Consider the following 72,089-nt stretch of genomic DNA (forward strand, 5'->3'; position numbering starts at 1 on the left):
ATTTGTTCCCAAGCTAGGTTAGGGTCCCACTAGAGTCCCCATAAAATTTCATCAAAATCCATCGTGGTCTGCCTAGCAAACGGACGGCATTTGTAGAGTAGTGTAGTGTAGGAATAAGGGTGGCGATTCAGCCAGAAAAGGGGGTGCGCAGGAATCTAGAAAACCAGTTCAAATTTTTCGTAATGGGTTGTCCAGGGAGAAACAGGGGGTATGCGGATTAGTGTGCAACAGAATTAGTTATGGGAGAATCTTAGGAAGCTTCCCTAGGTGGTTAGAGGGCTCCAAATCCTCACCATTGAATAAAAAGGTGATTTGGATGGTTGAGATGATTTTTCAAGAGAAGATATTTTGCCAAGATTTTTGTCCCCTTTGTTTTCTAATTGCCCCCCCTATAGGTTAGGAAATGTACAAAATGCATAAATAGGGGCTGTCCAAAAGAGAGGAAGGAGGCAGAATATATCATTTGTTTTTAAGACCATTTCTTTCCTGCCCCCCCCCCCCCTATTGAGTAAAGAGTAGTCATAAATATGCATAGAGGGGGGCTGTCCCGGGAGAAAAGGGGTCGAATTTATCAATGCCCTATATAGGCGCTTAGCGAATTAGGGTTTAGGAGGATTTTCTTTTTTTTTCTTCTCTCGTTTGAAGCAGAGAAGGGAGAAACGAGAAGGGAGAAACACAGAGAAAGAGAAAGAGAGAGAGGAAGAAGAAGAAGAGGGAGGAATCCGGCCACCCTTACTCAAACCCACCTCTAGCCACCACCACCACCTCCGGCCACCACCACCCCATTCCCATTTCTCTGCAATACCCAAACCCATTACCATCTTCCACCTCCATTAAACCCATTTCCACCGGCCAACCCCGTTAAATTCGGCAATCCCATCCACCTTGAAACCCATTCCCATCGGCTCCTTCTCCGGCCACCTCTGTCACCTCCGACCACCATTACCACCACAGCCATCGTCCTCATCTTTATTTTTATTTTTATTTTAAAAACCTATTTGGATCCTCCATCCCCACCCTCTCCTCCGGTCGATACCCATCATCTCCGACCATCTCCTTCCCATCAAAACCCACCTCCATTTTTCCCACTTCAACCTCCTCTGTAAACCCTCACCATCTCCTCCGACCAACTTCCGGCCGGAACCCGGCCAAGTCGCCACCACCACTACCTCGAGCAACCCACCTACATCTCCTTCTTTCCCACAAACCCACTTCAATCGATCTCCAACCCCTTCTCTGCAACCCAGCTCTGAACATCTCCACCATTTTCTCCTCTCCTCTGCCTCAGCCGCCGTCCCCAATACCATTCCCAACTCCGGTCGGAATCCGGCCATCCACCACGGAATCCGGTCATCCCCCATCCACCGACAGCATCACAGCCACCAACCTCCACCTCCCAAAACCCAAACCCTCTTCCATTTCTCTACAAACCCATCTCAACCTCCATTTCTACCGTTTCTAACACAAACCCAAATCCACTTCATCTTCTTCGTACTCTTCTTCTTCCAATTTCTGTTTCGACCGACCCCCAACTCCGGCCAATCGTCTCCCCTTATCTACACCTCCATCAATCCTCACTACCACCATTACTCTTCCCCTGTTTTCTTCATCCCATCATTTTCCAAACCTTAAACCATTTCTACTAGCTCCAGCAAGACCAAAACCCATTTGGTTCCCTGTTTATTCAATTTCACCCTTCAATTACCCAATCCGATCCTCATTCCTCTAATCAGCCATCTTCATTTTTCCTTTCCCTTGCTCTAATAAACCCCAATGTCATTACCATCACTATAAATCTTCACCTCCATCTTAAATCCACCTCCATCATAGGCCCTTGTTACCCTTACCAGTAGCTCGCAAGGAAGAAAAGAGAGAACTAATTCCTCTCATCTTTTGGTCTTCATCTCCGGCCATCCCATTGGAATCCGGGCGCTATCACGCAAATCCGGTTGTCTCGCCATCGGCTGCCAAACCCATAAGCCTCATCAGCCCTTGATTTCTTCAATCAGGTAATTCATCTCCCTTCTGCCCATGCTCTATGATTGTCAGTTGTCCTCCTTGGTTGTGTTTCTTCTTATGTCAGTCACTGGATTTGTCAAGTTCTGAAATTTTGCCCAATTATTTCTATTTTGTTTTCTTCCTTGACTTTGTGATTATGGCCTTGCGAAATAGTTGTATACACACCCATTCATTCGGATTTGGAGCTGTATACACTGCTTTCTGTATTTTTGTGCTTGCAAGTTGGTATCGAGTTACTAAGGTTTGAAGTTGTGATAAGTCCCCACATAGCAGCTCATTGATTACTCTTTAACTGTTTTCAAATCACTTTGGTTCATTAGTGGTCAAAGTGTAATGTCTAAGTGTAATTTTGGGTGGATATAGCTCCTCTTTATGGAAGCTTTACATCCTTTTTGTACATCAAACGGTTTTGAATCTTTGGGTACATGTGTTAAAAGCATTTCTAATGTCTGTTAGGTACCTGTTCTTCATGATGATGGTGTCATAATCAGATATAAAATGAGCCCTGTGTCCTCTATTTCACATCTTCACTTATGCAGTAGTTCTTGTAATGCTTAAGGTTGGAGTTCCTCCTGAATTGGGTAGCATGGTATTTTGATTATATTGTCATTTTCATAATGCTTGATCTACGTGGGTTGGTATTAAGCTCTTGTATGTTAAAAGCCTAAGGTGTTTAAGATCAGGAAAATGAAATGATCTGTAGTTTTTCTTCTTCGGTTGAGGTAAATGGATGAGCTGCAGATTTTTGCGATTATTCTGTTATAGTAATCTGTTTGCTTGACCAAATCTTTCTCTCTAGGCTAGGGATATCTTAATCATTATGTTTAACAGTGAAGTGAATGTCCCCCCTTTTCTCATTATTGGACTATCTTTCACAATCCATTACAATTTTAAATGATCTTTCAATAATGGAGTAAGGAAGAAAAGATTGGATGGGTTTATGTCCTTATAGGAATGAAGCTGTACAAATGGGTTGGGGCTGTCTAAGCAAGATACTCAACTTTATGACCCCAATGCATCGTCCATTCCTCTCGTTTGTCATGAAAAATGATACCTTTACAGCCGTGATTAATTATTCTGCGAGCTCTATAATGGCGTTCATTGCTTTTTGAAAAGATGTTAAAACTTCAAGGTTTAGTAGCTATAACAGACTTCAATCACTCTCGACACTTGTTGAGTACATAGTTCCTTGGCTTTAAGTTGTGTCTCATGGTCTTTTGATAATTTCCTTGTTTGAGATAAAAAGGAATGAGGGTTATTCTTAACTGATGTTTTGGAAGCAAGCTATTTGCTTTCACTTCTTTTCTCTCAGCTTACTTCATTGGAATCAGATGCTATCTTTTGACGTTTCTTTTTTTAGGGGGCAAGGATCAGTGGATTGCACTATCAAGCTAACTCACCTGGGCCTAGGATTTCCTTACGCCTGTTGCATCCCTTTAAGAAATTGCAATTGTGCATATGCTGGAAAAAGTGTCAAAGAGCTGGAGATGCCCATATCATTTTTAGGTTCCCATCCTTAATAGGTATAGGGAATTAGTTCACTTTTCTGGGAGCTCTCTCTTGTTTAGGAGACTTCCCCAGTCTCATCAGAACCCTTGTTTACGTCATTTGTGTCTCAGGGACAAGCCTTGTCTCATATGGAGAGTTTCCCCTTTTCGGCTTACCTAGCCTCATGTTAGAGTGGCCTCCTCTTTTAGAGCGAGTCTTTGACTTGGTAGTGTTATTAGAGAGTCTCTGACTCATTTGTACTCCCTCCCTAGTGTTATTAGTTAAGAGTTTTTCTATTAGAGACTAACTCAGTCATATAGAGCCTTTCCTGCTTGGGATCTTAGATTGTTTTCTCTGTTCTTGGGGCACTAACTTTCTTATTGCGGATCATCTCTTTGAGATGCTAGTTGCTTGTTCGGGGTTTTCCCTTTGGCTTTAGGGCTTTGCCCTAGTCTGTGGTTGTACTTGCGTGTTCCCTTTAAGAGTGAAAGCATTTAAAGGTCCGAAACATTGGAAAAGCTTTAAAATCCAAAAAACATTAGAAATTTGAAACTCAAAAATATTTGAAAAACATCAAAAAACTTTAAATCATCTAAAGTGTTGAGTGTTTTAGAAGTAGTAATTAAGAGAGTTCGTTTCGAACTACGCTGGCTTGATCCTCTTCTAAGAGGTACGTAGTGCAGCTTGAGATACTTATCTCAGGTCCAGCCAGACTTTGTAAATAAATCATTTAACTCTTTTAAAAATACCAAAAATCTTCCTCTAGAGTTAGGACTTTGTCTTAGATAGAGAGTTTTAGAGTTGAGGTTTTATTTTGATTTGTTGTCTGTTTGTTGTGTGCTTGTTTTAGAGTTAAGGGTTTGTCCTAGAGTTATAGGAGCGCCTCCGTCCGGTCAGTTGGTGATCCACATCGCCGACTGATGACTAGAATAGGATGCGTTAGTCAACTCTTTGTTTTTCTTTGGAAATACAGGTTGTAGGAACCACCTGCATTAGCTTAGGGCTAATCTGCATTTAGTTAGGGCATATAGGGTGTCCTAAAATCTACAATTCACTGGAATTTAAATAATCGTTCAAGAAGTTTTAATAACTAGTCCGGTCTTTTAGATCGAGTCTAAGATAGAGGTCTAGGTGTCTTAGGCATCATAGCTTAGAATAGGCGTGAAGAACTACGTTGCCTTGATTCTCGTGGAGGCGGGGATACGTAGGCTTCTTTGGATGAATATCAGACCATCGGAGGACTCGGGCTTAAGCATTAGAGTCTTAGGGTCTGTTGTTAGCGCTTGGGATTTATGTTTGTATATCGATTTTTACATAGGATCATGATAGTGTGTGTTCATTTCTTGGCTTTTTCACATGTTTCTTCTTTTATCTGCCTGCATTTCTGTTTATTCTTTACTTCGTTTATTGTATCTTAATTCATTTCATGATTAACTGCTAGTTCTAGATTTTTTATCCTGTGCAGACTTTATACCTTTAGCTGTAGCATGCATATGTTTGCCCACAAGAACTTAGACACCTATTAGCATGTCACTCATAACCTAGTTATCATTAGGTGACATTTATTTCGGTTCTTTTGTGTGTGCTTATTTTCATCTCCGAGACATGTATGATTAGATAGACGTTTTCTCGGAGATGCGTGTTCCCATTTCATATGATTTTCGCTTGAAACTCTTCAAGGTTAATAATAAATGGCATAAGAGACCAAGTGTTCGCACTCGGGCGAATTGGGGGCGCTCTTCTGACCTTCTCCATTCGTCATCAGGCACGTACCTTTTGTATCTTTGGTTATCCATTGCAAACAGAGCATTTGTTTTGGTTCCATAGCGTGTCCATGGATGGCAACTCTGAGTTATTTTTAGATATATCTTGGTTTCGTCCCTGGCTCCGGATCAGGATGTATCTCTTTCTTTTTATATCGCCACTCATGCTATGCTGTGAGGGTGGCAACAGTTTCGAGAGTTCCTTGATAGAGCTCTCCTTCACGTTGTGGAGATCTTAGAGGATGGAGGAATCCGTTCTCTCACCGTCCTCGGATCGGGGTTCACAGATTAGGAGTGTGAAAAGTAGAATCGTATCACTGTTAGAGTTGTTGTTGGACATATTAGCCACAACTATATAAAGAGTAGTTCGGATATTTTTTATTGATGATGAATAAAACAAACAAAGAGAAAAGGCAGTGACATTTATTTTCTTCTTTCAATAAAAGCTTTCTTCTATTCTTGTTTAATTTTCATAAAGATTCTACAACTTTGTATTGTTTGAATGACCGCTTCGATCGACACTCGTCTCACTTAGGCCCAAAGGGGAGGCCCGTTAAGTGGCTGTAGTGAATCATCTTTTTCTTGACCTTTTCTCTTTCAAGAATCAGTATTCTAAAGTTGACTTTTTCATATCAGTGATCAATCCATTGTGATCTATTGTAGAAAGCCCCTATTAGTATTAGTTCAAAAAGGCAGGTCTCCTTGATTCAATACAATATTTAAGAGTTATGAAAGAATGGGCACTGTAAATCAATATGTCAGGAAAGTATTCTACTACACGAGGTGACATACATGTTCTTCCTTGCCATTACTGTAAATTAGTATATCATCAAAGTATACTACTACACACAAATCAAAGAGGCTTTCGGGTACTTGGTTCATCACTCACATAAAGGTAAGCATATCATTTGAAAGGCCAAATGACATGAATATACACCAATACAACCCTTGTTTTGTCTTAAAGGTAGTTTAAATTAGTCGTCTAATCCTAATCTGGAAATGCCCGCTCAAATCAAATTTAGAGAACACCTTGAAAGCTTCCAATATGTAAAAAAGTTATAGTCAAGGTATGAAGAATCTATATATATTTTATAATGATTTTTTATGCACCTACTATTGACGCACATGCACCAACTCCCATCCTTCTTTGATGTAAAAAATGATAGTATAGTGCATGGGCTCATATGACTCTAGTAACTGGAAATGATAACTTAATAGCTACCAAATAGGCCTTAATATTCTTTGTAAATTAGACTAAAATAAAATAATCTTGGCGAATAAGAACCAATTCTAGAGGCATCGGAAATGGCCTTTAAATTTTAAAAAGAATTTTCAAAATTACCATTATTTTGGTTTGGTTTTCTAAAGGCTCAATAATGGTATTTTAGCATTTCAATTTTGATTTAGGAAAGCTTGTTTTCACTTCTGAGTAATGTGATGTGCTATAAAGGTAGCGGATTGAATAGTCCTCTCATAATTTCTGTATTTTTGCTGGACATAAGGGAAAGAAAACCCATAATTACAAGTGAAATAATCAATTTAATCAAGTGCCTATCTGATGCAGGTGCATCTTGCGCACTCAAGAAGATCAATGGTCAAGATCATTAGAAACTTGATCGGACCGTCAGAATCCCTCTAATCAGAAGATATTATGCGGCGCTCAAATCAACGGTCCATGTTGATTACTACTCTTCAAGAGAGTCCTATTTTGCTTTAAGTAATTTTAGCAATTTTCTTTAAATGTGACGTCCAAAAAAATGAATTAGTTTATAGTTTCACTTTTATATATATTTAGTTAGAAGATTTTTAGGAATTTGATTGAGGTTAGGAGTTTTATTGTTTTGGGAAGTTTCTTTAGAGTAGGAAATTAATTAACGTATGATTAGGATTAGGATTAGTCTTTTCAAAAGTTTTAGGATTAAATAGGCATCATTGTAAAACGTTTTGATTATTATTGGAATAAAATTTGGTTGCCTATTGTTGCTTTTTAGAGAACGTCCACTAGAGCCACCTGTTGCTCTTTTGACCCTCGATGAGAGAGCCACCTGCTGCTATCTCTACAACAAGCCATCTACTGCTTGTTTTTGCCGCCTCAATTCAGGTCGCCACTACGCCCATCCGTTATTTGGTATCAGAGCTTAGGGAACAGAGGATTCCATCTCCTTTGTAATCTTGGGTTGAAAAAAAAAAAAAAAAAAAGAAAAAAGAAAAGTCGTCACCATGCATTCACCACGATCTCAATTAGATCTAATATTTGAGAAGATGAAGAATATTCTTAAGATCCAAGAAGATATGTATCAGAGGCAGGAAGAGATTTATGAGAGAAGAGAAAATATGATTCAACAGCTTCAGGGAGTGATCCAACGGTTGAATGAACATCTTGATGAAAAGGAAAGATTAACGTTCAGTTTGTCAACAAAGGATATTGAAGATTCCCTTGAAGAAGATAAAATTCAAGAAGAAGATCCACAAAAAATAGATGAATCTCTTCAAGATGCAGATGATAACGAATCGATTAAAAACTATCTCACACCAAAAAAACATCATGTCTGCGTCGATGAATACGAAGCCCTTGATCCCGATCGACATGAAAGCTACTTTCTGCCTTCGCCGCCAAAATTCGAAGACCACATTGACGGCCTACTTTCCGATCGAATCAAATCCCATCGTCCGTCGATGCATGCCAAAGTAATTTCCAAGTGGAAATATCTAATCCGTTGGAAAGGCCTCCAGTTCGAAGTTAAAGCCACATATAGGAACCTTGATCTGAACTCGTGGTCGAGTTCTTTATAAGAAAATGGGTCTGATGCAGGTGCATTTTGCGCACTCAAGAAGATCAACGGTCAAGATCATTAGAAACTTGATCGGACCGTCAGAATCCCTCTAATCAGAAGATATTATGCGGCGCTCAAATCAACGGTCCACGTTGATTACTACTCTTCAAGAGAGTCCTATTTTAGTTTGATTTTATTTAAGATTTGCTTTAAGTAGTTTTAGCAATTTTCTTTAGATGTGACGTTTAAGAAAATGAATTAGTTCATAGTTTCACTTTTATATATATTTAGTTAGAGGATTTTTAGGAATTTGATTGAGGGTAAGAGTTTTATTGTTTTGGGAAGTTTCTTTAGAGTAGGAAATTAATTAACGTATGATTAGGATTATGATTAGTCTTTTCAAAAGCCTATAAATAGGCATCATTGTAAAACGTTTTGATTATTATTGGAATAAAATTTGGTTGCCTATTGTTGCTTTTTAGAGAACGTCCACTAGAGCCACATGTTGCTCTTTTGACCCTCTATGAGAGAGCCACCTGCTGCTATCTCTACAACAAGCCATCTACTGCTTGTTTTTGCCGCCTCAATTTAGTCCGCCACTACGCCCATGCGTTACTATCATTCCTCTAAATTGAAGCCCTCTCCTTCAGAGGTTCAAGTACAGGTATTGGAAGTAGCTCTTATAATGATAGGTGGTTGAAATATTCAATGCATATGCAATGCATGTAAGTTAAGATCAATATCAGTGGTCATAGTTGAATCATAAAGTGAGAGATGAGAAAGCAAGAAGTGGGGGATTTAGAAAAAGGGAAGTACAAGAAGCGTAAAGACTCTAAAGAAAGTAAATAGGAAATTTATATGAAGCGTCATTGAAAGCCAACATGAGCATGTAATAAGCCACATTGGAAGCAAAAGGAAGTGTACATAAAGAGTGTAGGGATATAGCTGTTTTGGGTTAATGTAGGTAAGTATTATAAGTAGTAAAAAAGACTATGGAATTGATTTGAATTATAACAAGTTTTAGGGATTTATAATTTCACTTTTATTTATGTAGATTAAATGTAAAGTTTTTGGAAAAATATTTGGAAAAGTTCTTATGGAGAAGCCAGCTTCTCTTCCAACTAGGAAGTTTCGGCTGAATATAAATGGATAAATTGTTTCAAAAAATAAATAAAATACAATTAGAGGAACTTGGTGTTTGCTGGCAAGAATTTTCCAACGAATGGGTATAATGATAAGCGTAGTTAATCTAGAGATCTTATACTTTAAGCATTCTGTCACAATGTTCCTATCTTTTATGAGAGGTTGAACTGTTTGGTTGCAATTGGTAATGTCTGACTTGCATTATCTTTAGAAAAGCTCAGCCCTGGTTATTATTTTAGGTTTTCTTACACTAGTTGTACATGTTTACTGTGAAAAAGAGCTTTTGATTATAAGTTAGAAGGTCAGAGACTCAGAATACTATGTAGGAGATGGAATAGGATAGTCATTTATTGCATGGTTGTAGTATTCAATCGAGGTATTAATTATTAAATGTAGGTAGCTCAGTTTTAGGCATTTAAAATTAAAATGGACCGTATGCGAAACAAGAAAGAAAACCAAGATTAGATAAAACTGGATAAAATAAATGGACTGCTTTTATTTGGATCAGCAAGTATTCAAAGCCGTGATATTATTCCCCAGCCCTAATGCCGAGGGGAATGTTTTGGTGGGGCCTCATTCTGCAAAAGAGAGGTAAGCTTTGCCAGTTATAAAAGGGAAAGATGGGTTGGAAACAATAATACGTCATACATGGAAATAGAATGGAGGATCAGATATAGAAATTATTTGGTAAGCTTTTGGTTGAGGCAGGTGAAATGGTTTTCAACCCTACCTGTTCCCTTGGTTTTGAATCTTTTGGTTCTCAGCCCATCAAAAGATGAAAGCAAAAGGGTTGGAAGAGATTCACTTTTTATTATAATAATGTCTGAATTAACTCTTCCAAAATGGCCTAAGCATTTTGTCCTGTAAAATACCTCTTATGTAATGCTTCTTACCTTGTTGTTCTCTCTCCAGTTCATGCTTTCAGACTTGACTGAAAAATTAAAAAAAAAAAAAACTGAAAAGAATCCAAGGCATCATTACAGCCCACTTCGAAGGAAGAATGTCAACCAACCCATTCAATCCCTTACATTTTTCATATAAATAAAAAAAGAAATAAACAGATCTGTTGTCCATTGAAAATTCCACATTCCACAAGCTCTAGACATTATTTTTAAACCAAACAAAACAGATAAAACTTGGGTGCCTTTTCTTCCTCTTTTTGGAGATTTATGCTCATGAATTAGGCCATGGTGCAGCTAGCCCCAGAAATAGGCTTCTTCTACATGTTGCCCTTGCAAAAATCCGGGCTTTCTTGACCTCTTTTTCTTCACACTGCTGAAATCCACTTTACCATGACACCATTTTGAAGCCAACCTAAAACAAGCTTCAAATGTTCACTATAATAAAAAAGAAAAGAAGGCCAAAAAAAATCCATGTATCCTATTTGTTAGTTCTGAACAACTCCAAACAAGTCATCCACCATGAGAAAAGGGGAAAGTACCAAACATATATCTTCTTATTCTTCTACCATGATCCTCCCCCTAACATGCCATTCCAATACCCAGAGGAATCTCCTTGTCCCCTATTTTGCTCAAAATTAGTGTTTGAGAATTGCTTCAAATCCTCAATAGGAGGAAACAATAATCTCCCACCACCTTGTTGAGCCCCTTGAACATTTCCATATGCACCACCAAGCCCCTCCAAAGGAAAATTAAGTGAAGGTTTAAATTCTTGCAGACCAAACTCAGATGGGTACTCTGAATTTGGATCCGGGATTGGCATCGGCATGAAAGAATTCAAACCCCTTGAAGCAATTCCACTCCTTAGCAGCTCCAACGCCGAAAGAGAAGAAGTGGAAGAAGGGTTGTTGTTGTTTTGAATGTTGGGTAATTTAACAAATTCAGATACATTGTCGTAACCTTGCGTGGTTTGGAATGCTAAATTCAGGTCTTGCCCTTCATAGATTGTAGGGTTTTGAGATGGAGACTGTGAGGAGTTTGGTGGGTTGGGATCAGACAATTTTTTAGAAGAAGATGATGATGAAGATGAAGATGATCTTTTGTTCTTCCTTGAACCTCCACCCACTGGCACATTCCTTAGAGATCCTCCTTCAGTCCAATACCTTCTACATGTCTTGCAAAAGTATCTTGGTTGAGTGAGACTATAGTTGTTGTAGTAACAAAACTTGGTATTGGTAGAATTGCACCTTGGGCAGTTCAAAGCCTGCTCTTTCTGAGGCCTTGTTTTCCTCTCTATCATTGGCCTAGAACATGTAGTAGACACCAACTCCTCCATGGGTTTCACCAGTCCAATTTCCTGAAAACCCAAATAACATAAACATGGAAAAAGAAAAAGAAAACCCACAAAACACAGACACAGAACCATTAAGATCAAAACAAGAAAACTGACACTATGCTTACACCATCATATAATGAAAAGGCAAAAGAAACAAAAGGAAACACATAGATAATATTGACAGCAAGATCAAGATAACCTCTTTCCTTCCCTTTATCACATAGGCAAAAAAGAAAGAAAAAGTAAATTGACAAAAGTAAATGTAGGCACTGCACTAGTTTGAAGATCTAAGAGGACCCATATCAAGAAATCCACAAAAGCTTCATAGAACCACTAGATCCAACAAGAACCTTTCAAAATTAGCGCAATATTGCAAAAAGAAAAAAAAAACCTAATTTCACTGCTAAAAAATCCAGTAAACAGATCTCATCCTAAATTACCTGTGGCCATTGATCAGTATCCATGCAAGCTCGCAGTGATCCACCTCAAGACTATCAATTCCTTGCTTTGGGCTCTCTTCTAGTGAATGGAATGTTTTGAAGAGTTTTTATGTCTTGATTCACGATATGAGTGTGTATGTGAGAGAGAGAGAGAGAGAGTTTAAATTTTAATATTATGGCAACTGATATGTGCACTATCATTTTTTTGATAATTTCATTAACTCATCCTGTCTTACTATTTAAACTGTTATCAAGTGTTATTACATTTCCCAAAAATCTCTTCGGAGCCGAGTAAAAAAACAGAAAGGGACAAGCTGAGTTTGTCAAAATGGTAGTGCCAATATCAGTGCCCAATTTTTAACGTTGTTTTTTAATTTTTAGGCCAATTTTTACGTGGTAGAATGTTCCTTCTAGGGTTTGCATTTGTGGAATGTATAGAAAAATTCGAGTCCATCTCCAAAGAACCGAATTTCGTAAGGAGTGTGAGTGGGTCCCATAGAGACGCAGACTCAGCAGATTGTTCAAGACCAAACTCTCAGATGGCGACAAAAACCGACAAAAGCAATTGTGGGACCCACTTAATGCGCGGGGACAATGGAGAAAAATTAGGGTTCTGTTTACCTTCTCATTTTCCGCCAAATCAAAGGCCGATTTGAAAATGATAGTGCGAATTGAATATCAACTTAGACGGTAAAATTCCGGCTCGGCTTCACTCGGCTGTATTTGGGCAAGCCGTTAGAAAAATGTGATAAATACTTTATGGAAATGATATCAGGACAACCATGTTTTTGATAGTTCCACAGCTCTCCTTATGAGAATAATAAAAGACAAGATGGTTTGTGAAAATATCAAAATATGGTTGTGCTGATATCATCTCCCTACTTTTTTGGAAATAATTATTGAACTGTTTTTTTAAGCATTTTTACCCTTTTTGTTTGTCTTCTCCTAAGCAATTACAATTCCACCTAATCTTGGTGTTTTCTCTTGTAAACATAAAGTACTTCTCAAGAAAAAACAGACAAAAGGGGTAATAGGAAAAGGGATGGAGATATTATTTTCATATTTTCTTTCAAGAATGATTTTTTCTCCACCTTTCCCAGCATTTAACCCCTTTTGTCTGTCCTTTGTCTTTGATTTTTAGGATTTCTACCTCCTGTTTTTTGTCTTGAAATGCTAGGAATGGGAGACATATATCATTTCCATTTATTTTATTATCTATTATTGAGGAATGATAGACTGAAGGGCAGCCTGTGAAAACCCAGTTACAAGGGCGCCCCCTTTGGTCCTTGGCAACAAAGTGCATTTACAAGGGCTAATAAAAATATGAAACTAGCGTTCACAAATTTAAAATTTAATGAACAATAAATGCACTTTGTTGCCAAAGACCAGTAGGAGCGCTCTTGGAACTGTTTTTTTCCTTGACCTTTAATCTATCATTCCTCACATTATTATTATTATTAACCTTAGGGCACTAGTAAATTCACCCCTACAAGCCTACAAGTCTTTATTGCCCCCTTCCGGCAAGATCACTATGCGCAACGGAAATTGAAATCACATAGTTCTTTAAATTTTCTTTTTAATCTTGCTTTTGTCCAAGATTCTAGAGTCTAGATTAGTTATTATTATTAATCTAATATTAGTAAATACCTCTTTGAAGAAGGAATTAGCAAACCACGCTGCTTGATCTACTCCTCGAACGGTTGCGATCATTCTGAACACCACGAACCCCGCTAGTTGAACCAATGGATTCTTTTCTTTGCACGATCTATTATGGATGTGAATAACTCTTATTCACTTCTATGAGGTCTGATCTAATCAATAACTTTGTTGCAGAGATTAGAAAAGTAAATTGGAAGCCCTTACTTTGATCTTTGGAGTGATTTTCAACAATTGAAAAGAGAGATTGAGAGAGAAGATGAGAGGAATTTTCCAAAGGGGAGATGGGGGGACGAATTTATGGAGTTCTCACTCATGAGAAAACGTCCAGCTCTTTCCGCTTTTTATTCACACAGAGTTTGGTTTGTTTAGTCCATGTTTCTCTCATGCAATTCCTATCCAGTTTGAAACACAAGTTGCATTTAAACTCCTTGACCGAATGAGACTCTTCTCAACCGACCAAGGTTGAGTGGGGCGCCCATATCTGATTGGGGAAGTGTATTTAAGTCACTCTCCAGCCCTTTGTGGCCTTATCCAATAATAGTTCAAGTTGGAAACGAATTGCTCAAAATCTAGAAGCTGCATTTGAACAATTCCTATTACAAGAGGAGTTCTATTGCAACTTGAACTTCTTGAACCATTGGTAAACGTTTTCCCAGGTGTCCCAACTGATTTGGGCTTGTGGTGGACCCCACCACACATTTCCAAAGTGTAGGAATATTCTTATTATTAATCATATTAATAATATTTAATAGTGTATTATAAATGAATAATTAATTAACAATTTAATTAATTAATAAATCGCATCCAATGAGAGTTATTTGGTTCCAATTTTGTCATCGAAAAATTCTCTTACAGTCTATTGTTAAAAATTAACAAAGACATTATATATACACATATATCAAATATATATATATATATATATAATTAATAAATATCTGTAAAAATCTAACGGATCATATCCATCCGTGCAATTACATAAAATGCGGAACCCTAATCCGTTTGGATGTTATCGGGTCATTCGAGTTATGAGTGTAATAGTCGCAGCGATCCGACGGTCGATCCTGCAGAACCCTATGGTGGGTCCCACCGCGATATCGCTCTGTAGTTAAACTACACTCGCATTAGGTCAGTGGCCTCGATCAAGACATAACCCTGAAGATGACCATTAGATCATCTTACCCCTAATCACATCTTGTATGTGCAAGGCCTTTCTTCTTGACTACATCTATTGAGTTGAGTCATACGGAGGGTGGACACCTCTTACCCCCTTGCCCACTCTAGGTATACCATTTTGGTTAAGCAATGTTTGGCCTCTAAATGCATTTGTAAATTCCTTTGAAATCTTTTCAATGTTTCATAAAACATTCCGATAAACTATTTATCAAATCTGCCTGTCTAGGCTAATAGGCCTACCGCTCTAACAAAATTGTAGAAGTCAATCCCTAGATTTTAGGGCGTAGAATCCCATGTTGAGTATCACTACTGGTCTCGAGGGTTTGCTCTAGGATATAGCACTATTCGAATGTGACTCTATACTAGAATCATTATGAGATAGACTAAGATCCTAGAACAGGCCCACAGACCAATAAGATCCCTCTGGTCTAAGGACCTGTCCGGTAGAACAACTTTATATTCACTTGTCCACAAGTTGTTCTTTATTTGATCTGGTTCGATTGCGTGATCCAATCGTTGCTCTCACTCTTCTTGCTTAAGGTTCACTATCTAGATGTCCGAGATAAGTCACTTCACGACACGAGCAAGTAGGCAAGACTAGTGCTACTTGTATAAAGAAAGAGATGTCCAGTCTCTTTCCCAACCAAGAACTATTAAGGCTTGCATAGAACCGAGATGCCATATCTCCTTGGTCCCTTGGATCTGTGAATCCTTTGAGCATGGCATTTCTACTATGCTACTTATGGACAAACATTTGTTATAAAATGAGCACATCACATACATTCATTAATATAGACACCCATTTATGTCATGAAATAAATCTTTATTAAGTACATTATGTTGTTCTACTGGCTTTTCATGGCATATACTCTAACAATATCTATAATAGATTATAGTTCTATTGTCTAGGAAATACCAAAACTCTTCGGTTCTCATGCCGAAGAATCTATACCACAAGGGAAAGAATAAATCCCCTAACATGGATTCATCATTGGAATCATTATTGCGCCAAAAAACTATTATCAGTCTGAACTTGGAAAAATGGGGTGTCTATAGATGCCCCTCTTTGGCAGAGGATGTGAAGCATAAGAATGCCAAAGAAAAAAAGAACAATATTTTGACAAGTGAGAACTGACAATAAGGGGTAAGTTCCTTGGGTCCTAGGGTGTCCCTCACCAAGAGAATCTTGCTGTCAGGTCCTTGAATAGAAATCTCTCGCTGAAGAGTTTTGAAAACAATTTTTCTTTGATCACGGGAATGGTCGGGCCATAGTATGTGAAAACCCTCGCCGAATCGGGTCTAGGATGTCAAAATCCTTGCCAAAAAGTTTCGAAAACATGAATGAAAATACCGTCGGATCCTAAGATGTAGAAATCCTCACCGAATTGGGTCCTAGGACATGAAAATCCTCGCCGAAATTTTTTAAAATCATGATATTCTTATCTTAAAAGGGGTCAGATCCTAGGATGTAGAAATCCTCACCGAATCGGGTCCCGGGATATGCAAATCCTCGCCGAAAGATTTTGAAAACATGATCAACTTTGTTGGGGAAAATAAAGTTTTGAAACAATGAGGTGTTTTTCTAACACCCAGTGCATAGAGTTTTTGAAAATATTTTGGGATATCATTTTGACATCTAGTGCAAAAATACTTATCTTGATACCATTCAAAGATTTTGTTAGAAATGCCCTCTCCGAAATTGAGATGAAAATGATGGGAAAGCTATCCTAGAAGAAACCTCAAATATACAATCTTCGCGATAAAAAAGATAATAGTGAGAAAGATATCACTAGAAAAACAAAATTATACTCTATTGATGATCATAATGGTGAAAATGCTTTCAAAGAAGGAATTTAAACTGACCTCTGTCGGAGATTAAAATGGGATTGGTAAGAAATGTATCCCTAAAGGAACTAGGAATATGCCATCCCGACAATCAGAATAATTAGGGAAAGTCATCCCTAAAGGAATCAAGAACATGCCCTCTGGGCGATCAGAAGAAAATTTAAGGAAAGCTATCCCTAAATGAAGTAGAAACATGCCCTCTTGGAGATCAAAAGAAAACTCTCGGGAAAGCTATCCCTAAATGAATTTAAAACATTCCCTCTTGGCGATCAGAAGAAAAGTCCAGGGAAAGCTATCCCTAAAGAAATCAAGAACATGGCCTCTAGGCAATAAGAAGAAAAAACCTAGGGAAAGTTATCCCTAAGATAATTAAAAACATGCCCTCTCAGCGATCAGAAGAAGAATATAGGGAAAGCTATCCCTAAAGAAATCAAGAACATGCCCTCTCGGCGATCAGAAGAAAAATCTACAGAAAGCTATCCCTAAGAGAATTAAAAACATGATCCCTACTGGGGATAAGGATTTGCAATTCTAAAAGATCATAGGAAAGCTATCCTAGAAGAAGATCAACGATTTTCCTCCAAGGCAAACAAATTTTCGGGTCTTTTTAGACAAGAAATTAGGAAAACTATCCTAAGAAAGTCAGAATCTTGGAATATTTCATCTAGAGCAGAAAACTATCCTATTGAGACCTCCACGACGCTCGGCTCCGAGGCTTTTACACTCTAAGGAAATTAAATAAGGATGCCCTTCCACCTTTACAATGACTCTCTGTAGACACCCCCATTTTGCTCCGCCCTAATCAGCAAAGAAGTTAGTGTTCTTGTTATCAGTCTTTTTTTTCAGTGTTTTCCATTCCCGTGTCCGTCCCTTATGCTTTCTCAATCTTTCCGATCATTTTCGCAATGTTCCGCATTTTCTTTTCGCTAAGTGTTGAGAATGGTTATTCAGAAGATTCCAGGCGAGAGAGAGTTTGTACCCACTGAGTGGGCCCACCTTGAACATGTTGATGAGCGCATTTATGTGTGAATTGTAGGTAAGAAAAGCATGTATTTTTCTCATTTAAAGCCGCACTACTAAGGGATTTTCTTTGTTTCTGGTATTTCAGGTTTATATTGGGGAATTCCGAGGAAAATATGCTAAGAGGATGAAATTTTACGAAAAAATTGCAATTTTGGAACAATCTAAGTAGAAAATTGTGTGTGGGTTCCAACTTGGATGGTCAAGATCAAAGAAGAAAATCAATTATTCCAAAAAGAAGTTAAAAAAAATAAAAATAAAATAAATAAAATAAAAATAAAAATAAAAACGTGGGACCCACTTAGAATTGCAAGCTTGTTCTCTACACAACAGCAGCCCACGTGTTCTCATATGGAAAATAGTAATTTCTAATTATTATTATTACAACCATATACATGCAATATAAGTGGGACCCACCATGGAAGAAAATATATTGTTTCCAAAGTTTCCATTCATGTTCCCACACCAAAGTCAAAAAAAAAAAAAAAAAAAAATTATTGGAGGCCTCTCTCTCTCTCTCTCCCTTCTTTCCTTGGTCATCAATGATGGCTGGTCATGGTCATCTATGGTGGTTGGTCATGGTCATCCATGGTGGCTACCAATACCACACATGTTTAAATTTTAGTCATTTGTGATGGCTATTAAAAATGTATTTTTATCTCAAATAGTATTCCTATATGTAGCTATAAATATGGCTTGTATTCTGAAAAACAAGAGGAGGAGAGGGAGGGAGAGAAAAAAAGAAGAACCAAGGTGGCTCATCTAATAAAAATTCTTCTTCCAATCACTCCCTCTATCAACAGTGAGAGAAACAAAAATAAAAAAGAAAAAAGAAAGAGAAAGCGAAAGACGGCGGAGCGGATCGGTGGCGGCGGGATTTTTTGTTTTCAGATTTGTTTTTTTGACTCTTGGATTAAGCGGAGATCTTCACCACAGGTAGGTACACTGTTCCGATTTTTTCCGAATTTTTCCGAAAATCGTGTTTTAAAAATAGAAAACTCTTCAAAAACATCTTTTTGACGAAGAAAAATAAATTATATACTAAATAGATTCCAAAATTAATGAAATTTCCTAGGAAAATAATATGGTACTGATTCATTTTACCATGAATTTGTAAAGATTTTTGGAGTTTATTTGGTATATTATTTAATGCTTTCTTCGAAAATAATCAGATTTTGTGAGAATTTCTAATAACATCAGATCACCATTAAAATTCTCCCTATTTTTGCATTATACTTAAATTTCATCTTTCTTGTTTCTGTAAAATTTTCAAATGATTTGGATCTTGTTTTATATGGGATGTAGTGTTAACTTATAATCTGGTCTGAAACTTGACAAATTCGAAATTGGTGGTAAATAATCTTTAAAATTCATGAAATTCTTACAGCATGCTATTTTTATTCATATCTTATTTCTGTAAAAATTTCATGGAATTTAAATTTCTATTTCTTGTAGTTTCTGTGTTAATTTTGCAATCTGGTCATTTAATTGTTAAATCAAGATTAAATATGAATTTAACGTAAAAATCTGCAAAACTCATCCCGTAAGCTACATACATTCCCATCTTGCTGCTGTAGAAATTTCAACTCATTTCGAATTCGTTTGCAATAATTTCACTTGTAAAATCACTCATATGCTTAAAATTGATAAAATCCATTGAAAATTCGAAATTAATTAAAAATCATTGTGAAAATTTCCAAAGAACCTTAAATTCTGTCACATGTTCACTCCTTAATCTATTGAAACAGAAATTTTAGGATCTTTAGATTTCCCTAAAAAAAATGGCCAGTGCATCCATAATCGTATCCCAATTGCAACCGATTTTTGACAATTTAAATATTTAAGCTACAGCATGCTATTGGCTCCGAGGTTACTGTCCACGGAAATCCTGAGATTTGCCAGGAAATAAAATGCTATAACCTAAGTACTAAATTGCACAAGGAAAGAACGCACGATTCCCTCCCTTGGATGCCATTCTGGGCCGAAATTGGTGAACCCTAGAACCGTTGGTATTCCTTAAATGTCCAGAAAATGAAAATCCTCAAAATCTGAAATTCGTTAACTCCAAGAACTGAAATCGATTCATCTTGTGTCTCTCGGAACTGTTGGATCACGGTTTCCGTCTTAAGAACCATTAGAGCCCACTTTAGGAACACTGGTGTCGTGTCGTGTCCTAAGTTTTAGGGAGTCCTAGAGTTAGGAGTCCAGCCTCATCACGGACGTTTGCTATGTATAGCAACCGTGCCATAGGTCTAGTTACACTAGTCACCCGATCTTTCCCTAGGACAAGCCTAGTAAACTAGGATGTAGGCTAACCTGCATTAGTCTAAGGGACAACTTGCATTTAGATAAGAATCATATAGCATCTTCGATGAAATCCTAAGATAATAAAATCCTCAACTTGAATTAAATAACTTCTCCTAAAACTGTTGAAACAGTCAATCCCGTCTAGGTCGGTGTCTTAGTTGAGTTAGGCATATGTAACTTAGCTTAGGTGCACCGAACTACGTCGACTCTGATCCCAGTGAGGCTTGGGTACGTAGGCAGCTTGGATGTCTGATGGCATACCACCCGCGAGTCGGCACCACAATAAATTGTGGTGTTTTGTATATTAATTTTCTTGTAAATGCTTAATTAAATTACTTAGGATTTTCCATGAAATTAGAATTCTAGGAGAACTTTCACTTAGAATGAATCCAGACAAATTAATAAATCAAGATACACATCTAGGATTCACATTGAAATTAGATCATAGGATGCATGTCACTTAGTTCGCACATTAACATAGAGTTGAATGAGCCATTTAAAATAAATTTAAAAGAGTTAGCTTTTGGAATCGAAGACCGATTATCGGGCAGGAATGGTGCATGTGGCGGATAACTCCCCATACCTTCCATTCTCGTAACCAGGTAGCGAGTCTAGATTTCTGGTTAATTTCGGGTCCTAGATCCCACATCTAGGTGGCGACTCTGTCAGTCTCTTTCGTGTGGAATTCGGATTGCCTTAGTGATCCCAAGTTCACATGAAAGACGAATTCAAATCAATAATTAAATGCACACGCCAATCGCGTGGATACGGGAGACCAAGAGAGAGAGCGCGGCGGCTCGCGCCCCACACCCCTCTCGCGGGATTCGGGTACCACACTCTCCTTCTCCGCCGAGTTCTAAGCGCTTTCTCCCAAGGGAATTAAAAACGGATGCCCTTGCCACCGATTGAATGAAGAAGAAGAAGAAGTATTAGCCTCTTACTAGGCTTGATTACAAGTTGTAGCTCACACACTTTCTCTTAAGAATAATTTGCAAATGAAAGCCTAAACCAATCTCAAATGATTTTTCCAAAATCAAGGCACAAGAGGTTGGTGAGAGAAATTACCCAAAAATGATTCACAAATGATTTTCTAGGGTTGTTGAAGTTGGACAATGTTCATCTCATGTTTTAGACCCATTAGATGGGTATCTATGGTGTCTCAACTCAATATTACCATTTTAGGGGCAAACTGGTAATTTTCGGGTAAAAAAGAACGGCTCTATTTTTGAGTTCGTAGTGTTCTCAGAGTTTTGAGAACATTTCTTGGAGTTCCGAGAAATTCTCGGAGTTCCGAGAAAATGTCCAGAATATATTTTATACTCCCTGGAACATTTCTCGGAGTTCCGAGGGAACTCTCGGAGTTTCGAGCTCGGAGCTCCGAGAATATTTCTAGGAGTTCCGAGAAGCCTATGAACAGCATATTTTTCTGTTTTTGTTGCTGAATTCTTTTAGGCTTTTGGAACTCAATTTACCCAAGTTAAATGGAATGTCATGAGGGTCCCACAATGATGGAACACTACATGGTCATTCACTAAACCAATTAGGCTCTAAGGGTGTATTGTAGTCTCTTTGGAAAATATTGTTTTTCACTAGTTTTAGGGGTTTAAAACAATGATCCTTGATAAGAGAAAATGCAAGAGACATAGGAATACATTCTACCCTTTCTATCACTCTCTTGAACTCTTCTCTTGAGCTAGAATCTTCTATGGTTGAGCTTCCATGCTTGACATCTTCAAGTTGTGGTACAAGCTCCTTGGTCCTTTGCATTAGGTTCTTGATCCTGCCTTCATGAACTTCTATGTATGTTCAATGCTTGATATGGATGATGATGAGCTTCTCCTTAGTGGATCCTCCAAGGTGTGATTTGTCCAAGAATGCTCTAGCTCCTTTGTCCATTGGTTGGTTCATCTTCAAGCATAGGCTAACAAGGTGTGTGCTAGTATGATTTGACTTGTGTAGGACCTGTCTAAAGTACAACACTTTAAGGCAGGTGATTAGTCCATAAATGACTAATCAATTTGCGTTTGTTAATCATCAAAACAAGGTGATTGAATGAACCCATGTGGAACCCTTGGGCTTACAATCTCCCCCTTTTTTATGATGACAAACCAAATTGATTAGATAGGTGGGAGGCACCTCTTATGAGGATTAGATAAATAATTTATTCATTACTACTCCCCCTCAACATATGCTTGAGTTATAATTAACAAGTTATAATACAAGAATGCATATGATAATAGATCTAATCAATTATACAAATTCTCCCCCTTTTGGCATAAGCGAAAATGAAGGATTAAGCATTTAAGCACAATTACATAAAGCATCAAAGATATTCAATGAGAATATGATGCTCCCCCTAGCTTCTTATCATGATTAACGAATTGAAATCAATTTTATATGGCATGATAAGAGATAACTAACATAGGAAAGGAATAAACTAATACAAATCAAGCCTATGTGGAAAAAACAAAGAGACATTTCAATTTTAGCACAAATGCTTAGGGTATATCTTAGTATATGTATAAATCCAATATAAATCTACCATATGACCCGTAATATAATAATAGATTAGCAAGTTAAAGCTTATATTTTACTTATCATGAAAGAAAAACAAGCAAGTTCAAAGTTTAGCATGATAAGCCCCCTTTTGTTTTTGAAATTCCTATTAGAATCTTATCATGAAGTGATGTGTAGTGATAGACTCATCATGATAAGCAAGAATGTATATTTTTCAAGTTAAAAATATTTTCTTAAATTGTCATTTATAGAAATGGACATTTGATCCTAATATGGCTAACTATTAGGATATATGGCATTACAGCTAGCTCTATCATGGATACACAGATAGCCAAGTGAAAAACACATGATAGGCACTCAAATTCATAGAAAATAGATTAGCAAGTTTAATTTTCTCCTATAATTGTACATCTAGAAAGATATGCAATTTTTAGCTCTTGTGTAAAAGGATAAATCATTTAAGCTCTAATTTTTTGTTAAGATATGCAAATTTTTAGAACAATTAGAGGGGATATGTTTGAATGGATAATGTGAGCATCTCACAATGATCCATGTAAACATAAAAATAGTAAAAATTAGATCTCCCCCTTTGTATTTGTCATTGGCCTTATATAAACCATATGAATCAAGGCATGACATGATACTGTGGTACCCTGATCCCGCGAGAGGGGTGTGGGGCGCGAGCCGCCGCGCGCTCTCTCTTTTGGTCTCTCGTATCCACGCGATTGGCGTGTGCATTTTAATGTTGATTTGAATTAATCTTTCCTGTGAACTTGGGATCACTAAGGCAATCCGAATTCCACACGAAAGAGACTGACAGAGTCGCCACCTAGATGTGGGATCTAGGACCCGTAATTAACCAGAAATCTAGACTCGCTACCTGGTTACGAGAATGGAAGGTATGGGGAGTTATCCGCCACATGCACCATTCCTGCCCGATAATCGGTCTTCGATTCCAAAAGCTAACTCTTTTAAATTTATTTTAAATGGCTCATTCAACTCTATGTTAATGTGCGAACTAAGTGACATGCATCCTAGAATCTAATTTCAATGTGAATCCTAGATGTGTATCTTGATTTATTAATTTGTCTGGATTCAATCTAAGTGACAGTTCTCCTAGAATTCTAATTTCATGGAAAATCCTAAGTGATTTAATTAAGCATTTACAAGAAAATTAATATACAAAACACCACAATTTGTTTGTGGTGCCGACTCGCGGGTGGTATGCCATCAGACATCCAAGCTGCCTACGTACCCAAGCCTCACTGGGATCAGAGTCGACGTAGTTCGGTGCACCTAAGCTAAGCTACATATGCCTAACTCAACTAGGACACCGACTTAGACGGATTTGACTGTTTCAACAGTTTTAAGAGGAGTTATTTAATTCAAGTTGAGGATTTTATTATCTTAGGATTTCATCAAAGATGCTATATGATTCTTATCTGAATGCAAGTTGTCCCTTAGACTAATGTAGGTTTGCCTACATCCTAGTTTACTAGGCTTGTCCTAGGGAAAGATCGGGTGACTAGTGTAACTAGACCTATGGCACGGTTGCTATACATAGCAAACGTCCGTGATGAAGCTGGACTCCTGACTCTAGGACTCCCTAAAACCTAAGACTCCCTAAAACTTAGGACACGACACGACACGACACCAGTGTTCCTAAATTGGGCTCTAAGGGTTCCTAAAGGAATTTTGAATCCACCGGCTCTTGGGAATCTCGAATTCTTTTGGGTTTGTGGAAACTTTTAGAGTTTTCTTGAAGCTTTTATTATCTGAAGGTATTTAGTGTGTTTGGTAGCTTTTAAAGATGTTTATTTAGAAGGTTTTAGTTTCATTTGAAATTTTTAGTGGTCTTTTGGTTAATGGCTTTTAACGGATTTTTATCAGTGGATTTTAAATGGGTGAATTTTAGTTTTGTTAATTTTAGGTTGGATGTACTTTAGATTAATGTCTTTCGATTTTGGTTTGGAAAATGACGTTAACACAACCAAGTTTTGACAATTGCACAAATTCGACAAACCATTGACCATTAAAAGATCTAACAAATGCAGCCCACTAAAATTGTCGTAACTCTTTAACCGCTTGGCCAAATTCAACGTACGAACATGCGTTGGAAAGATCTTTTATAGGGCTACAACTTTGTAGTTCTCCATTGTTTGTAAATCTGTGATTTAGAGGTTCGAATTTGTGTTGCAAACAAAAGGACAGCAACATTAAACTGGAAATGCCTAAAGGTGTGCCGCAACCATTTTGGACTTAACTTTTTAACCGCTCGCTGTCTGATCTAGCACGAATACTCGTTGGAAACGGCACGAAAATATCTACGACTTTGTAGTTAACCATTTCCCACGATTCTGTTGTTTAGAGGTCGAAAAATCTGTTTAAAGTCTAACAGCTAGCACTATGACGGGAATGATATTGGCACCCCCATGTTTTCTTTTGATAGTTCTTATTTTTTTTAGTGATTAAAAGACGGTGAATATGAAAAATGGCTTGAATGGGCCTGAGATTAGATTCAAATGGGATGTTTGAAAAAGGGGTTGTTTTTATCTACTTGGCAAGGTGGGGTATGGATATTGGGTTCTTGAGATTGAGTGGGGGCTGTTGTTATCAAATTGGAGTGGGGGCTGTTGTTATCAATTGAAAGATGGAGGTTTTGTAAGCCAAATTAAATGGGTTTTGATAATTCATGTAAAATTCAAGTTTTCTTTCTTGTAAATGTTCAAAATTTTTAATGAATTGTTTTCCCAAAAGAAATCTAAATTCCCTAACAAGCCAATGATTTCAACATCCCATCGCAAATAGGTTCTAATGACCCTAACACATTAATTATATTTAGCATAAGTGAGAACATGACCAAGGCCAAACTAGTACAAAATTAAACATGACATCAACCAAAATATACGCAAAACAACACTCAATCCTACAAATATAGAAAAGAAAATAAAATTCCAAAAGACATACCTTTTTGTAGACGATATTCCATGCAAACTTATGGAGAAGAGGGATTTGGTCTAGAGAGAGGGCTTGAATTTTCTAAGAGAGGGGTTCTCTCCTCTTTTCTTTTTTTTTTCCTCCTTTTCTTTGGTGAGATGAGAGGGTATTTATAGGAGAATGGGATAGGAGGTTAGGTGAGGTTAGGTGAGGTTAGGTAAGGTTAGGTGAGGTTAGGTGATGTTAGGTGAGGTTAGGTGAGGTTAGGTGAGGTTTGGATGGTTATGATGGGAGGAGAGGTTAGGTGAGGTTAGGTGAGGTTTGAATGGTTAGGATGAGAGGAGAGGTTAGGTGGTTTTGGATGGTTAGACCCAGGTCATGATCTGCCATTGATCTAACGATTTACGGAAATCGGGTCTCGGAATGGAATCAGGGTCCGGGCTATGAAGTGACCCTAGCTTATTTTGTCCCGATTGATGATCCGTAAAGTCAGATCAAGATATTAATGACCTAAAACATATAAATCAATGATAGAGGGGGTTCTCACATGGATTTAACACACTAATTTATTTGTTGATTAAAACAAAACAAAATGGGGTGTCTACAGATGCCCCTCTTTGGTAGAGATGACGTAGTCATTGAATACCAAAGTTAAAAATGACAGAACCATTTTGCGTAGTTTTAATCGACAAAGGACTCTCTAGATACAACGCACCTTAACATAATGCAAAACCTTAGATGAAACCCTAGAACTTGAATAATAATAAAAACTCGATGCGGCGCCGTTCACAAACGGGCAATTAGAGAATGAGATATCATTTTCGAATGGATTCTGAAGGGAAAGGACAAAGATCGCTCTCAAACAGTTTTTAGAAGGAGATGAGACGCCGCTCACAAGCGGGTTCAACGAGGATAAGAAGCATTCCCAAATGGACTTGGATAATGAGGCACCGTTCACAAACGGCCTCAAGGAGGATAGAAAACCATTCACAGATGGACTCGAGAAATGAGGCACCGTTCACAAACGGGCTCAAGGAGAAGACAAGACCATTCACAAATGGACTCAAGAAATGAGGCACCGTTCACAAACGGGCTCAAGGAGAAGACAAGACCATTCACAAATGGACTCGAGAAATGAGGCACCGTTCACAAACGGGCTCAAGGAGGACGATACCATTCACAAATGGATTCGAGAAAAGAGGCACCATTCACAAACGGACTCAAGGATAAGACAAGACCATTCACAAATGGACTCGAGAAATGGGGCACCATTCACAAACGGGCTCAAGGAGAAGACGAGACCATTCACAAATGGACTCGAGAAATGAGGCACCGTTCACAAACGGGCTCAAGGAGAAGACAAGACCATTCACAAATGGATTCGAGAAATGAGGCACCGTTCACAAACGGGCTCAAGGAGAAGACAAGACCATTCACAAATGGACTCGAGAAATGAGGCACCGTTCACAAACGGGCTCAAAGAGGACACGAGACCATTCACAAATGGACTCAGAAAATGAGGCACCGTTCACAAACGGGCTCAAGGAGAAGATGAGACCATTCACAAATGGACTCAGAGAATGAGACACCTGTTCACAAACGGGTTCGAAGAGAAGACGAGACCATTCACAAATGGACTCGAGAAATGAGGCACCGTTCACAAACGGGCTCGAAGAATTTAGGGATTTTTTTATGAACTTGAATTTGACGTAGGAATGGATTTTTATTTTTATTTTTTTAATTAAGGATTTGGATTTGATAAATTTTTTTATTTTTGGAAAATGAGGTACCGTCCGCAAACGGGCTCAAGGAGAAGATGAGACCATTCACAAATGGCCTCGAGAAAAGAGGCACCGTTCACAAACGGGCTCAAAGAGGACATGAGACCATTCACAAATGGACTCAGAGAATGAGAAACCTGTTCACAAACGGGTTCAAGGAGAAGACGAGACCATCCCCAAATGGCCTCGAGAAAAGAGGCACCGTTCACAAACGGGCTCAAAGAGGGCATGAGATTTTTCATGAACTTGAATTTGACGTAAGATTGGATTTGTTTGAATCGGGGATTGGTTTTGATGAATTTTTTATTTTTGGGAAATGAGGTACCGTCCACAAACGGGCTCAAGGAGAAGACGAGACCATTCACAAACGGGCTCGAGAAATGAGGCACCGTTCACAAACGGGCTCGACGACACAAGATAGCTTTGATTGATGAATTCAACAATGAAAAATTTAGAGATTTTTATGAATTTGAATTTGACGTAGGATTGGATTTTTTGAATTGGGGATTGGATTTGATGAATTTTTGATTTTTTGAGAAATGAGGCACCGTCCACAAACGGGCTCAAGGAGGACATGAGACCATTCATAAATGAACTCAGAAAATGAGGCACCGTTCACAAATGGGCTCAAGGAGAAGACGAAACCATTCACAAATGGACTCGAGAGATGAGGCACCGTTCATAAACGGGCTCAAGGAGAAGACGAGGCCATTTGCAAATGGGCTCGAGAAAAGAGGTACCGTTCACAAACGGGCTCGAAGAATTTAGAGATTTTCCATGAACTTGAATTTGACGTAAGATTGGATTTGATGAATTTTTTATTTTTTTGAACTCAATGAAATCGGGGATATTATGGATCGTGCCCGACAAAGATGTTGGAAACTAGGACTTTGACGAATGATGAAACGGCAAACCTTTGGAACGAAGAACCATTACTAGCAAGAATGGATTAGGAACATTTTTATGAAACTTCAACAAGATTTTTCTCAAAGAGACTGCTGGTCTTGTCTTCTGGGGATTTTGATAACTGAAACCTTGAACAAGACATTTGAGATTGGTAATTTAGAACAACGACTCTCTTGGATATTAACATGGAAAAGCGGGATCTGCTTCTTGACAGGTGTTTAGATAAACATTTCTTGACCAGGATAACTAACCGGAAGGGAATTATGAATTTGAATGGTTCATCTTTCTGAGAAATTGGCTCAACCACCATTGCATCTGAGGTTCTTCCAAGCTTAAGGTGCCTTCCTGGGGTATGATCTTTTTACGGAAGCTGGGCTTTCTGATGTTTCTACTTCTGAATTTTTCTGAGCTGATCTTCTTTGAAATGAAGTTGTTTGACTAAATTCTCGAGCTCTTTCAGGTATAATTGCAGGGAGCTGCCTAGGCCTGGCCTCCTTCACCAAGACAGTTACATCATTTGGACATAGGAACGACAATTGACTCTTTCTAAAGAGAAAACTTAGATGAAAGGCACTACTCAAAGGATTGAGCAGCCCTGAAGGAGTGAACTTAGAATAATAAAGATTGACTGACTATACTGACAAACATAGTGATGCTTCTGACTTAGTTAATGTTTTGTTTGGTAAGTCTATCCTTTCAAGGAATAGTTTTTCAATTGGTAAACACCGGACTTCTTCCTCGAAACAGTAATGCCTCAAGAATTTAATTACGACCCCTAAGATTGCTTAGCTTCAATGCCCCCAGTTTTGAGGATATCACTTGAATTTGCTTGAACTTCAGTTGATCTTCAGTCTTGATACCGGCTGTTGCCTTCTTATACTGATTCTCTTACCGTGACCAAGTCACCTCTTCAGGGTTTTTAACTTGGCGGACCGCGCTAGCCTTAACTTTTGCCTGAACCACCTTTCTAGGTTTTCGATCCGGCAGGCTATCCCCTTAGCTTTTGCCTAAGCCGCCCTTTCGGGTTTTCAACTTAGCAGGGGAATGATCTTAAATTTTGCCTAGACCGCCCTTTCAGGTTTTCAGTCTAGCAGATCTTCAAACTCCGTTATTTTTCTTATTCATCATCATTTCATTTTTTTATTGTATCTCAGGACCTAGCTCATTAGTTCTGAACACCAGAAGGACTTTTATAGGTAGGATAGGGCTTTTCAAAGAATGGCTTAAGGCTCAACAAAGATTTCGACCGAACCTGTGAACAGGTCGCCTACATATCCCAAGGTAGGAATCAGGTCGTGTGTAGTTCAGGGCGAATGCCCCTAGTTTGAAGATAAATTGTTTGATTTTTTTTTCCTTTTTTCTTTTCTTTCTGGAACAATTAACTTCTCTTCTTTTGGAACTTGTCCCTCTCTTTTTTTTTTTTTGAAAGGATTGAATTTCTTTTCCTTTTTGAATCGACCGAACTCGGTTCAACCGAGTTGCCTACGTACCCCAGTATAGGGATCAAGTCTCGCGTAGTTCGGGGGAATGCCCCAAGTTTGATGGGTTTTCAAGAAAATTTGATTTAGGCTCGAAGGGTTTGCAAATCGGTATTCTTTTGACATTGGGTTCTGATTTTGGGATTTATTCGGCCAAAGGAGGCCTTCCGATGTTCAAATTGGGAATCGATCTAGGTTACTAGGGTCCCTCTGGTACTGATTATTTATTTATTTTTTCTTTTCTTTTTTTTCACAGAATTTGACGGCATTTCCAGGTAAGAGATAATGGATCTTCTTCTTCCAAGATTCTAATACGTGCTTTTGACTTTCATAGAGCGAAACTTGTTCTTTGACATCCTCCATCTATGGATTCGTACTCTCGATATCTGATGATCACTTTTCATTGTTTGCTCTTGAACTTTTCATCTTGAATTTGTTGGCTTTTTGTTATGAATTTGAGAACCAAGGTCATTGATTGGAAATATGAAAGTTGTTTCCACTCTATGCCCCTTGTATAGCATATATCTTCTCACTTTCTTCATTTTCTTTGAGCTTTCCATCTATGTCTTGCCCCTGGTATCGGTTGTAGCTTTTCTAGACAATCTTCTTATTCTTGAAATAATTTTATCAATTCTTCACACTCTTTAGAGGGTAATGTATTTTCAATCGGCATTCACTGAATCAAAGTTTCAGTGCCAGTGTTTATCATTTCAATTTCATCTTTGAAAGGTTGGGATTGGCGCTCCTCCTCTCGTTCAAGTAATTGCTGTGACTCAAGTGGAGTTTCGTCAATTTTGTCCTCATTTGAAGAGGGAGTCTTATTTTAAGATCAGAAGCACACTTAAGAACAGACACAAGTGAACTTTTTGGAACTGACCGAAATTTTATTTAAAGAAAAGCTATTACATCAGACGACCTATCCTGAACATGCTCAGGATTCACAACTCTAAATAAGAAAGGGAAACAGAAGATAACTTGCCTGGACTAGGCATTGACCTTTAACTGTAAGACCGGACTCAACAATTATACTGACCATGATGACTGACTCAACATAAAATAGTAAGTGACTAAAACTTTAACTGCTGCAACTGTTTGGCGTTGAAGGCTCGGCGAAGGCTGGTTCGTTCTGAACATCATCATGGCTGGTACTTTCAATTTTGGACAATGATGACTGATTCGCATAGGGAAATGCCCCTAGCTCAAGGATTCTGAGAGTGAACTCTGAAGGACTTAGCAAAATAATCTTGAAAAAGGTAGCCCCTAAAGGAGGAACAGACCAGGGGTACAAGCAAGATTGGATTATCTGGACCAGGCATGATCAGATCATGAGAACGCATAATCGAAAGATTGTGAGATTCTGCATCTGCCAGTTAGGGGATGGCATGAAGATACGATCGAATCGTATGACAGAAGAACGAAAGACGCACGATCAAAAGATTAGATGAGATAGCATAAGATTGCTTTCAACGGATAGATCATGAATGACTAATCCTATGAGATCTTTGGAAATGATGGGATTTATATCCTAACTTAAAGGGAATTTTTTTTTTCACATTTTATCAGTGTTACCTGAAGGCATCAACCTTAATCCTAATCTATCGGAGTGGAGAGAGAATCTCGACTCATGACTTTGTTCGTGTATATAAGGACCGATCGTGACCATTGGAAGATGGACCACGGCCTAATCTAGACACCAATGGGTAGGATATCCTAAACTAGGCTCACACACGTGATGCACATGTGTTCGTATACTACATGCATGTGTGGGTTAATCTAGGGGTAAGGCCAAGAGTTCCCTTAGCGCGAATCCCTGCTCGATATACTGTACCAGTGTCCGGCGTATCAGTACGTGAACAAGAGATCCGTTTACGTACCATAAAGGTACCAGGCTAAGGGTGGAATGCTTCTCTAGCACAGAGGCACCAGGTGATGAAATCCCAGTCAACCATGCTAGATAACACTCCGGGTTCCTAAAATAGGACATGTGTGCACGTGAGATGCAAGGGTTTAGATGCAAGTGATGTAAGTGTGTGCAATAAGTTCGCGCAATCTATGATGCCTTCAGGTTTTGTTAAATTAAGTTCGAGTAAAATGTGATGAGAGAAAATAAAACAAGACAAACTAATCTAACAAGTATAGAGTTTTTATGAGCCAGTTAAATTAAATTCAAATGAATTATCTTTTGAAATTTTAATGAAGTTAGGTGGTCCCCAGCAGAGTCGCCAAACTGTGGTACCCTGATCCCGCGAGAGGGGTGTGGGGCGCGAGCCGCCGCGCGCTCTCTCTTTTGGTCTCTCGTATCCACGCGATTGGCGTGTGCATTTTAATGTTGATTTGAATTAATCTTTCCTGTGAACTTGGGATCACTAAGGCAATCCGAATTCCACACGAAAGAGACTGACAGAGTCGCCACCTAGATGTGGGATCTAGGACCCGTAATTAACCAGAAATCTAGACTCGCTACCTGGTTACGAGAATGGAAGGTATGGGGAGTTATCCGCCACATGCACCATTCCTGCCCGATAATCGGTCTTCGATTCCAAAAGCTAACTCTTTTAAATTTATTTTAAATGGCTCATTCAACTCTATGTTAATGTGCGAACTAAGTGACATGCATCCTAGAATCTAATTTCAATGTGAATCCTAGATGTGTATCTTGATTTATTAATTTGTCTGGATTCAATCTAAGTGACAGTTCTCCTAGAATTCTAATTTCATGGAAAATCCTAAGTGATTTAATTAAGCATTTACAAGAAAATTAATATACAAAACACCACAATTTGTTTGTGGTGCCGACTCGCGGGTGGTATGCCATCAGACATCCAAGCTGCCTACGTACCCAAGCCTCACTGGGATCAGAGTCGACGTAGTTCGGTGCACCTAAGCTAAGCTACATATGCCTAACTCAACTAGGACACCGACTTAGACGGATTTGACTGTTTCAACAGTTTTAAGAGGAGTTATTTAATTCAAGTTGAGGATTTTATTATCTTAGGATTTCATCAAAGATGCTATATGATTCTTATCTGAATGCAAGTTGTCCCTTAGACTAATGTAGGTTTGCCTACATCCTAGTTTACTAGGCTTGTCCTAGGGAAAGATCGGGTGACTAGTGTAACTAGACCTATGGCACGGTTGCTATACATAGCAAACGTCCGTGATGAAGCTGGACTCCTGACTCTAGGACTCCCTAAAACCTAAGACTCCCTAAAACTTAGGACACGACACGACACGACACCAGTGTTCCTAAATTGGGCTCTAAGGGTTCCTAAAGGAATTTTGAATCCACCGGCTCTTGGGAATCTCGAATTCTTTTGGGTTTGTGGAAACTTTTAGAGTTTTCTTGAAGCTTTTATTATCTGAAGGTATTTAGTGTGTTTGGTAGCTTTTAAAGATGTTTATTTAGAAGGTTTTAGTTTCATTTGAAATTTTTAGTGGTCTTTTGGTTAATGGCTTTTAACGGATTTTTATCAGTGGATTTTAAATGGGTGAATTTTAGTTTTGTTAATTTTAGGTTGGATGTACTTTAGATTAATGTCTTTCGATTTTGGTTTGGAAAATGACGTTAACACAACCAAGTTTTGACAATTGCACAAATTCGACAAACCATTGACCATTAAAAGATCTAACAAATGCAGCCCACTAAAATTGTCGTAACTCTTTAACCGCTTGGCCAAATTCAACGTACGAACATGCGTTGGAAAGATCTTTTATAGGGCTACAACTTTGTAGTTCTCCATTGTTTGTAAATCTGTGATTTAGAGGTTCGAATTTGTGTTGCAAACAAAAGGACAGCAACATTAAACTGGAAATGCCTAAAGGTGTGCCGCAACCATTTTGGACTTAACTTTTTAACCGCTCGCTGTCTGATCTAGCACGAATACTCGTTGGAAACGGCACGAAAATATCTACGACTTTGTAGTTAACCATTTCCCACGATTCTGTTGTTTAGAGGTCGAAAAATCTGTTTAAAGTCTAACAGCTAGCACTATGACGGGAATGATATTGGCACCCCCATGTTTTCTTTTGATAGTTCTTATTTTTTTTAGTGATTAAAAGACGGTGAATATGAAAAATGGCTTGAATGGGCCTGAGATTAGATTCAAATGGGATGTTTGAAAAAGGGGTTGTTTTTATCTACTTGGCAAGGTGGGGTATGGATATTGGGTTCTTGAGATTGAGTGGGGGCTGTTGTTATCAAATTGGAGTGGGGGCTGTTGTTATCAATTGAAAGATGGAGGTTTTGTAAGCCAAATTAAATGGGTTTTGATAATTCATGTAAAATTCAAGTTTTCTTTCTTGTAAATGTTCAAAATTTTTAATGAATTGTTTTCCCAAAAGAAATCTAAATTCCCTAACAAGCCAATGATTTCAACATCCCATCGCAAATAGGTTCTAATGACCCTAACACATTAATTATATTTAGCATAAGTGAGAACATGACCAAGGCCAAACTAGTAAATGACGTTAACACAACCAAGTTTTGACAATTGCACAAATTCGACAAACCATTGACCATTAAAAGATCTAACAAATGCAGCCCACTAAAATTGTCGTAACTCTTTAACCGCTTGGCCAAATTCAACGTACGAACATGCGTTGGAAAGATCTTTTATAGGGCTACAACTTTGTAGTTCTCCATTGTTTGTAAATCTGTGATTTAGAGGTTCGAATTTGTGTTGCAAACAAAAGGACAGCAACATTAAACTGGAAATGCCTAAAGGTGTGCCGCAACCATTTTGGACTTAACTTTTTAACCGCTCGCTGTCTGATCTAGCACGAATACTCGTTGGAAACGGCACGAAAATATCTACGACTTTGTAGTTAACCATTTCCCACGATTCTGTTGTTTAGAGGTCGAAAAATCTGTTTAAAGTCTAACAGCTAGCACTATGACGGGAATGATATTGGCACCCCCATGTTTTCTTTTGATAGTTCTTATTTTTTTTAGTGATTAAAAGACGGTGAATATGAAAAATGGCTTGAATGGGCCTGAGATTAGATTCAAATGGGATGTTTGAAAAAGGGGTTGTTTTTATCTACTTGGCAAGGTGGGGTATGGATATTGGGTTCTTGAGATTGAGTGGGGGCTGTTGTTATCAAATTGGAGTGGGGGCTGTTGTTATCAATTGAAAGATGGAGGTTTTGTAAGCCAAATTAAATGGGTTTTGATAATTCATGTAAAATTCAAGTTTTCTTTCTTGTAAATGTTCAAAATTTTTAATGAATTGTTTTCCCAAAAGAAATCTAAATTCCCTAACAAGCCAATGATTTCAACATCCCATCGCAAATAGGTTCTAATGACCCTAACACATTAATTATATTTAGCATAAGTGAGAACATGACCAAGGCCAAACTAGTACAAAATTAAACATGACATCAACCAAAATATACGCAAAACAACACTCAATCCTACAAATATAGAAAAGAAAATAAAATTCCAAAAGACATACCTTTTTGTAGACGATATTCCATGCAAACTTATGGAGAAGAGGGATTTGGTCTAGAGAGAGGGCTTGAATTTTCTAAGAGAGGGGTTCTCTCCTCTTTTCTTTTTTTTTTCCTCCTTTTCTTTGGTGAGATGAGAGGGTATTTATAGGAGAATGGGATAGGAGGTTAGGTGAGGTTAGGTGAGGTTAGGTAAGGTTAGGTGAGGTTAGGTGATGTTAGGTGAGGTTAGGTGAGGTTAGGTGAGGTTTGGATGGTTATGATGGGAGGAGAGGTTAGGTGAGGTTAGGTGAGGTTTGAATGGTTAGGATGAGAGGAGAGGTTAGGTGGTTTTGGATGGTTAGACCCAGGTCATGATCTGCCATTGATCTAACGATTTACGGAAATCGGGTCTCGGAATGGAATCAGGGTCCGGGCTATGAAGTGACCCTAGCTTATTTTGTCCCGATTGATGATCCGTAAAGTCAGATCAAGATATTAATGACCTAAAACATATAAATCAATGATAGAGGGGGTTCTCACATGGATTTAACACACTAATTTATTTGTTGATTAAAACAAAACAAAATGGGGTGTCTACAGATACAATAGGCCAAAGATATATCAATTGAATACTTGGCCAACAAACCTTATCCTTGGAATGGATGATAGCACATTCGATTATCCAAGATAAGTCAAAAGCCTAAAGGATATAACACTAAGTTTTAGGCTATGGGTTTTTTGTCTATACAAAAAAGAACTGATACCAAAATAAGAACTCAAGACAAGCCCGGACAACCCATATGGAGCAACCATGCTCCAAATGAGTGTACTTATCATATGTGAGGTGATAACCACATTAGGAATCATATGATAAGTAACTAAGGACAAATTTACCTTTAAGCTCCCCCTTTAAAAATGAGTCATGCAATGCATGAATCTAAAGGGATGTCCTTGCATAGACTCCAAAGGTTTTTGGATATATTTTTCAAAAGATACCAAGTTAAACTCAACCCTTGGGCTACAATGACACTTACTCTCCAAGTGTTAGTTTATCATGATAAAATGATAGATATAGTCTAGCTCATCATGATAAACAAGCATAGCACAAAAGATTTTCAATCTTTGGCTCATGCCCCCCCTAAATGTGGTATAATTATTTTTAAAATTCAAGCTTTACTTCCCTAAGTATGTAACATACATAACTAGCTAGGGAGATCACACACACATATATATCTATTCATGTTTGAGATGTTGGCACAATGCCAAATTATTAAGTGTTTTAATTAAGGTGAATGTACCATCTCCCTCTTAGAATCTAAGAAGGCTAAAAGCACCAATTGAGTGACTTTTAAGATTAAGGTTTAACATCTCATACGTGTAGATATTATCAAACAAGGGGTGATACTTATAGAATATATATAAACCAATTTGAGTTCAATTCTATAGGACTAAGACATAATGAGAATGGTCAATAAAGTACCATGTCTTAGAGAGACATCCATGAATCATGAAGGTGAGAGTATACCTTACGAGAAGGATATGATCCATATCAAGGCCTTCATGGATAGTCTATTATGTTTGGACAAAGTGAACATGACAAATGAAGTACAAGGTCCAAACATCTACTTCCTACATCCACATACCACATATGTAAAGATAGGGCATTAAGCACAAAGTGCATAGGCCCATGGAAAACCAGATATGTGTGGGAGACATGTGTTTCCATCACAATGTATTGTGTGCAACCACTATATGAGTTTCAATTTTACTCAAGTGAGTAAATGCCCAAATATGATACTAGATTCTTATAAAATTTTTAATTTTTTAACTCAAGTGAGTGTCATACATTGAATCTAGATTCATGATTTAACTTCCCTATATAATATATCCTTATATGATTGTAGGGAATAGACCAAGGATTTTTAGAATATATTTATCACATGATAGAAACCACCTTGGACACATGTATTACAATATGAGCTTTCATGACTACTTGAACAAAAATACTTATAGAATACCTATACATTTCAAGGTTCAACTTGGTCATGAGATTATTCAATTAAAGCTTTTGGAAGTACATTACTTTCAACCCATTTATGATTCTTGTCACATATGGTGACAAATATTAAGCATGTAGTATAATGGGTGTGATAAGACAACTAGGCGCAAGGTAATCAACAAGTTTGTTCACCTAGGGCACAAAAAGATGTCTAAGAAGAGATTTGATGATTTCTTAGACATAGCATTTAATACCTTAATTTTGCTAGAAATGATATTTTAAAATAATTTTAATACCCAATTATCTAGCAAGTGCCATATTTGTCCAAAATAGAGTTTAAAGAGTGATACTTTGGCATTTTCTCAAATTTTTGTTCAAGTATTATTTGATTGCCAAAATTTTTATTTAAGTTCAAGTCTTTAAACCTATGAGTTTCTTTTCTTTTGGTTTTGCTAGAAAGATGAGATTATTTAACCTAACTCCTAGCAACTACCAGAATGGGTTCAAATTTTAAAGATGTACTTGAAACTTTAATTTGAACACATGGGCACAAAGGTGTGGTTGAATATCCTGTAAGCACAATTTATGGTTTTCACATTAATGTTCTCTAGAGTGGCTTTCTTTTGTGGATGATCACTAAGTGCAAGAAGATCTAAATCATAATGTATGCACTTAGAGAGATGTTTATAATTATGATATTCAATTAAGCTCAATATATCAAAGTCTCATATTAACTACATTTAAGCATCTAGATTTTGAATTACAAGAAGATATATAGATACATGTTATTCAAACAGAGATAGGCATATAGTATCTTTACACTCTTTCTTTTTTTTTTGAAAAGATTTTCAAATTAAGCACATTGAATATTGATACAAAAAGGTTAACCAACTATAAGCATATTGTATCAAAAATTTATTTTCAAATGATATTTCATTTGAAGCTCATTACCCCTTCTACTAAACATATGATGTGATTCAAGTAGGAGATTTTGGAACCCAAACCATGTTGGTTCCAAGCAAGTTTGTTCTAGTTGATGTATCTTTTCTAACCCAAACAAACTTACTACTTTTTACAAACCTAAACTTGCATTTAGATTTGTAATGTCCAAATCTACCATAAAAATCACAAGACATATATGAGTAGGTAGATGGAAGGGATGAACATGATGATTTATAAGAGTGGTCATTATGGCAATTGAATTTTACACTTTCTTTTAGTTTGTAATTTTCAAACTCAAGTTTCTTATTCTTGATTTTCAAATCATTTATTTTCATTTTGAAGTTATTTGTTTCAAGAGATGAGGAATTCTTGATTTTATCTTCTTCTTTAAGGAGTTGATTTTCTTCTCTTAGTGAAGCAATGGTATCACTTAGTTCAATAAAATCATTTTTAAAAATTTTATTTTCTTCAATAACATGTGCATGATCTATTTCTAGCGACCTAAACTCCTTATGAATACTAGCTAAATTATTTTTTAAGTTTGAATTCTTAGCTAGTCGATCCTCAAGTTTCTTATGTAATTCTTGAACATTTTCAACAAGTTCTTTAAATGTGAATTCGGCATTATCCAAGGGGTCTTCATTAGATAATCTCATTAAGCACATGTTTTGATTTTGAAGATTTTCAATAGAGTCCAAAACATCTTTAGCATTTTGCATGAGGATATTTTTTAATAAATGTTAGGTGGCAATGTACAACATATTGCAATTAGGGCTTTTGTATTTAGTAAAGATAATTTTTTATTATAATCATTTAATCTTTTAGATTTAACATTTAAAACAAAATTATTTTCAATTATCTTTACCATATCTTTATCTAGACTTTTTAAGTATGTCTGCATATGGATCAGCCATGATCCATAATCCGAACCATCCAAAATAGGTAGTCTAGATCCTATCTTTTATAGTTGCCAAAAACTAGATCTTTTAACTCTTAACTGATTAGGGTCTTAATCAAGAGCCCAAGCTCTGATACTAATTGAAATCCAAGTAGTGACTTGGTTTGGCTACCTAGAGGAAGGGGTGAATAGGATGTTTATAAAACTTTTATCTTTTAGAAACTTTTCCTAAAATTTCACGCAAGACTTATCCCTTGTTTAATTAAGTTTAAAATATTTGAACTTTAAAAAATATTACAAATTAATATTAGTTCAAAAACCTTGTTAATTAGCAAACTTAATTAGGTGATTTATAGCTTAGTTAGCAAGGTACAAATATTCAATCAAAACCAAAATGCTAACTACTCACTCAATTCCAAATACATAAAAATGCAAGCACAAATAAATAAGAGAGTGAGAGGGAGAGAGAGATAGAGAAATACCAACACAAGTGACACACAGATTTATAGTGGTTCGGCAAATGGCCTACACCACTCTACTCAAGGTCGCACTTGAGGATTTCCACTATTGAGACCTCCACGAGGTCCGGCTCCGAGGCTTTTACACTCCAAGGGAATTAAATTAGGATTCCCTTCTACCTTTACAATGACTCTCCTTCTCCGCCGAGTTCTAAGCGCTTTCTCCCAACGGAATTAAAAACGGATGCCCTTGCCACCGATCGAATGAAGAAGAAGAAGTATTAGCCTCTTACTATGCTTGATTACAAGTTGTAGCTCACACACCTTCTCTCAAGAATAATTTGCAAATGAAAGCCTAAACCAATCTCAAATGATTTTTCCAAAATCAAGGCACAAGAGGTTGGTGAGAGAAATTACCCAAAAATGATTTACAAATGATTTTCTAGGGTTTGTTGAAGTTGGACAATGTTCATCTCATGCTTTAGACCCATTAGATGGGTATATATGGTGTCCCAACTCAATATTACCGTTTTAGGGGCAAACTAGTAATTTTCGGGTAAAAAAGACCACTCGCCGTTGGGCCTCCAACGACTCTATTTTTTTGAGTTCGTAGTGTTCTCAGAGTTCCGAGAACATTTCTCAGAGTTCCCAGAAATTCTCGGAGTTCCGAAAAAAGCTCTCGGAGTTTCGAGAAAATGGCCAGAGTATAAAATTTTGATACTGGACCATTTCTCGGAGTTCCGAGAAAATGTCCAGAGTATATTTTATACTCCCTGGAACGTTTCTCGGAGTTCCGAGCTCGGAGCTCCGAGAATAATTCTTGGAGTTCCGAGAAGCCTATGAACAACATATTTTTCTATTTTTGTTTTTGAATTCTTTTAGGCTTTTGGAACTCAATTTACCCAAGTTAAATGGAATGTCATGAGGGTTCCACAATGATGGAACACCACATGGTCATTCACTAAACCAATTAGGCTCTAAGGGTGTATTGTAGTCTCTTTGGAAAATATTATTTTTCACTAGTTTTAGGGGTTTAAAACAATGTGCCTTGACAAGAGAAAATGTAAGAGAGATAGGAATACATTCTACCCTTTCTATCACTCTCTTGAACTCTTCTCTTGAGCTGGGATCTTCTATGGTTGAGCTTCCATGCTTGACATCTTCAAGTTGTGGTACAAGCTCCTTGGTCCTTTGCATTAGGTTCTTGATCCTCCAGCTTTGGGTTTCATGAACTTCTCTGTATGTTCAATGCTTGATATGGATGATGTTGAGCTTCTCCTTGGTGGATCCTCCAAGGTGTGATTTGTCCAAGAATGCTCTAGCTCCTTTGTCCATTGGTTGGTTCATCTTCAAGCATAGGCCAACAAGGTGTGTGCTAGTATGATTTGACTTGTGTAGCACCTGTCTAAAGCATAACACTTTAAGGCAGATGATTAGTCCATAAACGATTAATCAATTTTGTTTGTTAATCATTAAAACAAGGTGATTGAATGAACCCATGGGGAACTCTTGGGCTTACAGAAGATTGACGAAGAAATTTCTAAGCTAAAAGAGATGTTTTAAACAGTATAAATGTCATTTAGGAATGATATAACACATCCTAATTAGACATATTATACGCCCCTTTGAACTTACAACCATGTGCTATAAAAGGATATAGACTTGATTATTAGTCCTAAGGGCAACCTAAACTGCGATTGAATGCGCATTCGACTAGGGTGATGAAATCCCTAGCTGTGGCTTTTAGCAACCCGTGGACACCTTTCTAGACTCAAACATGTCTTATGTGGGCCAAAGATATAGTGTGTCCTAAACATGGTATCTTCACATCTCTCTGTCATGGGACAAAGATATCATAATCTAGGTTCAACATACATTATGTAGGCATTGCAACATTCTTATACGTGTATACTGGGTATGCATTAGGATAGGCCAAAGTTTCCCCTTAGCGCAACCCCGTGGTCCGATATACCCGCCGAAAGTCCCAGCATTAAGGTACATAGACACGAATCAGATTCATTTCCAACACTTAAAGTGTAAGGCTAAGAGGTGGAGCTTTTCACAATCACGGTGTCACATCTAAATGCAAGTATGTCATCACTCATGCAAGCATCCAGACAATCCTGTGTTTCTACTAACTCTGGGGCGAATTGGTATGTAAATCATAGATGCAAATGTATGGTAGTGAAGTGTGTGCAATTTTTGGGCTTCCTAAGTGCCTCCTGGGGCATTTTCAGTGCAAAGCAAGTGGCTGTAGCCTTTGGGCTGTTTTTGGTAATATTTGAGCATTGGCTCAAGCAACCTGCAAACAAACAGTTCTGTGTAATATTCCCACTTTGAACATTAATGTTTTCTGTTTTTTTTTAAACAAAAATTTGTATTTTTCGCACATTTTCCCATGTTGAAAGTGCAATTTTCGTACATTAGCTTCATCTTTTTCGTATGTAATGACCTCATATGAAATATCAGCAACTTGGACAAAAATTACACAAAGAATTGTTCTCTGTTTGACATTTTCATATGTTTTAATGAATTTTCATAATATGTTTTTATAACGTACGAAATTCCAGAAAAAGGTACAAAATAGCAAACATACCCCTATTATCCTTGAAATTTTTGCTGATCTGATTCATCTTAAGCTTAGTACCTTCCCCAGCAGTGTCGCCAGAATTTTTGTAGTGTTTTTTATACTCTACAGATTTGATCTTCTTGATCTCTTTGATTGTTGTTTTTGAAATGATTTGAAATTCTTTTTGAAGATCAAATCAAGATCCTCATCAGAAATTAATCTGATGAAGATTTGTAGAGTCGCCACCTAGGATAAGGGCCTAGGTCCCTTTGATTAACTCCGTATAAAGCTTTGGCTTCGCCGGATTTTAAGTAGTACTAGGTTACGCGAGTGGAAGGTGTTAGGCACCACTCCCGCCCAAGAAATCCTGGTCTTAAGAATCAGATCTTGCAAAAAATTCAAAGATTTCACTAGTTTAGTCTTTTGCTCTGAAAATTCGTATGAAACCATAGATATTCTATAATTTCATACAGAATCATCACTAATTTCATATGAAATTTCATCCAGATTTGAATATTTGAAATTTTTCCGGGAGCACTGACTTTTTCATACGAATTGTGTCATTTTCGTACGAATATTTTGTACAAAAATGTATTGGAAATTCATACGAAATTCTAGTTCTTGGAGGATTCTTTCTTAATTCTCTGGAAATTTTAAGATCTAGACGCTAGTGATGTTAGGATAGTTATTAGAAACCTAGTTCTAATGACTGGCATACTGGATCTCTTTAGAATTCAAATTATAGTGAATTCCATTGAAAATGATTGGAAATTATGGAAGAATTCTCCATAATTGATAATTCTCATTGCACTTCAATATAATTTGAGTTCTAAGACCTTATTCTTAAAATTTAAACCTAGATCTAACACATTTGAGGCAAAAACTTAAAGAATTAGGGTTAGCAACCCTAATTCTCTATATTCTCTAGATCTTCACGTAGATCTAGATTAATGACAATTTGAAATTCAAATGAAATGAAATAAAAGAAAACATGTTTTGATGAAGAAGAACAAAGAAATTGATGAAGCTTTCAACAAGAATTCCGGCGGTGCTTTGACCACTCAATCCTTTACGGATGATTCGACGGAGAATTCAAGAAAGGAAATTGGAGAAGGTCTTCAAAACCTTAGTCTACTTTGGAATTCTTTTGGTGATTTCCCGATCGAATTCCAGCACGCTTTGGCAAGTATTTCCTTTTTGGAAAATTGAGGGGAAAGATTACCCCCAAAGGAACTAACCTCTGAAATCATTTTTTCCAACCTCTAATCTTCAAGAGCTAGGGCCTATTTATAGGTATAAATGGGAGGGAAAATTCCTGTACAAATTTTAAAACGTGGTTATAAATCTGATTTTCATACGATCTGAATTTCGTACATATATTTTGTATGTTTTGAAAGCATACGAATGCAAGTTTCGTACAAAGGCAAATTTCACCAAACTTCTAGAAGTTTGTACATTTTTGGATGTACGAAAGTAAATTCGTACGTAATTATACATACAAAATCAATTTCGTACATTTATAAATATACGAAAATTCAGCACATGTTCAACTGGGCTCAGAAACTGGCTAGCTTTCTGTTGTTTTGCTAGTTTTTTTGCTCGATCTCAAAGATCTCAGATGTACAAGCTCATGGTTATGGTTGCAAACAGATTGGGTCAAACTTTATGCTCGGTTTGGGTGATATTTGAAATCAAGAAAAGGTTTTTGTGCAGGAATTCTTCTCACCCTTTATATCTATAAGAGATCATAGTTCTATTGTCTAGGAAATACCAAAACTCTATACACTATACCACATGGGTAAGCATAAATCCCCTATTATGGATTCATCATTGGAATCATCATGTAGACACCTCTATTTTGCTACGCCTTAGGAAGCAAAGAGTATTGGTAATTCTTGGGTTTTCCGCATTTTTTATGGTTTCTACTGCCAAGGGTAGTTTGGTCATTGTAATCATGCCTTGCGTCTAGTGTTGAGTGACGTTGTCCAACAAAGAGTTCAAGTGAGAGAGGGTTTGGAATGATTTGTTTCGGTTTGGGCTAGTTAAGGGAGGGTCCACACGTTGTTTTGGTAAAAAAACGAGCTTCGGCCCTATTTGGATCACCCTACAGGGGCCATTTGAGGAATGCAACCAATTTATATTGTGGCTCTTTAATTGAATGATTCAGATCATCTTATAAAAACGGCAGGGCCTATCATTGGACAGTCCAAATCATGCGCAACCCATTTACATTGTGTCCCATCAATTGGACTGTTTGGATCGATCATCTTATGGGAATGATTTAAGCGGCACGATCTAGAAATCATTAGGACCACAACCAAGTTGCATTGAGGCCCACTACATGGACAGTTCCGATCATTCTATGGAGATGACTTGTGGGGCACAACCAATTCAAGTTGTGGTCCGTCAAATTGAACCCTTCGGATCAGCCTATGGAAATGATTTAGGGTGGGCAACCAAATGAAGGGTTTAGATCAACTCTTTTTTTTAAACCTCTCACCCTCTCTCTTGGAGAAGTTAGCCAAATCTTACTCTCTCTCTCTCTGACCCTCATTCCTTTGTGCAACGTACCCCTGTTTGGTTGCCGGGTTTTTTTTGGTTCCTGGGATATATGTGGGAGAAAAAAAATCCCAGGAGATTGGTGGGAAAAAAAAGTCCTAGAAGTATCCTGGTAAAATAAAAATCCCATGTTTGGTTGACCGGACTATGGTGGGAAAAAAACCCTTTGTTTGCTTGCTTGAACTGTTGGGAAGAAAAAAATTCTTCTCAAGCTTATTTTTTGTTCCTGGGTTTATTTTTGTTCCTGGGGTTATTTTGGGATGGGATGAAAAGGCAATCATTATAAAAGTGGGATTAAAAAATTCACCACAAAAGCAATCATTACAAGAGTGGGATTAAAAAAAACCTAGTGCTAAAAGGCAACCAAACATGGGATGGGACCAAAATTTTACTAAAACTTCCTGGGACAAAAATTTAACTGGCAACCAAACGGAGCAGCATATAGCTAAACTCACTCATTCGGTTACTTTGGAGAGGGTGACATCATGTTTTTTTTATAAGGAGTTGTATTTGAGTTGGACTCTAAAAGAAAATTTTCATTCACTTTATGTGGGACCCACATACATAGAGTTTTGTCTTGTATTGAAGAGAGAAAACCATCCATAGCTACTCTGTCTCTCTTCCCCTCCCCAACGTCTCTCTCTCTATCTATCTATCTATCTATCTATCTCTCTCTCTCTCTCTCTCTCTCGCTCTCTCTCTCTCTCTCTTCCCCAACCAAACCTCATTTCTTGGCCTTTGGCTTTATCAAACCGCTACTCTCTCTCTCTCTCTCTCCCCCTCCCCAACGTCTCTCTCTCTCTCTTCCCCAACCGAACCTCATTTCTTGGCCTTTGGCTTTATCAAACTGCCAACCCATCCACATCTCTCATCACAATCTACCCTAACTATTGAGAATCCAAATGCAACTAAGATGAAGAGGTGTGTGGTCACAAAATCCATATATGATCAAAAAAGGCGAGGAATCGATTCTCATCTCCAAACCAATTGCGTCCCTCACGAACCTTCCTTGGTCATATCTAATTAACATATGGTGAGATCTCATCCCTTGAAATTCAAAGCCATCTTATCTAATGCCCCATGGCAGTTATCCAAGCAATTCAAGAAAGATCAGCTTTATCTTTTTATTCCTAAAGGGATGAAAACAACAAATTGAACCGATTAGATGACACCATGTGGCACATCCTTGTCATCTTAACCAATCATAGGAGTCTTGATCCAATTCAATCCGTATCATTTAAGAAAACAACCTTAATGAGATTTCTCTAAAAACTCCTATAGATAGTCGTTTTCCCTTTCATGGGAAAACACCCCTGAACAGATTGAGTCAGGGTTTAGAAGACAATCTAACCCTGTTTGAGATGACGGTCGGACAGAGGTCCGATACTTTGACCATGATGATGATCGAGATGAGTATATCCTCACATGAGAGGACATGATTGTTAGAGCAGGGCTCGGATGCTTTCACAATAATGATAGTCGTGAAGGATCTATCTTCGTACAAGAAGATAGATTTATTTGAGCAGAGCTCCGCTACTTTGACCATAACGATGGTCAGGACGGGTCTAGACTCTTTTTGAAATAGAGAGCCGAAAAGGCTGTGACCAAGTTGGTCAGGACAAGTCTATCTTTGTACGAAAGACAAATTTATTTGAGCAGAGCTCCGCCTCTCTGACCATAACAATAGTCAAGACGGGTCTAAACTCGTTAAATAGTAGAGCCTGATGAGGTTGTGACCAGGATGGTCAGGACATTTCTACGTTTATGTGGAAAGATAGATTTGGTTTGAGTAGAGCTCCGCTGTTTTGACCATAATGATGGTCAGGACGGGTCTAAACTCGTTAAACAGAAGAGCTTGATATGGCTGTGACCAGGACGGTCAGGACACATCTATCTTTATGGAAGGATAGATTTGGGTAGAGCTCCGCCGTTTTGACCATAATGAATGTCAGGACGGGTCTATCTTCAAATGGGAAGATATATTAATTTAGGCAGAGCTACGCTACTTGGACCATAACGATGGTCAAGAAGGCAGATGAATGAGGGGTCAATGTTTCAAAGAGAAACAATGATCTTTATTTTTGAAAGATGGAACCAGAATGTGGGTCTTTTGGTTAAGCGTGTTAACCGCAAGACGGACATTCCTCCAGGGTACAATGGTTGTTCATCCAAGGAAAGTGATGGTATGGGTTTGCAACCTTGACTCTGGACAAAACAAAAGGTTTGGGATAATCCCTAGTTTTGGGTGAAAATGAGTTGCGACTGGCCCACATCGGGCTAGGGTAATGACATCCCTAGCAAGAATTAAGGCAACCCAGGGACACCTTTCTAGACTCGCTCGACATGCCCTAAGTGGGCCAAAGGTTTAGTGTACACATCTCTCGAGAGTAACTGATTTTGGCTTTGCTTAACTCTAAGCTCAACATGCCCTATGTGGGCATGGTATACATCTATGTGCGTATGCTGGGCTTATGCATTATGATGAAGACTCGAAGGTCCCTCTCGACGAAGTGCTCGACAACCCTTGACAGGTGGTCCCCAGCGCGGCGAGAGCTTCGATACATCATTGTTTTAATGCCACCACAAGGGTGACATGCAAAGAGGTGGTGCTTTCACATCAAATGGAGCCGTGACAAACAACAATACGGGTGATGAAATCCCAAACGCCACCCATCCGTCCTAAGTGCTAGTTACTCCCGGGGCATTTTCGCTCAATTTGGTGGCAATTTAGAGCATTAGCTCAAGCAATCTTTGCAAAAAAAAGCGTATGGTACTGAAAAGCTACATCGGGTTAAGGATAACCCTAATAAAGGCGGAAAAAGCAAAGTTATTTGAATGAATTTTTCAAAAATGCCAAGTCAAGTCAATATAGAGCTATAACCTTTTGATTTTCAATAAACAAGTCTGCTGAAAAAAACCTTTCTTCCCCAGCAGAGTCGCCAGTCTGTGGGAGCCAGTTTTTTCCGCGCGCCGAAGCGACGGGGGATCACCACATCAGGTTCTCTGGGAGTGTTAGTTGATCTGCGTTTCTTACAAATTCGGGACCGTGATCCAGACTTCGCAAGAAAGAGAAACTCAGAGTCGCTACTTAGGTTAGGGCCTTGGACTCGTGCCTGTTCTTCCGATGAAACGGGTAGTAGTACTCGAGTTTCAATGGGAGAACAGTAACCAAAGGGGTTCTTTTGCTCTGGGCCTAGAACCTTGTAATTTTGCTCTGTTTGTTAAGGCATGGTCCTTACAGATGTAAATAAGGGTTATGGTTACAATCGGAGAAGGTGTTAGGCATCCCTCTTGCTCGGATCAATCCGGTCACTTGACTTAATTTGGCATTTTCGAAGAATTTAATCAGAAAACTTATCTTTTTCTACCATTATCTGGGTAAGCCTTAATTCCAAGATGTAAATAAGGTGAATTTACAAAAGAAATGAAAAGAAGCGATTGTTATTCTGATTCTGATCGTATGCTGTGAAATGAGTCTCTGAGAGATCTTGCTGCTGACCACAATCAGGTTAACTAGAAATCAAACGGAAAATACAATATAGAAAGTAAAGGAAACGATAGTTATCATGATTATGATCGTATGCTGTAAAACGAGTCCCGAAAGATCTCTCAGCTGACCACAATCAGGTTAACTAGTTTAAAGAAAGTCAAAGGGGTTTATATTACAGGATATGAGGGCAATGTGAACGAGAGCTCCTATAACATCACCACATCGTACCTGACTTTGTAATGAAATTACATAAAGCTGGGAAATGAAATTAAATGGAAAATACAGTACAGAAAGGAAATAGTTATCTTGATTCTGATCGTATGATGTAGTATGAGTCCCTTAAAGATCTCGCAGCTGATCACAATTAGGTTAACTAATTTAAAGAAAGACAAAGGGGTATATATTACAGGATCTGAGGACAATGTGAGTCGGAGATCCTATAACGTCACCACCTCGTACCTTACTTTATAATGAAAGTGCAGAAAGCTGGGAAATGAAATCGAATGGAAAACACAATACAGAAAGTAAAAGAAAGGTAAAGGGGTTTATAATACAGGATCTGAGGGCAATGTGAGCCGGAGGTCCTAAAACATCACCGCCTCGTACCTTTCTTTATAATGAAAATTCTGAAAGCTGAAAAATAAATGTAATTTTATCAGAATCTGTAAAGAAATCGGCAGCGTAACGGCGTTATTCTGACAAAGGTGCTCCGTGGTTGTTGAGATTTTGGCGGCTTAACGACGCTTTTCGGAAAAAGGGGCTTCGAGTTTGTCGAGATTTCGGCAGAATAACGGCGCTATTGAAAAATAGCTCGTAGTTCTGCGATATTCGACAGAACAATGGCGCTACTTGAAGGATGTCGCTCCGAGTCTTCAAAAATTCGGCAGCATGCCGACACCCAGTTTGAGCTACCTAGAATTTCTCTTCTTTATCTCTTCTAAAAGCAAAGAAATTAAGGTGTTTTGGAAATCAGAAGGGTTTTTAAACTCAAAAACCAGAATAAATCTCAAAGGAGATAAATAAGAAATCAGAAAAACCAAACCAGAGAAGGTTGAAATCTGATTTTACTCTTCCACCTCCCCACCTTATATAGAGGTATAGAGGTCGGCCAAAATTTCGTAGCCTGTGAAATATATTCACACTCTGCTAATTTATTTTCGTAGTCTGCTAAATTAGGGGATTTTTTCAAAATTTCGACAGGCAATAACTTCTTCGTTTGGACTCGAAATCGCTCACGGTCAGATACGCTGGAATCGTTTTTCTGAAGAGCATCTAATGAGTCTAATATTACACGCTTTTGGGTAAAAATGTTTATTTTTTACTCAAAATTAACTTCTTGTTGAAACGCCGTGTGTTGACGGGCTTTTTTTACTGTGCCGAAAAGGTGGGTGGCGTGTAAAGACGGGCTTTAGTTGTTCCTCTGGGACAAATTAATTTTTCAGAAATATTTCCTTGTTTCAATAACCTAGAGAGAGATTGACAGAAAAATAACAGGTGCTCTGGGACTCGTCATGTGACTCTTCCTCGCGACAACCTATCATTAGTTCCACCTTGACAAAATTGGGTCTATACACATTAATGATCATGTTCTTAACAAAGGCTTCACGAAGTGGGGGGTGAGCCCCTTGGTTCTCTCTTTGAGAGATGTTTGGTTGTCTGGCAATCTTTTGGAGACGACTTATTGTCTCGATCCTGGTGGGGAAGGCCATAAGAGCTAACTTAGCTGGTAAGGCCTTTTGAGAGCCTTAAATTGGCCGAGAACCAATTAGAATTGATTCTGCTAGACGGGTGGTGTCCGACTATGCTGGGGAGTCAATGTTCTACTGATTGCGATAAGAATTAATTCTGAAGGGGATGGTGAACGTCCACCAACAGCGTCTGGATTGGTCGGATTCGACCGAGTTGTGAGGAATCCGTTGATAGCGGGACTGTACAAGCAAGGGCCTCATTTAGAGTATGCCTAAAAGACATTTGAATGCCTTGACTCTACTGGGGAGAAGGACTCTCATATTTGATGTGAGAGGTAAACTAGGGTTTACCAATCTTTTGGGTGCATGTCATGATGGTGAGGACTCCCTCGAGAGTCTCGAAGTGGCGCTTGTACTAACAGAAAGTACATTGGGCTTTGCTTGAGATGCTTGGGGTGGCAGTGAATTGCCTTGGAGTAGGCTCAAAGACTCATTGGTGAGTGAATTCTAATACACTCAGCTGGGAGAAAGTTAAGGCGATCATGTGCCTTGGATTAACTATCCCATGATAGAAGACTCCTTTGGAGTGACTGGACTCAGCCGGGAATGATCTATCTAGAAGGTATTGGATTACATCTAAGGATCCTATTGAAAAAGCTTCTTTGAAAGGCATTGGTTGCCTTAAGAAAGCCTTATACAAACTCAACGGGGAAAGATGTACGAATCTTTGGCTGTTGAGGAGTTTGGATAGGTGAGGACATCGAAAAGAAGTGCTTGGAAGCTTTTAGGAGTGCCCAAAGAGTTGATTGATTCATCGTTGGAAGATATTGAGAATCCGTGTAAACCTCAATGGTGAAACAGGCCAAAGATTGCGGGAAAATGACAAAAAAGGGGGCCAAAAGGCACAAAAATTCACAGCCAGCGAAAATATTTTCGCATGCCGCGAAAAGTTTTCGTTGGTCTCGAATTTGCCGGACGGATATATATATATATATATATATATATATATATATATATATATATATATATATATTTGTACGACGCCTTTTTTATTCATTCTCGTTCGTGTTCGTCTCTTTTTGCTCTGAGATTTCAAGTTCTTTCTCGTGCCTTTTTGCATTTTTTCGAGTTTTGTTCTATTCTCAGCCACTATGGTGCGACACCACATATGAGGGAGGAGGGATGTGGGGAGGGAGTCCTCAGTGGACGAGGAGCAGGATCGTGCCCCTTGGTATCAGGGTACGCTTCTGACGCGTACCGCGGTACATCTTTCGCGGCACTTACGCGATGGAGAGGTATGTCCTTTGGACTTTGTTTTCTAATTACTAGATTTTAGGATTGCTTTCAGCTTTGGATTTTTCTCCCCTTTGGGAAGTGTTTTGATTGTTCCCTTCACTTTTTGCGCAGGGTCTCCCTCTCATGACCACGAGAGGGTCATTGAGAGATATTCAGGCGAGGTGGAGGACTCTCCACCCCAGAGCTCGGATCTATGTCCAGGATTCAGAGGTCCACAAACTCATGGACCTCGATTCATAGGGGATTGGGCCAGGCTTTGCGATGGCCCTAGCAGAGCACTGGTGGGATACGACCCACACTTTCCACTTCCCGATCGGGGAATTTGGAATGACTCCGCTGGCTTTTTCTGCACTGACGGGGTTTCGGATGGGAGGGACTCCCGTTGCCCTGACTCCTGTTATAGAGGCGGACCTGAGAGAGATTCTAGGGGTTCTAGAGTAAAACATCAGAGTTCGGTCAGGAGAGGCTCTTCATGCCTCCAAGCCGAATCTGAGGATGACCAGACTAGACCACTGGCCGGAGAGACCTGATGAGCCATATGAGAGGTACTATCGCCAGCTAGCGATAAATTTTGTGATGTCCTTTCTGGGACAGACCCTGTTCAGCGGGACAGGCAACACAGTCCGTAGGATCTTTTTTAGCATAGTTCGCCATATCGACAAACTGACAGACTACGATTGGGGAGGAGTAGCTTACGCTTCCCTCATTAGAGAGATGGACTTGCTGTTGTGAGGAGCAATAAATTCCATGTGCGGGATATGGTACATCTGGGCGGTACGTATTTTACCCTTCTCCTTTTGAATTATGAATTGGTTTGCTTCTTAGTTCATTGCTTATGATATGAACTGTTTAAGCAATTTCTTTTTTGTTTGATGACTCTTGTACAGGCATGGGCCTATGAGTGGTTTGGCCTTCTTGCCCCTGAACCCAGGGAGCCGGACAGAGTATTTTTCCTGGCGCAGATACGCTAGGGAATAGGTCCTTCGGGGTCACGCCCCATCTACTCAGCAAATCAGGTTCGCCGAGCCATTGACTGGATTCAGCCAGACGTTGTGAGTACTTTAGATTGCTTTCATTTTCAGTATTGCACTCTTTTTGCTTTGAGTTGTATTCATGTCTTTGACACATGGCCTGTGTTGTGACAGGTCCGATGGAGACCTCTAGATGATCATCAGGAGGTTGTGAGAGATGCCGTCGGATGCCTACGATGATCCCACTCATAACTCGAATGACCCGGTAAAATCCAAACGGATCAGGGTTCCGCATTTTATGTAATTGCAAGGACGGATACGATCCGTTATATCAATGTTGATAATTATTAATTAAATATATATATATAGGAAAATGTTATGAGCACTACTGTAATTTGATGATCGCACTCCTAACTTTATTAAAAGTATGGTATGGACTGCACCATAGGATGATCCAAACTGTAAGCACCAAGGGTACATCCCTCTCTTGTTTTGATGATCAACAAACCCAAATTGATGGTAGTTTGCTAATGGTTGTTCAAGTGTTGTGATTAAGACAGGGTCCATTCATGTCAACACTTGAAGCAAGAAAAAACAAGGGCTAGTCTTGGAGAAAGTCAAGTCTTTGTGGTTTCCTTTCAAGCCGTATGGTGTATTGAAGAATCAAGGGATCCACAAGTGCAAGAACATGTTTGAAGACTATCTCAAGACAAGGAGAAGATCGTGCAAGCGCCAAACAAGATTGGAGATCAAGAAGACCCAAGGTTATATTTCGTAGAATGCATGGGAGTCCTCTTGGCATTTTGTGTTTGCATGTTTTAATATTTTCAAATCATCTCTAAACCATTTTTCTAAGTGCATAAATGTATTTGAAAACACATGATTAAAGCCCAAAGACCATGGCCCAAAAGCCCCTGTATTTCAAAGTTAGAAACATAATTTCACTCAGGGCAGGTCGACCGGGACATGTCGGGCGACAGCGAGATGCTTACTGGAATGTCAAGACATCTCGAAATTTATCGGGCCGGTCGACCGCTAACCCCTCGGTCGACCGCGAAAAGTTTTTAGGCAAAATGAATTTTAGAAACAGTAAGCCCATGGCGGGCGACTGCGAAGGTCTGGTCGACCGCGTAACCTTTTTTAACCCAAAATATTTCTAAAACAGTAAGCTATCGGCGGGCGACCGCGACCACCTCGGTCGACCGCAGCGATAAAGATTTTGAAAATTAAAATGGGCGACCGATAAGGGCGGGCGACCGCGATGGCTCGGTCGACCACAGCGGACTCATAAAAGAGTCGTTGGGGTGTACAGTGGTAGGTGCAACCACCCAGTTTTATTACAGTTTTGCCCTTGTTCTCTCCCAAATGAACTAGGGCTATTTAAACCCCATCAAAGACCTTCTCTACAAACCCTTTTGAATATTTTGGAATATAAAACCTAGAACTTTCTCTTGAAAATCAAAATGATTCTTCTTCAAATCTCTTGAGCATTTAAACTTGCATTCATTTCTTGTCAAGAGGTTCTCCCTAAGCTTTTAGTGTTAATCATTGGGAGTCTTGTGAGCTTTGAGAGTTGTATACGCCTATAAGAGGCTTGAGTATTCTTCATTTTTCTTTCTTCTTCCCTTTATGTGTATGTGAGATTGCAAAGAGGAGTTTCTTGCTTCAAGGCCGGAGTGCAACGAAGAAGAACATCTTTGGAGGTGGATTTGTAATACAAGGGTGTGTCCCCTTGTGGAGGTGGTGAATGTGTATACGCTTTGTGAGACGTCGTCAATGAGTCTTACCATAGTGGAAAAAATCCCAAGGAAAGGCGAAGTACTTGGGTAGTGGAGTAGGTCAAGTTGTGACCGAACCACTACAAATCATTGTGTGGTCTCCTTACTCTTTCTCCTCTCTCTTGTGGTGTTGGTAATCTCTTTTCCTTTTATTTTTAATATAACTTGAACAAGGGTTAGAACTAATTAGGCCAAACTCACTTGTCCTAGCTTTTCAATTAGAAAAATTTGAAAACACCAATTCACCCCCCTCTTGGTTGTTGCCATTCGGAATTTCACAAACCATCCATTAGATGGGCCACAGCCTAAGTAGGTTGTGCCCAAAAATCATTTCCATAGGTTTATCCTAACTCTCCGATCTGTAGAGGGACTGGATGTTAGAGGGTTGATCCTAACCCTCTATAGATTGAAGGGTTAGGATCAACCTTTGGAAATATTGTTTTAGGCTATGGCCCATCTAATGGACGGTTTGGATCATCCTATGGTGCGGGCGATACCGTACTTTTAATAAAGTGAGGAGTGTGATCATCAAAATACAGTAGTGCTGATAAAATTTTCCTATATATATATATATATATGTGTGTGTGTGTGTGTGTGTGTGTGTGTGTGTTGATATATGTATATATACATGTCTTTGTTAGGTAAGTAACAAAAGACTGTAAGAGAATTTTTGGAGAACAAAATTGGAGCCGTATAAACTCCCATTGGATGCAAGTTAGTAATTAATTAAGTGGATAATTAATGATTCATTTATTACAAATAATTATATATTATTAATGTAATTAATAATAAGTATAATAATGTGAAATCCAAATGAGGATAGTTATTCCCAAACCCGTTTTGCAAAAGTTACGAAATTGGAACGAAATTGGAAATTGGGATAGTACTACACTTTGGATAAGGTTGGTGGGGCCCACCACATGCCCATGACAGATGGAAGGCTGGGGAAAATGTTTCCCACTAGCTTAAGGACTTTGAATTTACTCATACTCCTCTTTGGATAGGAATTGTCCAATCGAACCTTTTAGACTTGAGCAATTCGTTTCCACAACGAACACTTATTGGATAAGGCCACAATGGGCTCGAGAATGATTCAAAAAAACTCTCCCAATTAGTGAGGGGTGCCCCACTCAGCCTTGGATATTTGGGAAGATTCACATTCATTCGAGGAGTCTCAATACAACTTGTCTTCTTAATTGGATAGGAATTGGGAGAGAGAAACAAGGACAAATCAAACCAAACTCTATTTTCTATAAAGCTCAAAAGGGCTGGACGTTTTTCTATGCTTGAGAAGCTTGAAAATTCATAAGCCCCTTCTCCCCCTTTGGAAAATTCATTTCCGTATTCTCTCTCTCTCTTGCAATTGTTAGAATTCACACCAAAGTTCAAAGAGAAAGGCATCCAATCAATTTCTTTGATCTTTGCAACAAAGGTATTGATTAGATCAGACCTTGTTGAAGTGCATAAATGTTATTCACACCACAGTCAACAGTGCAAAGAAAAGAATCCATCAGGTTAACTTGCGGGGTTCGCGGCGTTCTGAACGATAGCAATTGTTCGAGGAGTAGATCAAACAGTGTGGTTCCTTGATTTCTTCATCAAAGAGGTATGGCTTTATGTTTAATTAACATAATTAACTAATCTAGACTTTAGGATCTTTGGCAATAGCAAGATCAAAAAGAAATTTTAAAGTTCTATGCGATTCTACTTTTCGTTGCCCATAGCGGTCTTGCCGGAAGGGGATAACCTTCATTCATTCCCTTGGTTAGCCAAGCTACACATGCCAATGTGCAAAAAATGACAAAAACCCATATTAGGCAAACAACCAGGGGCATATTGCCATATTCATCCTGGTTAGCCAAGCAACATGTGCTGATGTGCACAAAATAACAAAACCCTCAGTTGGACGAACAGTTAGGGCACGTCAGCATATTCACCTCAGTTGGCCGAGCTACATATACCAATGTGCACAAAATGACAAAACCCCTAGCTGGGGAACAATCGGGGGGGCGGGGGGAGGTACTGAAATCCAAGTAGAGACTTGGTTTGGCAACCTAGAGGGGGGTGAATAGGATGTTTATAAAACTTTTGCCTTTTGAAAACTTTTACTAATTTCACCCTAGTTTTATCCCTTGGTTAATTAAGTTGAATTAGTTAAGCTTAACCAATTTTCATAAATGTATATAAGCATAAAAACCCTTGTTTAAACAACCAACTTAATTAGGAGATTTAGTGGGCTAATTAGCAATGTAAAGATATTCACGTTGGATGGCAATGCTAACTCACTCAATTCTAAATAATAAGACAAGCACAAATAAGAGAGTGATAGAGGGAGTGAGAAATCGAGAAATACCAACACAAGCGACACAAGGATTTATAGTGGTTCGGCCAAAGGCCTACTCCACTCTACTCAAGGTCGCACTTGAGGATTCCCACTATTGAGACCTCCACGACGCCCGGCTCCAAGGCTTTTACACTCCAAGGGAATTAAATGAGGATGCCCTTCCACCTTTACAATGACTCTGCTTCTCCGCCGAGTTCTAAGCGCTTCACCCAAGGGAATTAAAAACAACGGATGCCCTTGCCACCAATCGAATAAAGAAGAAGATAAAAGCTTTGCCTCTATGTAGGCTACAATGCAAGTTGAAGCTCCAAGGATGCTCTCAAGAATAAAAAAGTTTAAGCCTAAACCAATCTCAAATGATTTTATCAAATCAAGGCATAAGAGGTTGGTGAGAGAAATTACCCAAAAATTATTCACAAATGATTTTCTAGGGTTTGTTGAGGTTGGTAAATGTTCATCAAGTCTTTTGAACCCATACAATGGGTATATATAAGTTCCCAACACAATATTACCGTTTTAGGGTCAAAACAGTAATTTTCAGGTCAAACAGTAAACTTGCCGTTGGGCCTCCAACGGCTATAAAATTTTGAGTTCGTAGTGTTCTCGGAGTTCCGAGAACCATTCTCGGAGTTCCAAGAGAACGGCCAGAAGTGGGAAAATACTACTGGACAATTTCTCGGAGTTCCGAGAAAACTCTCGGAGTTTCGAGAAGCCTATGAACAGCAAGATATTCCTGTTTTTAGAGCTGTTTTGTTTTAGGCTTATAGAACTCAATTTTATCATGTTAAATGGAATGTCATGAGGGTTCCACAATGATAGAACACCACATGGTCATTCACTAATCCAATTAGGCTCTAAGGGTGTGTTGTAGTCTCTTTGGAAAACATGATTTTTCACTAGTTTTTAGGAGTTTAAAACAATGTGCCTTGACAAGAGGAAATGCAAGAGAGATAGGAATACATTCTACCCTTTCTATCACTCTCTTGAACTTTTCTCTTGAGCTGGGATCTTTTATGGTTGAGATTCCATGCTTGACATCTTCAAGTTGTGGTACAAGCTCCTTGGTCCTTTGCATTAGGTTCTTGATCCTCCAGCTTTGGCCTTCATGAACTTCTCTATATGTTCAATGCTTGATATGGATGATGTTGAGCTTCTCCTTGGAGGATCCTCCAAGGTGTGATTTGTCCAAGAATGCTCTAGCTCATTTGTCCTTGGTTTAGTTCATCTGCAAGCATAGGCCATCAATGGTGTGTGCTAGCATGGATTGACATGTGAATTCCCTGTGTATAGCACAATACTCAAGGCAAACAATTAGTCCATAAAAGACTAATCAATTTGTGTTTGTTAATGAAAATCCGATGTAGGGGGGTCCCAAGTTATACTAGATTGGCAACACAATGAGGAGGGAGAATATGGTTGTTTAAGAAATAGAATCTACCAATTTAAAACCTTTAAACCGATTTTAAGATTAAGAGATCAAGAATCAATATTCAAGTTAAATCTAATGGTGCAATGCAAATAAAAGAGCAAAGAGATAGAAAGAGTGCACCCGAGATTTAAAGTGGTTCGGTCCTCAAATCCGAGGCCTACTCCACTCCACCAACCAAACCCGTTGATGGCTTCACTATTTGATCTTCTTAACCTTAGCGAAGATCGAATGCCAATTACAATAGCTTTAACTTTGGTGGCTATCCTCACCCCAATAGCTTTAACCTCGGTGGCTATCCTCACCACGGAGAATGGGCTTCGCTTCTCCGAATACTCGCCCGAATACAACACTCGAAGATTTGAAAGAAAGAAATGAAAAATCACTCTCAAGGGTTACAAAATGGATGTACAAATTTGAGCCTATGATCCAAATCCTAAAGATGGTGATGAAAGGCACAATTGAAGTTTGATTCACTCTTGGATATTCAAATGAAGTTTTAGAGTGTTAGGATTTCATATGTTGAATGTTTAGAACACCCATATTTATAGGAAAAACAAAATATGACCGTTCAGTGGCATTACGGTAATTTCTGGAAAATTCCCAACGGCTCAAAATCCGACCGTTGTAGTGTTCTCGGAGTTCCGAGAATATTTCTCGGAGTTCCGAGCAAATTCTTGGAGTTCCGAGAAAAAATCTCGGAGTTCCGAGAAAAAATCTCGGAGTTCCGAGAATACACACAGAAGTTGGAAAATAGTCTACTGGACCATTTCTCGGAGTTCCGAGAAGCCTATGCAGAGCAGATTTTCAATTCTGTTTGGGCTTCCAATTCTCAACCAAGATGGGATTGCTATGAGGGTTCCAAGGTGTTGGAACACACAAATACAATCACTTGTTTATTTAGGGTGTGTGAGATTAACTTAATTATGCCTCTAAAAACCTTAATCTAGGTTTGGATCAATTACATTCTAAAAGACAAAAAATGGTCTTCAATATGAATTTCTTCATGTCTCCAAGTCTTCATGACTTCTTGCTTGATGACTTTGGCCTTCCAATTAGTGGTCCAATGTGGGCTTCTTGGCCTTTAATCCAAGCATCATTGATCTTAATATTTCATGATCTACAACTTAGATAAACAAACACATTAGTGATAAATGATCACTTGTGTGTTGGAATCATCAAAACAAGATGGGAATGCCAAGGTAAAAACCATTGGGCTTACAATCTCCCCCTTTTTGATGATGACAAGCACAAGAGATTTTACAAATCAAAGCATATACTCTTTTCACATTTTTCTTACTCTAGAGACTTTACTCTAAATTCTTCTCCCCCTTTGTCATCAACAAAAAGAAGGGGTAAGAAAAACAAAGGGTTTAAAATGTACAATTTTAACGCTCCCCCTTTTTCAAAGAAAAATTCAATTTTAACTCCCCCTAGTTAAAATAATTTTACAATACAAGAGGGGTTATCAAAAAAAATATACAAATGAAATATATTCAATTTTAAGTTCAAAAAACCCCTAATCTACACAATATGAATAAAATCATATGGGAGTTTTGGGAACCCAAGATTTCTTGGTTCCACATCTAGCCCTACTCTTGGATGCACATTGGAATTGGTAATGACCATTCATTCCACAAAAATGGCATCTAACAAGAGGGTTAGATACACTAGTCCTATCATGATAAGCATGTTGAGGTCTAAGACTAGTTTTACTTAGGATTATGTCAATAATTTTATTTCCATTTAGAAATCCATGTAAACATAATCTAAGTCTCTCATTTTCATTATGAAGATGGGATGTTTGAACTAAAAGCTCATTGCTTTCATCTTCATAAGAATTGGAGGAGCTTGCCATATTTTAAAATTTTACAAGTTGGCAAGATTTCTCATCCAAACTACCCTTAAGGGTATCAATCTCAAGTTTATGATTTGCAAGATTAACTTGTTCTTGAGATTTGGAAGAAGATAAATCAATTTTCAAAAATACAAGTTCTTTTTCTAACTTTAAAATGGATTTTTTAAGAACTTTGTTTTTGGAAATTTGGGAGTGCAAAGTGTTACACAATTCATCATAAGATATTTTTTCACTATCGCTACTCGATGATTTACAAGATGGGTTAGAGTTTACCTCTTCTTCATGGGTGAATGTCATGAAGCAAAGATCATCCTTTTTATTTTCTTCCCCTTCACTTGAGCTTTTGCCCGATGTGCTTAACGCATCCCAACCGGCGGCAAGAGCCTTATGCTTCTTCCAATCCTTCTTACCCTTGTACTTAGAGGAAGTTGATTTTAGAAGTGGACAATCCGGTCTTTTGTGTCCAATCTTCTTGCAATTGAAGCATCTTAAGGCTCCATCAACATCACTTTCTTCTTTCTTCTTCTTATCTTTCTTATGATTCTTTCTCCACAAGCTCTTGAATCTTCGTAAAGCTTCTTCTTCGTCACTATCCGCTTCACTTGATGAGTCTTCCTTGGAAGCCTTGAGTGCTAGGGATCTACTTTCCCTTTCCTTCTCCTTTGGCTTCTTCTCCTCTTGACGACTTGTTAAGAGCATCTCATGGGTGATGAGAGATCCTACAAGCTCCTCTATGGTTAGCGTCTTGAGATTCTTTGACTCTTGAATCGCGGTCACCTTTGGATCCCAATGGGGAGGAAGAGACCTAAGTAACTTACTCACAAGCTCATCGTTAGGATAAGATTTACCAAGATTAGCTAGTTCATTAGAAATTAGAGAAAAACGAGTATACATTTCGGAAATACTCTCGTTTGGACTCATTCTAAACATTTCATACTTGCTCTTTAACAAGTTAATTTTGGAATCCTTGACTTGTGATGTTCCCTCATGGGTAATAGCAAGGGTATCCCAAATAGTCTTGGCGGAATCAAAAAGAGCAACTCGATTGAACTCCTCGGTAGCTAAGGCACAAAACAAAGAATTTATTGCTTTGTAGTTCAAATTAGCTTGCCTTTTCTCTACCACATTCCATTCTTCGAATGGTTTGGAAGGTACATTGTATCCATTTTCCACAATGTACCAAAGTTCCACATCTATCGACAGAAGATAGATGCGCATCCTTGTTTTCCAATGTCCATAGTTTGACCCATTGAAGAAAGGAGGTCTAGTTGTGGAATGGCCTTCCGGAAGTCCGGTTCCAATTTGGTGTGCCATTTCACAATTAGAAGTTGCCAAATAAAATCTTTCCCTAGTTAGATTTTGAAATAACTTTCACAAAAATTTTAAAATCTTTTAAGAGCCAAGGCTCTGATACCAAGTGAAAATCCGATGTAGGGGGGTCCCAAGTTATACTAGATTGGCAACACAATGAGGAGGGAGAATATGGTTGTTTAAGAAATAGAATCTACCAATTTAAAACCTTTAAACCGATTTTAAGATTAAGAGATCAAGAATCAATATTCAAGTTAAATCTAATGGTGCAATGCAAATAAAAGAGCAAAGAGATAGAAAGAGTGCACCCGAGATTTAAAGTGGTTCGGTCCTCAAATCCGAGGCCTACTCCACTCCACCAACCAAACCCGTTGATGGCTTCACTATTTGATCTTCTTAACCTTAGCGAAGATCGAATGCCAATTACAATAGCTTTAACTTTGGTGGCTATCCTCACCCCAATAGCTTTAACCTCGGTGGCTATCCTCACCACGGAGAATGGGCTTTGCTTCTCCGAATACTCGCCCGAATACAACACTCGAAGATTTGAAAGAAAGAAATGAAAAATCCCTCTCAAGGGTTACAAAATGGATGTACAAATTTGAGCCTATGATCCAAATCCTAAAGATGGTGATGAAAGGCACAATTGAAGTTTGATTCACTCTTGGATATTCAAATGAAGTTTTAGAGTGTTAGGATTTCATATGTTGAATGTTTAGAACACCCATATTTATAGGAAAAACAAAATATGACCGTTCAGTGGCATTACAGTAATTTCTGGAAAATTTCCAACGGCTCAAAATCCGACCGTTGTAGTGTTCTCGGAGTTCCGAGAATATTTCTCGGAGTTCCGAGCAAATTCTCGGAGTTCCGAGAATACACACAGAAGTTGGAAAATAGTCTACTGGACCATTTCTCGGAGTTCCGAGAAGCCTATGCAGAGCATATTTTCAATTCTGTTTGGGCTTCCAATTCTCAACCAAGATGGGATTGCTATGAGGGTTCCAAGGTGTTGGAACACACAAATACAATCACTTGTTTATTTAGGGTGTGTGAGATTAACTTAATTATGCCTCTAAAAACCTTAATCTAGGTTTGGATCAATTACATTCTAAAAGACAAAAAATGATCTTCAATATGAATTTCTTCATGTCTCCAAGTCTTCATGACTTCTTGCTTGATGACTTTGGCCTTCCAATTAGTGGTCCAATGTGGGCTTCTTGGCCTTTAATCCAAGCATCCTTGATCTTAATTTTTCATGATCTACAACTTAGATAAACAAACACATTAGTGATAAATGATCACTTGTGTGTTGGAATCATCAAAACAAGATGGGAATGCCAAGGTAAAAACCATTGGGCTTACAGTTAATCATCAAAACAAGGTGATTGAATGAAGACATGGGGAACCCTGGGCTTACAATCTCCCCCTTTTTGATGATGACAAACCAAATTGATTAGATAGGTGGGAGGAACCTCTTATGAGGATTAGATAGATAATTTAATCATTACTACTTCCCCTCAACATATGCATGAGTTATATTTAACAAGTTATAATACAAGAATGCATATGATAATGGATCTAATCAATTATACAAATTCTCCCCCTTTTGGCATTAGCAAAAAGGAAGGACTAAGTATTTAAGCACAATTACATAAAGCATCAAAGATATTCAATGAGAATATGATGCTCTCCCTAACTTCTTATCATGAGTTACCAATTAAAATCAAGGTATAATCCAAAGTATATATGGCATGATAAGAGACAATCAACATAGGAAATGAATAATCACAAAATAAATCACGCCTATGTTGGCAAAACAAAGAGACATTTCAATTTTAGCACAAATTTTTAGGGTATATTATAGTATATGTATAAATCCAATATTAATCTACCCTATAACCCATAATATAATAATAGATTAGCAAGTTAACACTTTTGTTTAAAATGACAGATCATTTAAGCTTCCCCCTTTTTCTTTTTCTTTTAAAAAAAAAATCTAATGATATGCAATTTTTAGCATATTTAGTGGGAAAATATTTGAATGGATAGTGTAAGCATCTTACAATGATCCATATAAACATAAAGATAGCAACAATTAGCTCTCCCCCTTAGTATTTGTCATTGGCCTTAGATAAACCTAAGATTTAAGGCATGGCATGACAGAATAGGCCAAAGATATGACAATGGAATACTTGGCCACCAAAACTTATTCTTGGAATAGATGATATCATATTAGACCATCCAAGATAACTCAAGACGCCTAAAGGATATGACACTAACACCTCGGCAATGGGCTTCTTGTCTTCAACTACACTTGAAAACACAAGACATGCCCGATCATAATCCATATGGAGTAACAATGCTCCAAATGAGTGTACTTATCATATGCATAATGATATACACATTTAATATCATATGATAAGCCATTTAGGATAAAATCTTATCATACTAAGCTGCCCCTTTGAAAATGAGTCATGCAATGCATGAATCCAAAGGGATGTCCTTGCATAGACTCCAAAGATTTTTGGATATATTTTCCAAAAGATACCAAGTTAAACTCAACCCTTGGGCTACAATGACACTTACTCTCCAAGTGTCAGTTTATCATGATAAAATGACAGTCATAGTCTAGCTCATCATGATAAACAAGCATAGCACAAAAGATTTTCAATATTTAGCTCATGCTCCCCCTAAATGTGATATAATATTTTGAAATCCACGCTTTACTTCCCTAAGTATGTAACATTCATAACTAGCTAGGGAGATCACATATAAATGTATACCTATTCATGTTTGAGATGTTGGCACAAGGCCAATTTGTTAGATATTTTAATTTAGGTGAATGTACCATCTCCCTCTTAGAATCTAATAAGGCTAAGGGCACCAATTGAGTGACTTTTAAGATTAAGGTTTAATATCTCATTAGTGTAAATATAATCAAACAAGGGGTGATAACTATAGAATATGTATATACCAATTTGAGTTCAATTCTATAGGACTAAGACATAGTGAGAATGGTCAATAAAATACCATATCTTAGAGAGACATCCATGATTCATGAAGGTGAGAGTATACCTTATGAGAAAGATATGATCATCAAGGTTTTCATGGATAATCTACCATGTTTGGACACAAAGGACATGACACATAATATGCATGGTCCAAACATTACATCTACATCCACAACCACATGTAAAATGACAAGGCATTAGGCACAAAGTGCATAAGCCCTTTGAAAACCAAAAATGTGTGAGAGACACATGTTCCCATCACAATCTAATGTATACAACCACCTTAGTGAATTTTAATTTTACTCAAGTGAGTAAATGCCCAAATGTGATTGTAGATTTCTATGATATTTTCATTTCAAGTCATACATTAAATCTAGATTCATGATTTAACTTTCCTATATAATATATATCATTTTGTGAACTTAGGGAAAGATCTAAGGATTTTATAATATATATGTATCAAATGATGCAAACTACCTTGGACACATATATTCAGTTTATGAATTTTCATGACTACTTGAACAAAATATATATAACATATGTATACATATTAAGGTTCATCTTAGTCATGAGATTATTCAATTTAAGCTCTTTGAAAATACACTAATTTTTAACCCATCTATTATTCTTATTAGATTTGATGAAAATCATTAAGCATGTAATAGAATGGGTTTTGATAGGACAACTAAGTGTAAAGTAATAAACATGTTTGTTCACCTAAGGCACAAAAAGATGTCTAAGAAGGGATTTGAGTTGTTTTCTTAGACATAACATTTAATACCTTAGTTTTGCTAGAAATGATATATTAGAACAATTCAAGTACATAATTATCTAGCAAGTGCCATATTTGTCCAAAATAGAGTTTAAAGAATGATACTTTGGCATTTTCTCAAATTTTTGTAAGTATTATTTGATTGCCAAAAGTTTTCATTTAAGTTCAAGTCTTTAAATCTATGGGTTTCTTCTCTTTTTTGTTTTGCTAGAGAGATGTGATAGATCGTACAACCTAGCTTCTAGCAACTACTAAAATAATGTTCAAATATGATGATATACTTGTGAGTAGAATTTGAACACAAGGGCACAAAGGTGTGGTTGAATATCCTATAAACACAATTTATGGTTTTCACATTAATGTTCTCTAGAGTGGCTTTCTTTTGTGGATGATAATTAAGTGCAAGAAGATCTAAATCATAATATATGCACTTAGAGAGATGTTTCTAATTATAATATTCAATTGAGCTCAATATATCAAAGTCTCATATTAATTACATTTAAGCATCTAGACTTTGAATTACAAGAAGATATATAGATACATGTTATTCAAACAGAGATAGGCATATAGTATCTATACACTCATTTTTAATTTTATTTTGAAAAGATTTTTAAATTAAGCACATTGGATATTGATACAAAAAGGTTAACCAACTATAAGCATATTGTATCAAAAATTCATTTTCAAATGATATTTCATTTTAAGCTCATTACCCCTAAATTTACTAATCATATGATGTGATTCAAGTAGGGGATTTTGGAACCCAAACCATGTTGGTTCCAAGGAAGTTTGTTCTAGTTGATGTATATTTTCTAACCCAAACAAACTTACTACTTTTTATAAATCTAAACATACATTTAGATTTGTAATGTCCAAATCTACCACAAAAATCACAAGACATAAATGAGTAGGTAGATGGACGGGATGAACAAGATGATTTACAAGAATGACTATGATGAAAACTATGTTTTGCACTTTCTTGTAAATAATGATTTTCCAACATTAATATTTCATTCTTGATGTTTAAATCATTGATTTCTATTTTAAAATTTAATAATTCAAGAGATGAAAACATTTTGGTTTTCTCTTCTTCTTCTTTAAGGAGTTGATTTTCCTCTCTTAGTGAAGCAATGGTATCACTTAGTTCAATAAAATCTTTTTTAAAAATTTCATTTTCTTCACTAAGATGTGCATGATCTATTTCTAGTGACCTAAACTCCTTGTGAATACTAGCTAAATTGTTTTTCAAGTTTGAATTCTTAGCTAGTTGATCCTCAAGTTTCTTATGTAATTCTTGGACATTTTCAACAAGTTCTTCAAATGTGAGTTCGGCATTATCCAATGGGTCTTCATTAGATAATCTCATTAAGCACATGTTTTGATTTTGAAGATTTTCAATAGAGTCCAAAACAATTTTAGCATTTTTACAAGAGGATACTTTCTCATAAATGTGTGGTGGTAATGCACAACATGTTGCAATTAGGGCTTTTGTATTTAGTAAAGATAATTTTTTTATATTCATTTAATCCTTTAGATTTAGCATTTAAAATAAATAATTATCTTTACCATATCTTTATCTAGACCTTTTAAGTATGTCTTCATATGGATCAACCATGATCCATAATCCGAACCATCCAAAATAGGTAGTCTAGATCCTATCTTTTAAGTTGCCAAAAAATTTGATCTTTTAACTCTTAACCGGTTAGGGTCTTAATCAAGAGCCCAAGCTTTGATATCAATTGAAATCCAAGTAGAGACTTGGTTTGGCAACCTAGAGGGGGGGTGAATAGGATGTTTATAAAACTTTTGCCTTTTGAAAACTTTTACTAATTTCACCCTAGTTTTATCCCTTGGTTAATTAAGTTGAATTAGTTAAGCTTAACCAATTTTCATAAATGTATATAAGCATAAAAACCCTTGTTTAAACAACCAACTTAATTAGGAGATTTAGTGGACTAATTAGCAATGTAAAGATATTCACGTTGGATGGCAATGCTAACTCACTCAATTCTAAATAATAAGACAGGCACAAATAAGAGAGTGATAGAGGGAGTGAGAAATCGAGAAATACCAACACAAGCGACACAAGGATTTATAGTGGTTCGGTCAAAGGCCTACTCCACTCTACTCAAGGTCGCACTTGAGGATTCCCACTATTGAGACCTCCACGACGCCCGGCTCCAAGGCTTTTACACTCCAAGGGAATTAAATGAGGATGCCCTTCCACCTTTACAATGACTCTCCTTCTCCGCCGAGTTCTAAGCGCTTCACCCAAGGGAATTAAAAACAACGGATGCCCTTGCCACCGATCGAATAAAGAAGAAGATAAAAGCTTTGCCTCTATGTAGGCTACAATGCAAGTTGAAGCTCCAAGGATGCTCTCAAGAATAAAAAAGTTTAAGCCTAAACCAATCTCAAATGATTTTCTCAAATCAAGGCACAAGGGGTTGGTGAGAGAAATTACCCAAAAATGATTCACAAATGATTTTCTAGGGTTTGTTGAAGTTGGTAAATGTTCATCAAGTCTTTTGAACCCATACAATGGGTATATATAAGTTCCCAACATAATATTACCGTTTTAGGGTTAAAACAGCAATTTTCAGGTCAAACAGTAAACTAGCCATTGGGCCTCCAACGGCTTTAAATTTTTGAGTTCGTAGTGTTCTCGGAGTTCCGAGAACCATTCTCGAAGCTCCGAGAAATTCTCGGAGTTCCGAGAGAACGGCCAGAAGTGGGAAAATACTACTGGACCATTTCTCGGAGTTCCGAGAAAACTCTCGGAGTTCCGAGCTCGGAGCTCCAAGAAGCCTATGAACAGCATGATATTCCTGTTTTTAGAGCTGTTTTGTTTTAGGCTTATGGAACTCAATTTTATCATGTTAAATGGAATGTCATGAGGGTTCCACAATGATAGAACACCACATGGTCATTCACTAATCCAATTAGGCTCTAAGGGTGTGTTGTAGTCTCTTTGGAAAATATGATTTTTCACTACTTTTTAGGGGTTTAAAACAATGTGCCTTAACAAGAGGAAATGCAAGAGAGATAGGAATACATTCTACCCTTTCTATCACTCTCTTGAACTTTTCTCTTGAGCTAGGATCTTCTATTGTTGAGCTTCCATGCTTGACATCTTCAAGTTGTGGTACAAGCTCCTTGGTCCTTTGCATTAGGTTCTTGATCCTCCAGCTTTGGCCTTCATGAACTTCTCTGTATGTTCAATGCTTGATATGGATGATGTTGAGCTTCTCCTTGGAAGATCCTCCAAGGTGTCATTTGTCCAAGAATGCTCTAGCTCCTTTGTCCTTTGTTTAGTTCATCTTCAAGCATAGGCCATCAATGGTGTGTGCTAGCATGGATTGACATGTGAATTCCCTGTGTATAGCACAATACTCAAGGCAAACAATTAGTCCATAAAAGACTAATCAATTTGTGTTTGTTAATCATCACAACAAGGTGATTGAATGAACCCATGGGGAACCCTTGGGCTTACAGGCACGTTGGAAAAATTCACCTCGATTAGCCGAGCTACATATGCTGATGTGCATAAAATGACAAAAACCTTGGCTGAACAAATGGCGAGGGTGCACGTCAGTATATTCACCTCAGTTAGCCGAGATACATAAGCCGATGTGCACAAAATGGCAAAACTCCTGACTGAGCAAACGGTCGGGGGCACGTACGCATGTTCACCTCGGTTAGCTGAGATACATATGTTGATGTGCATAAAATGGCAAAAATCCTAACTGGGCGAATGACCGGGAACACATTGGCTGGTTAGCGAAGCTACATATGCCGATGAATACAAAACGACAATACCCCGGCTTAGCTGATGGCCAGAGGCACATCGGCATATTCACCTTAGTTAGCCGATATACATATGCTAGTAAGCACAAAATGACAAAATACTAGGCTGGGAAAATCTACGGGCATGCTGGCATATCTACCTCGACTATCCGAGCTAAATGACAAAAAGTCTCAACCGAAACGGCAAATGGTTGGGCATGTTGCCCGGCCGATGGGATGGTCAGGGCACATTGGTCATCTCCAATTTGACCGACGATCCTTTGTTTGGCCAACGACCTTCAAATTACCCAGCTTAAATATGCCAACAAGATCAAGAAGTCTCTCTTTGTCCCTTCCCCCTAAGGATTCAGATCTCATTGTCAAGGGGGAGGGAGCAGGACTTCGTCCCCATCCCTAAACCGAGCTCCAAACACAGAAGCGTACAACTAACTTAATAGTTTTTTGACCTAGCTGACCTACTTGCTCTGGAAGGGTCGACAGTTCCTCCTTATCATGGAAACCTTAGGATTCAGACCTCGTTATCAAAGGGTCGGAGGCTTAGACAGCTCCCTTCAAGACCTATGAGCCTGACACCTATTCTCCAACACTTCGAATGCTGTCGCCGAAGGCACCTTCATGGAAGACAACCCACACATCTCCATGTCTTCGGAAAACATCATCAGGGCTTCTTGCCTCCATGTCTTTGACCAACATCATTGGGACCTCTTGCCTCTAGCCAACCCCGAAATAGCCGTGCAGGGCCCGACGTTGGGATGCCAATCGACAGAGACTGAACGGCGTTGTTGCTTCCTTAGCCCGAATCACCCTATGGAAGTGAGGGCGCAACTTATTGGGGGTAAATACAGGCACGCAATAGGAGGCAGACAGGTGGCACGTGGGGACCCAAACGTGCCAGGGGTAGAGAGGTAATTTCACAGTCCATGCGGAAGCCCTAGAAACCCTAACTCTAAATTTGCCACTCCAGAACACGGTCGTCGCGGGATAAACTTGGAATCCTATAATTATGGGAAACTCATCCAATCATGAAAGAGTCTCAAGAGGCAACTTTTCTTACTCGTCAGGACTCTCATCCTTTAAAAAGGACCCTAAGGCTGAAAGGTACGGATTTTGCAACTTGTCCCACTTTCGTGAGGCTTCCACAGAGCTCAGCCTTCGTATATTCCTGCTACTGACTTGAGCATCAGAAGGCCTTCCCAGAGTCCAAAACACCGAGTAGTTTTCTAACGATCTGTTCGTATGTGCAGGTCGTCCTTCTTCACCTTGGGAGCCATCTTTGTCGCATCCAGATTTTAGTGGCAACAACACTAAAGAGAATACCACATTATTATCATTAGAAACACTAAAACTAACTCATGTTCAGCTAGGCTGAATAAATGAGGTGTTTACCATTCCATCAACACCACCTCCATCACTTTCCATTATCACTTTTTGGGTTGTCAAATTTATTCGGGATGAAAACTTTTAGTTTACATTTGGTAGAGATAAAAGTTGTCAGCGAAGCTTTGAAAGTCATTCAATAGTCAAGCGAACCTTTAAATCTGATTTTCATTTACTAAAAGCTAATTCTATTGCAATCTAAGGGGAAATTGCCATGAAAAAGTAGCTACTCATTACACCAAGTGAGAAATGGTCGGTTTGGATACTTAATTCGATAAAAAGAAACGTTAAACGGGTTGGGCTAAACAGGCTCTTGAGATTGAGAACAAACCTCAATCAAAAAAATCATCATTCACCTTGGTTCTAGCAAACAGATGGTGAGGCACCAGTCTCACCTTCTATTTTCTATTTGTAGATCTGGGCCTCACACCATCAGAATGCTGATGGGAGGAAAGCACTTCCACTACAATCTTTATGAAGGGGTTCTCAATATTAAGGAAGGAGCTCTTAAAATAGACACACCAATAAGGTGGTCAGAGCTTTCATTTTGTATATCCATGTAGAATCCTTCTTGGTAACATAGGACATTCCTTGTCGGTACATTGTGCCCTCGTAATCCATCACCAGACTGAAGATTGAACACGAGATTTTTTTTTTTTTTTTTTATTTTCTTTTGTTGGCTATAGTCAAGTTTTAAAATTTAGGTTTCGGTACCGTTTTTAGACCCTAAAATTTCGAAATTTCGGTTGCAATCTGGTACAAAAATCGAAACTAATATTTTATTCAATATTAAATTTCGGTGAAATATTAAATTAATTTAAAAAAAAAAAAACAGATTTTTTGGGTCAAATTTCGGAAAAACCAAAATTTCTGCCAAAATTCTAAAATTTCGGCCGAAATAAATGACCGTTTCGGTTTTTGGTGGTTTCGGTGTCGGTCTCCACTGAAATCTGAAATTTCATATTTCGGTCGAAATTTAAAACCATGGCTATAGTATCATGTTTTTCTTATAGGTATGCTCGTTATAATATCACATGTGATATAATTACTAGGGTTCCTTAGGTAATATTGTAGGAACAATATGAGAATGACTAAGGGGCCGTTTAATACGCGGATTTTAGAATCCAGGTTTTTAATTTGAAAATAGTGTAAAAGATGGTTCATGATTAGTCTGTTGCTGCTGTCCTCGCAGCTTTTCTTGGATTTTAAGTGAGAAATCCAGGTTTTAAGAATCTCTTCTGCATCCTGAGATTTCTAAAACCTGGAAATATAGGAGGATCTGCTAGTCTCTTGCTGTCGGAAAGAAGGGTGAGAAGTCAAAAATGATAGCTGGTCTGCTTCTTCTCTTGTCTCTTAGCTACAATTTTGAAGAAATCCCGGATTCTAAAACCCGTGTATCCAAACGGCCCCTAATAGATTCAAGGCATGATATGCTTTTTCGAAGTATGGAAACAAACTCCTACAAGATCTAAGCAATTCTTGGGATTGATGCTTTTTCTCTCTTTCTCTATCTTCTCTCCATATTGGTAATGACAACCCCTACCATTACTCTACGAGGTTGACAACAATTTGTCTCCTCCCTACTTAAGTTTTAATTCATCACTGGCACTCTAAAGGGCAAGTCCTATGTGTAAGCACGAAATTCTCCAAGCAAATCAGCGAGAAAGCAAGATATCTCTACTCCTATTTTCGAGTCTACATCTACCTGGTAGAGTAGTTGTGTAAGTAGTTAACAGGGAGGAGGCAAGTGTTGAATTTACCTAGATCTTACCTCATAGAATAGTGGTAAGTAGAGTTTGGTTGTCAACCTTGTAGAGTAGTGGTAGGGAGTGTCATTACCAATATAGAGAGAGGAGCGAGGGAAGAAAATGAGAGAAAAAGCATTAGTCCCAAGACATCCCTAGTAGCCTCAAGGGATTTCAATACTATATTGGCAACGAAACAAGCTACGGGTTTTGGTGATGTGACACTCAAATGCCAAGCAAACCCCTAGGCCTGAAAAGCCAAAAAAATGGAACTATACTGCTCTGTTTTGTTACGCTTTTTTGAGTAAAATAGCAGGGAATGTAATTCTCCTAATTACGCGAGAAGTGTTTAGTAGGGATTTAGCATAAATTGGAATTTTGACCGCCGATTTTGTCGGGCGCTTGTAGGGTGACGTGGAACCCTCAAAATTCGCCGGACGAATTTCTCCAAATCGAAGGAAAAATGGGAGAATTTCTCAGGGAAATTCTTTTTCACCGTAATTGGCATAACTTTCTACTTTTGCTTGTAGTTTTTTCCATAATTGTCATATCTTATTACATTTTGTTGGTATTTTTTTCGTAATTTTCAAACTTTATAACCATTTCTAGGTAATTTTCATTTAAAACTTTATAACTTCTGCTATTTTACTTTTTTTCTAATGATTACTTTTTTTGCTTATTTTTGCTTTTACTAGCAACCTTTGCCCGTGTGCGCATCTTTGCACAAGGATGGCCACATGCCGAGAAGTGGCATAGGAAAAGTTTGCTAGCAAATTCCTATAAAAAATATAAAAAAAAAAGAAATATTATCAACACTACTGTTTTCTTATGAGGGCACTCTCACTTTATTAAAAGTACGGTATGGCCCACAC

The 72,089-nt window shown here is 38.1% G+C and overlaps 1 protein-coding gene and 1 long non-coding RNA gene across 2 annotated transcripts; both read right to left on the reverse strand.

The window, feature by feature from the left end:
• Nucleotides 1-10,190: 10,190 nt before the first annotated feature.
• LOC143883666 (dof zinc finger protein DOF4.6-like) lies at nt 10,191-12,137 on the reverse strand. The gene is made up of 2 exons (XM_077386996.1): nt 11,863-12,137; nt 10,191-11,443 (listed from the first exon to the last, which is right to left on the reverse strand). The coding sequence occupies exons 1-2, from the start codon at nt 11,884-11,886 to the stop codon at nt 10,652-10,654; spliced, it is 816 nt and encodes a 271-aa protein (XP_077243111.1). The 5' UTR covers nt 11,887-12,137; the 3' UTR covers nt 10,191-10,651.
• An 18,211-nt stretch (nt 12,138-30,348) lies between these two features.
• LOC143885386 (uncharacterized) lies at nt 30,349-35,381 on the reverse strand. The gene is made up of 2 exons (XR_013253263.1): nt 34,939-35,381; nt 30,349-30,848 (listed from the first exon to the last, which is right to left on the reverse strand). It is a non-coding gene; the product is annotated as an uncharacterized LOC143885386 (long non-coding RNA).
• Nucleotides 35,382-72,089: the final 36,708 nt, after the last annotated feature.

The sequence above is a fragment of the Tasmannia lanceolata genome, unplaced genomic scaffold (genome assembly GCF_043159265.1).
Source record: "Tasmannia lanceolata isolate RefF3 unplaced genomic scaffold, GAP_Taslan_0.1 ptg000008l, whole genome shotgun sequence".
NCBI classification, from domain to species: Eukaryota; Viridiplantae; Streptophyta; class Magnoliopsida; order Canellales; family Winteraceae; genus Tasmannia; species Tasmannia lanceolata.

Bases quoted from the DNA above. Each gene is read 5' to 3' on its own strand.
- LOC143883666 (XM_077386996.1), bottom strand. From the start codon at position 11,886: ATGGATACTGATCAATGGCCACAG. The intron at 11,444-11,862 runs GTAATTTAGGAT...TTGGGTTTTCAG, and splicing joins ATACTGATCAATGGCCACAG to GAAATTGGACTGGTGAAACC.